The 60,948-nt window shown below is 36.4% G+C and overlaps 1 protein-coding gene, 3 long non-coding RNA genes and 1 pseudogene across 4 annotated transcripts; 3 read left to right on the forward strand and 2 right to left on the reverse strand.

The window, feature by feature from the left end:
* Positions 1-17,222: 17,222 nt before the first annotated feature.
* LOC126602382 (uncharacterized) lies at positions 17,223-19,149 on the forward strand. The gene is made up of 5 exons (XR_007616093.1): positions 17,223-17,377; positions 17,685-17,923; positions 18,008-18,228; positions 18,336-18,598; positions 18,695-19,149. It is a non-coding gene; the product is annotated as an uncharacterized LOC126602382 (long non-coding RNA).
* Positions 19,150-19,341: 192 nt separating this feature from the next.
* LOC126602377 (uncharacterized) lies at positions 19,342-23,564 on the reverse strand (annotated as a pseudogene).
* Positions 23,565-27,040: 3,476 nt separating this feature from the next.
* Positions 27,041-27,744, forward strand: LOC126602381 (uncharacterized). The gene is made up of 2 exons (XR_007616092.1): positions 27,041-27,245; positions 27,498-27,744. It is a non-coding gene; the product is annotated as an uncharacterized LOC126602381 (long non-coding RNA).
* Positions 27,745-35,022: 7,278 nt separating this feature from the next.
* On the forward strand, positions 35,023-50,736 carry LOC126602379 (uncharacterized). The gene is made up of 2 exons (XR_007616091.1): positions 35,023-35,521; positions 48,282-50,736. It is a non-coding gene; the product is annotated as an uncharacterized LOC126602379 (long non-coding RNA).
* Positions 50,737-50,982: 246 nt separating this feature from the next.
* On the reverse strand, positions 50,983-54,488 carry LOC126602375 (L-ascorbate oxidase-like). Its single transcript, XM_050269221.1, has 5 exons — positions 54,039-54,488; positions 52,915-53,007; positions 52,558-52,776; positions 52,269-52,457; positions 50,983-52,167 (listed from the first exon to the last, which is right to left on the reverse strand). Exons 1-5 carry the CDS (start codon positions 54,336-54,338, stop codon positions 51,211-51,213), a joined length of 1,758 nt encoding a protein of 585 aa, XP_050125178.1. The 5' UTR covers positions 54,339-54,488; the 3' UTR covers positions 50,983-51,210.
* Positions 54,489-60,948: the final 6,460 nt, after the last annotated feature.

A 60,948-nucleotide genomic window follows, 5' to 3' on the forward strand; every position in this document is an offset into this window, starting at 1 on the left:
GATTAACCGTGAATTGCACTAATTAACCCTCAGATTTTCCTAAAGTTATTGAATTGGATGATTGCATACAACAACCCAAATCATTCCCCACAAGTTCCCTACATGAATTGCATAATAGAGATACAAGCAAGAATCATTAAGTTCTACGAAAACCATAAGCATTGACGAGGCACTTGTTACTATGAATTGCATGAAACTTATGCCAAGAATTTACTTAACACGATTGTGATCAACAACCTTTACTACTTGTGAATATAAGTTCATAACGATTAGGTGAAACTCCCTTATATCCTAGCATTAGATTTATGCATGAAAATTAAGCGTGCACTCTCAACCCACACACACAAATCAGTTTTAATTCATATCGATAAGCAAATTGAATTCACAACTTATGAAACGCAATTGAAAGTAATCAAATCATATAGCAAGCATAAAACATGGTTTCGAATCCCCCCTAGCCAAGGGGGGTTTAGTTCCTCATATGCACAAAGCAAAGATAAATAAGTTTGGACATTGAAATCCAAAGAAAGAGAACACCTAGACACTCCAACTTGGGCAGGAGGTGCAACCACGAAGTTCCTCCTTCCTCCTTGCTGCGGCACATAGATTATGGACAGGTTCTTGGGGTTATGAATGGTGTAGAATGGATGGGGGTAGTATGGTGGTGTTTAGGATGGATGGATGGTGCGGCAAGGGGTGATTTTTGGCAGGAATTATGGAGAATAGTGATGGAAGGCTGCGGCAGAGAGTGGCTTCTTATTTCTGGCGTGAATGATGTGAATGAGAGGTGGTATTTCGACCAAGGGGTTAACATGAGTATATATAGGCACTTAAAACCCTAGGGAAATCAGATATGGACTTGAATAACCCAAATCCGCAAGGAAAAAGGCTTAGAAATTAGAATTAAAAGGGGAAAAAGGCCAATAGGTGCGGTAGGTTTGGATAGGGTAAGATAAGGCTTCTAGAAAGCCTTGCAAGGCAAGGAAAAGGGTTCTAGAAAGGGATAGGTGCGGCAAGGATTAGGGGAAAAAGGATAGGGCTTCTAGAAGCCCAAAACCAAGAGGAAATAGGACCTAACCCACAGCAAGGATAAGGAAATGTTCTAGAACCTTTGTTTGTGTCTTCCAACGCTTAGGAACCTTCTAATGTTGCTGAAACTTAAGGCCATTTAGGTTTAGGAAAGATCAACCCAAAATAGCAACTTTTAGGCTTAACTTTCCTACTTCAAGTAGGAAACCTTGTTTGAGTAGGAATCTTCATTCTTCTAGGAATCCATCTTTGACTAGGACTCCTCCGTTGATTAGGAATCCTTCTTCAATTAGGACTCCTTCGTTGATTAGGAATCCTTCTTCAATTAGGACTCCTTCATTCTCGTCCATTCCTTTCGTTCCAAGCATGTGATATCCATCCCAAGCTCAATCTTGCTCCAAAAGGCTCCAAAATGCATCGTTTTGCATACTTTGCCCTTAAAACCTGAAAATACATGAAACGAGCTTAAAAGACTAATTTAACTAAGAAAACACAACTTAAATGCACAAGGACAAGCTCACTAAGTCGCATAAATATGCTCCTATCAACGACCTTTACATTTTGGCAAACATGGCAAAATAGATTGTGTATCTAGAAGAATGTGTATGCTATACCAGAACAAGACCTTACTGATGACGACGTCGACAACATCGTTGGCCAACGTTTAGAATCTTCAATGGAAAATGATGTGGAAACACCTCGAGATACAAATCTTATCCAAGAACAGTTTCAGATACAAGGAGTGGTTTCAATCGAAATACTGATTCAATTAATTACAATTGACCTCGGTAATCTTCCGCGATACGATGGTGCAGTGGACCCGAACAACGATGGTGGCGATGGGGATGATAGCGAAAGTTATTATAGTTCAGATGATGAATAATGCAATCTATTTGTGACTTTTTATGTAAAACATATTAAATGATGTTTTTTGTAATTTATTTATCTTATGTTATAAATATATTATTTTTATTTGAATAAATATAAATTAAAAAAAAATGGACTCAGGTAAATTAAATTTTCAGCTCATTGTGCGACGAATATTTTCATGTTCGTCGCGCAAGGAGGTGAAAATTTTGACTTTCTGGGCAGGTACAAAAATAATTTTGTGAAAATTTCAATTTTTTGTGCAACGAATATCTTCTATTCATCCCATAAGAACCTTGAGATTAAACTGAAATTGCAAACAATTTCCTCTCACCTCTTCCTCTCTGTAAACTCTCTCCCTCCAACACTTCCTCCCTCTCTCTCACTAAATCTTTGTCACCCTCCCTCTCAGCCTTTCACCCTCTCGCCCCTTCGCACTCTCTCTTCCTCCTCCAACACACCTCACTGCCACACACCCATCTCCGGTGCTCCACATTCTCGTACCCACGCCCACAATCCGGTCCACCCATCTGCACTGCTAACAAGGTAAAGATTTCAAAGCTTTTTAATGGAAAAATTAGTATCTGGTCCCTAGTTACTAATGTTCAGTGACTGAAACCTTATTAGTTTTCAGATTTTGATCCAAGTCCCTAGCATTAATGTAATAATAAATTTACTTGTCAATTACATAATTTTTAAAATAAAAATTAATAATTGATTTAGAATTTTAATACTCACACCTTTATTAAACTTCTAATTAATTTTCAATTCAAAACATTTCCAAAATAAAAAAATAAAAATTAGAATAAGTTTGTACCCATTAGCTTTTTTTAAAAATGTTTTCAATTTTTTAATCTTATATGTACCCATTCATGTAATTTTTTCAAATTTTTAATCTTAAAATGTACTCATTCTTACATATACCAATTTCTTATATGTAAAATGTACCCTTTTTTTTTATATATAAAATCTATTCAATTTTTTTTCTAATCCATTTTTAAACTTATATGGGTATATTCTTTTTTCTTTGATTTGAGAATGTATCCATATCAAGTTTAATCGAAGAAATTTACTAATATCTTTTTTTTTTTTTTGTGATTTTGAAGAATGTACCCATGTTTTGGTACAATAATTTTTTGCTTAATTTTGATGAATGTACCCATGTTTACACACACACACACACACGATAGTATAGTTATATTTTAATATTTTTAATCTCGCAAATTATGGTTTTTTATTTAAAATCTCATTAATATAAACAACTATAAATTTCAAATTTTAATTAAAAAAATATAGTAACATACATAGAAATAAATTATCACATTAATTTCAGGGACTTTGATCAAAAATTGAAAACCAACAAGGTTTCAGTAAAAAAATATTCATAGTTAGAGACTGCATCCAAAGTCTCCATTTTTTTTTTAATTTATTTCGATTTTCGTTTGGGGAATTGGGGGTTCCAGTTTATAGAGCATTAGATTGGAGAATTAAGGGATCGATTTTAGGGGGATTAGGGTTTAGGAGCTGTGGGTTGGATTTTTGGGGATTAGGGTTTACAATTTTTCAGATTTTTAATGGAGATTAGTAAACAGTTTTATATGGGTGCTTGCAATGGAGATTAGCAAATAGATTTTCAGATTTTTAACCGAGCTCAGTCCATGGCATAAATCAAAATTTGAACTGTGATTCTTCATGGGTCTCTGAAATGGCAGGCAATGGAGATTAGTAAGAGCATTTCCAAAGAAGATGTCAAATTTTAAAATCAAAATGATAGTTGATAGCTTATGTGGCAATTTGACATTTTGTACAATATTTTGCTCCATCCGATATGTTAAATAATAATGTCATTTAATAATTTTTTTTATCTTTTTGTGGAGTCCAATGATTACGGCAACCAATCAAATATTTCAAAAACATACCAACATTTATTATATATTATATTAATCTATTAAAATATCATTTAATAAATTTGACAGCAAAAGGCTCAGCCTTCAAATGATTCAGCGCTACCTAAGAAATTGAAGGCTCGGTTGTAGAGAGTTTGCTGCCATTTTTTATTATTGTATGCCTACATGGCAATTTTGACATCTCCTTTGGAGATACTCTAAACAATTTTATATGGGTACATGCTAGTTTATTGTGTTGTAAAATCGACGGTGTGTGCAGTGGAATAAATAAACAAGACATAAAATTTACGAGGTTCCTCTACAATCAGTGTGATCGAAGTACGTCATTGGAGCAGCAATGATGCTTTCCATTATAATTTGGAATAATAGGAATACAAAGATAACTTTCTCTCTATTCTCTTTCTCTCTATGCTCTCATCTCTCCTTCATTTCTTTTCTCTCTTCCTCTTGTATCACCACATTTTGAACACTTGTAATGCTCTAGTTATAGAGCAAACATTTTGAAAAACAAACAAAACACTATTAAACTTGTGAAAGGTTTACTATATGCATGTGGGCATACATACCCACTATTTACAACACTCCTCCTTGGATGTCCACATATGTCTTCAATTAACTTGTTAAAATCTTGATCTGTTTTTGGATGCTCCCCCTAATTTCAAATCATTTAGGTTGATCATTGATCATTCTGCTTCAAAAGAGTTGCCGAAAGAGGTGCTTTACTTGTTGTTAACTTTCTACAGGCTTGTTCTTGAACTGGGCTGGAGGGCCTTCTACTAGACTTCTTCCAAAGGTCTGAATTTACTTCCTTTATCTGGAGCTAAATTAAATTCAAGGGTGGTGGACACTTGATCTTGAATCAAACTTGTGATTTCTTCAAGGACTTTCGAGGCTTGATCTTGAATGAAGTTGTACCGTGAGGAGCTTCACGTGGCAAGTGACCTTCGACTTTGTCGAGGATGAATCAACACGTGTTTGTTGCGCTTGTCTCCACATACTTCAATGTATCATTTTCACTTGCCTTATTTGTTCCCCTTGCTTAAGTAGTATTTTCTCTGGTTTTCCCCCATGCATGTGTGGCATATTCTCCTGCACTATTTGCCCTCTGATGAAGGAGTGGAATGCAACCCTTGCATTTGGATGGTTCATCACTTCTTGGTGACTGAAGACCCAGCTCCAACAACAATTAAAGATGACTACTCGAGAGCAGTGCTAGGTAAGCAATCAGGAAAGGTTCCAGGCAGTCGGTTCCTTACCAGGAGTTTGAGTGGAGGTTTCGATATATTGCTTTATTTATCCTTGTCTTTGCATGTAAGAACAACGACAAAGGAAAGGACAAGGAAAAAGCATTGTTTGTACCATACTTAGGGCCTCCGTATTTAGATCTTGTATAAATACTCAGGGGACTCAAATGTAATTATGTAATAAATGAAGGGGCAAATATGTAATAAGTAAGGAGCCCTTATTCTATAAAAGGACCTCTCACTCTCCTCATTAAGGGAGGCCAATTCCTAGGCCATGAGAAGCCTCACTTTCACTCTCAGAGGTTCTCACCCTTTCATCCTCTCACATATAGAGAAATACAATATCAGTGTGGATGTAGCCCAAACATTAGGGTGAACCACGATACATCTTGTGTTATTTACTTTCTTACAGATTCACGGTTGGATTTACGTTGTTTCAAGACCCCTCCAGTTTTGTACATCAACATTTGGCGCCGTCTGTAGGAATTGGAACAAAAAACTATGTCGGTTCTCTTTCATTTTTTCACCTCTACCATGAATCTGCAAAAACCCAATAACCAAAAACTTTCCCAGAAAAAAACCCAGAAACAGAAAAGATCCAAATCTCTCTCTCTTCTTCTTCTCTCTCTCTCTTGCTCTCCTTTCTCTCTGATAGATATCGCCTCCATCAGGTGTCATCACCTCTCTCTCTCCAAATTTCAAGCCCCGATTTAATTTCCAAAAATTTTGGTAATTTCTTTGTATTTTTCAAATGAAGAGATGGTTGTTTCGATGGTTTCAGCCGTGAGTGGCGTACTACTTCGCCTCCGAGACCAAGCGCTTCACGAAAGCCTGGCTCGCCAACCGCCTCACGCGCTTCATGGAAGCTGAAAATGACTGTGTTTGGAAAAACTCAGAAAGCAGAAAATTTGACAGCCGTGAGAGGCGGTCGTTTGCCAGCACTTCACCGTCATCACCGCCGTCAACTGTACAGGGTTCCTCCCCTTATCTCCCATGGATTCAAACCAGCAGAGACCAGGAATTCCACCAAATCACCCTCAGCCAATGAGAGAGCTTTGGAGTTTTCTGCTTCAGTGGATCCAATTCAAGCAAGGAGAATAATGTTCAAAAGCATAATTGAACGATGCTGTTTCACAAGTGAGGAAGAGGAAAGATAACCAAGAGAATTGAACGGTGCCGTTTCGCAAGCCATCTTCTTCCACGAGAAAAAAAAAAGCTTCATCCCAAAACCTGTAACTTTCTTCGGAGCTTTCAAGACCCACACAAACTTCAACCCGTCCAAATTCCTGAACCATCACAGTACAGAAGCAGATCCATTCGATCATGACCCAACACAACAGCGGATCCGTCCGATTGGGACCCAACTCCGGTCAGATTTCTAAGAAATCTTCAGGCCCCTTAGCTCCACATGCTCTCCGCCATTCCAGAGAAGCCCCTCGGGCTATACTACCCGTCGTTTGATAAGAACTCATGTGGTGTCGACTTCGTCGCCAAACTGTCCAGAGAGGTCTGCCGTAAAACGATTGCCAGAAAAGGTCATTCGCAAAACAAATGATCTGCCCGTTCTACCCCAACTGTAACTGCACAGACCTGTCGTTGGTCTCAGTTCTACTCCAACTTTCATTAGAGGTCATCCTTATTGCTAAGGGATTTCAGTACTCTGGACATTGACGATGATGAGAAGCCAAAACGTGGAAAGAAGAAATCAGGTGCTGTTGAAGAAAGGCACAGAACGCAGGGTAGCATCTCTCTTTTGCGTTTGCTCCACAGAAACCTTCCTAGTTAAGAATTAGTACCAGTACATTTTGCACCTGACCCATTTTTATGTTGTGTTTTTTGGTCCCCTCTGTAATTTAGGGTGTGGTGTGCAAATGGCCCATTTTTCTGTTTTGTTATTAGGCATGAACCAGCACAACCGAGAGGCCGTCTCCCACTCCTCCAAATCCCAATTCCAGAAATTCCTCCACCGACCCAGAAGCTTCCGAGGCATCACACCGCCATGTCCAAGATCAACCCCGAGGTCTTCAAGTCCGTCCCCCAGAGACGACACCCGTAGAGATGTGGAGCTACCTCTGGATTCCTTTCCTAATTTCCCTGTCCAAGCAGCTGTCACTTTAGAGAAAATGAATACAGAAAGCAAAGCAAAAGCAAAGATAAGATTCTTTTCTTATTATTAAATCTATTATCATTCCTTGTCTGCCATATTCATTAGGGTCAAGAAACCAAAAGAAAATCAGAAAGAAAAGCAAGAAAAGCAAGTGGGTGGTGTCAAGGTTGTCCAGGCAGCTGTTACGTTTTATAGGAGAACATGCAGGAAATGGAAAAGAGAAAGTAAAAGCAAAAGCAAAAGCAGAAAGCAAAAGAAGATAAAAAGAAGTTGACATAATTGCGGTGGTGATGGCATGCAGAGAAGGGAATTATAGGCATGACCCATTGAGAAGAGGGTCGGATTTATTTTTGAATGATGTAATTTATTTTTCTTATCTTTTGGAGACATCTGTATAAACCCCATCAGAGGGTAAAAAAAAAAAGGCAAGCCCAACATAATGGGCTGGAATATTATGTGGAGGACGAAGGCCCATATACCCAAAAAAGCCAGGCCCTATATTATCACCAACCAGGTGATCAAAAGTAAGTCTAGTACTACAAAAAATTATTCGGCAACCGGCCGTTATTATCACCAACCAGGTGACCAAAAGTACGCCCAGTACTTCCAAATTATTCGGCACCCTGCCGCTATTATCACAAACCAGGTGATCAAAAGTACGCCCAGTACTTCCAAATTTATTCGACACCCTGCTGCCATTATCACCAACCAGGTGATCAAAAGTACGCTCAGTACTCCAAAATTATTCGGCACCCTGCCGCTATTTTCACCAACCAGGTGATCAAAAGTACGCCCAGTACTCCCAAAATTATTCGGCAGCCTACCGCTATTATCACCAACCAGGTGATCAAAAGTACGTCCAGTACTCCAAAATTATACATGAGCATCACTCATGTCAATCATACATAAACATTCATGAGCATCACTCATGTAAATCATACATAAACATTCATGACCATCATTCATGTCAACATTCATGAGCATCACTCATTTCAACATCCATGAGCATCACTCATGTCAATCAACATAAACATTCATGAGCATCACTCATGTCAATCAGCTTCGAAAGCTTCATTTACAGAGCTTCAGCTTCGAGAGCTCCAGCTTCAAAAGCTTCATTTACAAAGCTCCAGCTTCAAAAGCTTCACTTGCAAAGTTTCACCTACAAAGCTTCAGTGCAGGGTATACAAATACCGCCTCCGAACAACCGCCACTTCGGCCCATACATGGATTCAATTTAAAGTCTCCAGCCAACAGACTCTATTGACCAAAAACTTGGGGGACTACATTATGTACCATATATTGGGCCTCAACTAGGCCTCATGAAAAATACTTGAGGGACTCTAGCCCATTATTCATGTATTGAGGAGCGAGCCCTTATTCTATAAAAGGGACTCCCTCACCATTATTAGAGAGCATCAACTCTAGCCCATTATTTATGTAGTGAGGAGCGAGCCCTTATTCTATAAAAAGGACTCCCTCAACATCATTAGAGAGCATCGCCGCCTACTGAGCAACCGTCTCGCCGTGAGCATCAACTCTAGCCCATCATTTATGTATTGATGAGCGAGCCCTTATTCTATAAAAGGGACTCCCTCACCTTCAACGCCACAAGCCGAACCAACCAAAGCAACATAAGTCACAAACAGAGCAACCTCGCAACATGTGCTACTTCTAGTTGAGCATCATTTCACTTTGAGCACCGCCTCATATCAAGTATCAGTTCAAGACAACGTCTAGTTACTTCGGCCCACACATGGACTGAATTTCAAGTCTCCAGCCAAAAGACTTTCTTGACTGAAGACTTGGGGGACTACTGTTTGTACCATACTTAGGGCCTCCGTATTTAGATCTCGTATAAATACTCAAGGGACTCAAATGTAATTATGTAATAAATGAAGGGGCAAATATGTAATAAGTGAGGAGCCCTTATTCTATAAAATGACCCCTCATTCTCCTCATTAAGGGAGGCCAATTCCTAGGCCATGAGAAGCCTCACTCTCACCCTCAGAGGTTATCACCCTCTCATCCTCTCACAGATAGAGAAATACAATATCAGTGTGGACGTAGCCCAAACATTGGGGTGAACCACGATACATCTAGTGTTATTTACTTTCTTGCAGATTCATGGTCGGATTTACGTTGTTCCAAGACCTCTCCGGTTTTGTGCATCAACAAGCATGATATGAGATATTTTTGCTCTCATCCCTGATGATATGAGATATTCTTGCTCTAGTGTGACTTATTTGAAGAGGTATTCTCGGAAAGAAAGAAAACTGAGTATTTCGAGATGCTTTGTTAAAGATGCATTCTCCGAGATGAGGAAGAGTTAGGTATTCTTGCAGATTTGCCTTTTATGGAGAACGAAGATCGACATATATAGAGATTTTTCAATAGCAGGTAGTGGTACTGTGCCTTTACTCTTATCAGCAATTGTGGTGTAATTAGAACAGTAAGATTTACGCGTTTTCAACTTTTTTAGAGATTTTTGACAAAGTTGCACGCGATATCCTAAAAAGTTGAGATTGCGTCTAACGAACTTTATTCAGGAAAATCTGGCTTTCGAAATTCGGAGAGCGGTACCTCTTCAATCTCTGAATAAGTGGCATTGTTGCCTCTTCTTTTATAGAGACATCCATTGTGTTCAAGAGTATGCTTAGAAAGTTGCTGCCTATAGAAATTTTTCCCTTCTTTCACTTCTGAAATTTTATTTGACCTCCTTTTTCCTTCATCATTTCTGAAAATGACTTGCCCATCTAACATTTGCTTAGATTTGAGTCTTAAGAGTGATATAGACGAGCAGCGTCAGGATAATATATGGCACTCATCCTTCTTATCTTCTAATGGTCATCTTACGATTGGGGACTCTGTGATGAAGAATAATATAACCACTACTGTGGTAGCTAGGAATCTTCTCAATCCAAAGGATAACAGAATCCTTTCAAAACGGTCTAATAAGTCGGTCGTTCAAGACTCCTTGGCTCTCAGTGTTCAATGTGCTGGCTCTGTTTCCAATATGGGCCAACGCTTACTTGCTCAAACTCGCCAAGTTAAATCATTAATAGCTGAGGTGGCAAGTCTTAAACATGAGATCAGATGGCTCAAGCACGAGAATAGAGAGTTACACGTGCTTGCAAATAATTACTCAACAAATATGAAAAGAAAGCTTGACCAGTTGCTGGAATCCGAAAGTAGGATTCAAAGTGATTACTAGAGGTTCGTTGCTAGATTCCGAAGGCAACTGATGCCTTCCCCTTCTGGTGTTTTGCCAAGTACTGGGGTGCCACATGATCAATCTCCAGTGCCTCTTCCTTCTAGGGTACTACCAAGCACTGAGGCTTCACATTAGCAACCTTTGTGAAAGCTCCATCCTGTTTGTTTGTTTTAATTCATGTGTATGCACATATCTGTAATTTCTCAAAGATATTAATAGATAAGCTTTATTCATTCAATGTATTGTGCCAAATATAATAAAGCATATACTTTACTAAGATGTGGTACTTTTGGACCAAATATCAATTTATCTTGACCCTCACGAAGATAAATGATCATTCTTAGTGTCGACATTATTTGAGTATTTAACTCATAATCTTCAATCCATATGATTCTTTAATATCATAAACATTATGGATAAGATTTGTGTTGGCATATTGTTCGATTTCCAGTTCGAGACTATTTCTCTCAACACTTTATAATCTTTCTTGATTCTTCAGAAGTCTCAATTTAATATCATCAACTCTTCGGGAGTTCTAATTTAATGTTATTGATTCTTGCAAGAGATTTTAGTATGTTGCAACAATATGATAGTACTCACTAAGGCAATTTATACCATCCATTGGTATTGAGTACATAATTTTTGCTTTACCCTTCCGGGGCTTATTTCAAGCAATTTGAATCCTTCAGGGATTTTCGACACTTCATAACACTTTTCCTTTGGAATTTATACAGAGGAACTTGCTCCCATGTATAATTGAGGGATTTACTTATGGAGATATGATGTGGGTGACTTACAACCATTCGTATATAATTCTCCATTCATATGAACTCATTTACAAGAGTATAATTAGTAACCTTGTTGTTGGAAATGTGCCCTAAAACCAATCATATGATGATACTTTACGGACATTTCACATGTTAAACTAATCTAGTTTAATATCAAGGGCAAAAATTATTGTTTTAAGCCGTCTCATATAAATGTTATATGCTTAAATGATAAGTCCAAGGAATATGTAATTAGGAGAATGTAATTTAAACAAGTTAGATTCTGAAGGATTATTTTGTGAAAACATGTTCATTTAAGCAACATCTATAAGCATGCAATTAACAATTAAAGGCGGAATCATGCTTGCATGCACTTAAAAACAAAACATTAACCATGAAATTCAAAGCCTAGTAGATTGGTGAACCAAAACTCAACTCAAAACAAAGTGAGTTGAAATTGTACCTTTGTAGATTCCTCTTTGCATAAGCAAAGGCTAATCACCCAAAGAGAGGGCCTTCATTCCTTGCATAATAAATCTATGGATTTGGATGGATGAATAGGTTTCTCCAAGTTCCCAAAATTGAGAACCTCTAAGTCTCTTCACCAAGGAGAGATTGGAGAAGAAATGAGTGACCTTGGAGTAGTGGGATTGCAAGATGCACCCCCCAAGGTGGCCGGCCTCTTTAGAGAGAAATGGAGAGACATGTTCTCTCCAATTTTCTCCAAAACAAAACCCTTAATGAATTTTGGCTATAAAGTCATATTTATACCTTTATTCATTTGAGTGGCAAACTTGTAAATAAGTCCAAGTTCACTACCCTAAACAATATGGCCGGCCTTAGGGTGTTGTTTGGGCTTTTGGGTTTTTGTGAATTAAGTTGTCATACAACTTAAGTCAATGGGCTTGACGTTCGAAGCCCATTGGGCCTAAACGTCCAAAACTATCCCGAGGTCTTTAACGAACTTATTCGTTTGATTAATTAACATATTAATTCATCCTTACCATAAATAAATGATTAAACCATTTAATCATTCTTACTCATCTCCATTGTTTCTTCAATCTCCACCTTACACGGTGTGCGATCCATTAGGTTCCTTTTAGCGAGGCAGTGGGCAATTAAAACCATTTTACATCGATTGTGAATTGAAACTTACTTTCAATTCTCCCTTTAGTGATTACACACGTTTAGGGCTTCCACAAACCATGAGTGACACCTTGCAGCATATCATGGTTACCCAAGCTAATCAGAAGAGGTAGAGAAAACCTATTCAGTTTGGGATTACAAATGCAATACGGTCTTTCTCTAATACAATACTTTTGACCACATTGTTTGGTTTGATAGTTTATTTATTCATGTCTACTATCCAATGTGATTCATGTGCTTATATGATTACTTTGAATGTGATTTGGAACGCATTCCTACATCTCATTCATACTCTGGCCAGAGATTCTAAATCATATCATAGAGTATTCTCCCTCAAACGGTTTGAAGGTTAGAGATCCCTTGTTGCGCATTCACTTGCCTTCATAACTAAGTGGCTTAACCCCAACGATGCCGTGGACACCCCGATGGGGTGACTTTGACATAATCAAAGATCAAGGACTTAACCACAAGACAACTGTGATGCCTCAGGTCAAAGGACTAATTTGCATTATCCCAAACATGAGTTCTCACGTGACATGAGTATGAGAACTCTTCGTTGATCACATTCAGTGAACTCATTCTCTACTGAGCACCTACGTACTTGTCTTGATGTCACACACACCAATGACTCGAGACTAGTTACTCTCCCTGAGAGAAGACATAGCACGTACCGATCTTGACGGACTGTCAATGCCCAATTGGCAATCCTATGATCAGGAACATTTAGGATCTGTCTACGAAAGAATGGTCTCATGAATCTAACTTCATTAGATTACATTCTTCCAATCACATATTCCTTGGACTTTATCGTTTAAGCATATAACATTTATATGAGACGGCTCAAACAATAATCTTTGCCCTTTATAGTTAAACTAGATTAGTTTAACATGTAAAATGTCCGTAAAGTATCATCATATGATTGGCTTTAGGGCACATTTCCAACAATCTCCCACTTGCACTAGAGCCAATCAGCTTAGTCATCAGTGATGATACCTCTTCTGATTAGCTTGGGTAACCATGACATACTGCTAGGTGTCACTCATGGTTTGTGGAAGCCCTAAACGTGTATAATCACTAAAGGGAGAATTGAAAGTAAGTTTCAATTCACAATCGATTTGAAAGAGTTCTAATCACCCACTGCCTCGCTAAAAAGAACCTAATGGATCGTACACCGTGTAAGGTAGAGATTGAAGAAACAACGGAGATGAGTAAGGATAATTAAATGGTTTAATTAATTATGGCAAGGATTAATTAATATGTTAATTAATCAAACGAATAACGTTCGTTAAAGACCTCGGGTTAGTTTTGGGCCTCAAGGCCCAATGGGCTTCGAACGTCAAGCCCATTGACTTAAGTTGTATGACAACTTAATGACTAAATATTCACAAAGGCCCAAACAGCCCAATAACACCCTATGGCTGGCCATATTGATAAAGGAGTGGGTTTTGGACTTATTACAAGTTTGCCACTCCAATGAAGGTAGGTATAAATATGACTTTATAGCCTTTTCTTCATTAGGGTTTCTTTTAGAGAAAAGATGAGAACACAAGCTCCATTTTTCTCTCTAAGAGGCCGGCCCCCTTGGAGGAGATTAGCTAGCAATCTCTCATCCTCCAAGGTCACTTATCTCTTCTTCAAGTCCATCCTTGGTGTGGAAAAATTAGAGGTTCTCAACTTTGGGAATTTGGAGAATCCTTTCAACCATCCTCATCCAAGAAATCCATGGATCTAAGAAGCAAGGAATGAAGGCCCTCTCCTTGGGTGATTAGCCTTTGCTTATGCAAAGAGGAATCAACAAAGGTATAAAATCTCTCAACTCACTTTGTTCTTGAGTTGAGTCTTGGTTCACCTTTCTACTAGGCTTTGAATTTCATAGGTATTGTTTTGTTTTGAGTGCATACTAGCATGATTCCGACTTTAAATGTTAATTGCATGCAATAGATGTTGCTCAAATGAACATGTTTTTCACAAAATTTCCTTCACTTGTGTCATATCATGTAAGTGTATTTCGCTATATTACAAATGCCCAATGTAACGTCCTTGGTTCAACATCTTTTAGCTATTTGTATTATATTTAAGTATATAGGTCCATTTTTCCACGTTCTTAAAAATTGTAATGGAGTTGCCTTTCTCCATTTTGGCCAATAATTTTGTTGACGAAAAGAACGTGACTCAATATTAACACAGTTCATTGATGAATTTAGTAGCTACTTATAAAAACCAAAATTACCATTGGTTATCATCAATCTGTGATCCCATATTCTCATGTGCATGCGCATGCATAAAAGTTTTTCATTTCTTTTGGATATCCATTGCCTCTTCAATGGCATTACATTATCTCTTCCAAGATAGTCATAATTTAGAGAATGCGGATCATAACCTCCTCTTGAGCGTTATAGAGCTTGAATTTTAATCTCCACTTTTGGGAGTTGAGTCATTGGAACCTATATGTCTATCATGCCCCATGCATGAGACATCAATATTCCCATGTCCGCAGATTGTCCTTTCTGGGACGTATATCTATGCGGCGACTATCATGCTTTTGGCATGCAATAGTTATGCTTCAGGAATGCAATAATTCAGTAGTGTCATATTCTTCTTCTTTCGAAATACTGAATCTTTTGCGTCTGAGGGTTTGCCACGCTTCAGGCGTGCAACAGATAACTCATTTACTGCCTCATTATTTTGTCCAACAGGGACATCAATTCTTGTAGGCACATTTGCAGCAAGTATATGTGATGTTATCACTTTCGTTGCATCATTAAATGCATTTGGCATTTGACTTGCATATCGTTGCATCATTTAATCATTCTCACTTCGTTTTTATATTGATTGCTTTATAAATCAAAATAAGATAAATTCTCTTCGTTCTTCTGGAACGGTCTTTTCTCATCATTCTTCTGGAATGATATTTTCTCATCGTTCTTTTGGAACAATGTTATTTTCTCTCTCTAACGGTGGGAAAATTGTCTTATCAAAATAACAATCCGCAAACCACGCAGTAAACATATCCCCAGTCAAGGGTTTCAAATATTGAATGATAGATAGTGTTCAACATCAAATGCCCAATTGGTGATAATGCCTCATTTCAGTACGTTGTGGCAGTGCAATAGGCACATAGATAACACAACCAAAAACTCGTAAATGTTAATGTTTCGCTGGTGCCCAAACACGAGATTTATTGAGAAGTATTGATGGTTGGTAACATGTTTCAACAGAATTAATAATGCATCATGCAAAATAGCATGTACCCATGTAAAAACTGGCAATTTTGTTTTCATGAGCAGAGCACGGGTAATCAATCTCATCCACCTGATAAATACTTCTGCTAAAACATTTTGAGTATGGACATATGGAACTGTTTGTTGGCTAGTATTTTAGGGTTTTTCATGAATTGAGACTTGATTTTGTTTTTTTAACAAAACTACAGTGTATACGACTTAACCAATTACGTAATACAAGAAGTTTTCTATCTTTCAATTCATACTTTGCGTTGTAATTTTTTATTTTCCGTGAATAAAAGGCCAAAACCTAACTGAGTTCTCCTCACTTCAATCAAATTCACAGCCAATGGGTTTTATTTGCATTCAACTTGACAAAGTGTAGCAATGCATAGAGCGTGGAATTGTTTGAATGGAGAATAGACTTTAAAATAGTGTAAGCTAGCTCTTCTATGATCAGTTAACTAGATCCCTTAAATTTTCTGGTGCATATAAATCAGTATGAAGAAAGACGGGTTCAATATGGTGCTACAAATCCTTTTGAGATATATTCTTCCACAACCTACCACCCTCTTTTTATTTGCTTTTCAGTTTTCATATAAAACACACACACATATATGGTCCAATACTGCTTCTGCTTCTGCTTATGCTTATTCTGGGCTCATATACATATCAATGGGGATCGATCTTCAAGTAATTGTAGAAATGCAGGACTATCTTTAGTTTGGAGGGTTACTTAAGCTTATGGTGCAGGAGTGCAACTCTTAAGCAACTACTTTATATCTTAAGGATTGAAGTAATGACAACTTTTCATCATATATAATTAATATTGCCGTTTTGCAGATAAATATATACGATATTGGGTAGGAGAATTTGATACATAATATTGAAGGAAACATGAGTAAACCCTTTTCACTACGTGAAGTACAATGCTCTTATTTTTTTCAGATTAATTTAACATTAGAATAGCGTTCCATTCATCGAGGATTTGTATGCACAAAATATGGAGATTAGGATTGTGATGGAAGGATGAGCAACGCAGATATGGTTTGTTAATTGACATAAAAAAATCGATCTACAATTATGTTGTGAATACGGGATCAGATATCAACACCAGATTTTTGTATCTTCAATGTCTTCTTTACCATCTTTCAAAATGGCCAAGTTTTTCTAGTTTAACCATTTTGAGATTAGGTATACGGTAGGAAGTACATATCTTATGCTTTTGAATGATGTTTATCTTTCTTCCATCATAAATATATTTTAATGTTACCTTAAATAATGATCTAATTAATTAGCCTTTGTTTGCCGTTTCAGTTACAAAATATGTGTCTGTGTATTATGGATCTTTATGTGGGGCACGACATATATACGCATTGAATTTTTTTTTCTTCTAATTGTATTATGGATCTTTATGTGACGACTGCATTGTGTTCGATGTTGGTATATGGTCCAGCCCATGATGAATGTTCTAGATTATTCTAGTAAGCAAGTGAGATGGCTGGAGCATGCTAGACAATTCTAGCATGTTATTAAGTTGATGGAAGAAGCTAAAGAGTACTAGCTTCCTTGGTTGCAAATGGAAAGATCTAGAAGCTATAATTTTGTGGCTAGTCTAGATCTTTCTATGCTAGAGGTTTGAAGAATACACTAGAAACTAGTAGAATGCCAAACCCTCACCTATAAATATGGATGTGATGTTGTAGTGAAGTAACCAATCAAGAACCAAGTGTGAGTAGCAAACGATCAAGTCCAAAGCTAGAGTTCCACTCCAAGAGTGAGAGTGCTCCACTACACATTGTGTGAGTGAAGTTTAGAGTGATAGAAAGTGTGTGTTATACTTTCTTGTATCCATCAAGCCTTGTCTTTGGCTTGGTAAGACTACTCTTGTTGTACTCATCTTTTTCATATAGTGAAGATTGATCCTTGTTTGGTGGACATAGGCATAAATTGCCGAACCACATAAATTCTTGGTGTCCATTTTCTACTTTACCTTGCGCATTCTCTATCTTGTAGTACCAACATTCCTAACATTCGATTCTTCCATTGTTGTGATTGTGTTGGATATCATATATTATTCATTACAATGTCCAGGGTTTGGGAATTATTATAACTTTAGGGGAGGTTCTGCCGAAATTTCGGTATAATTTGTAGTGTTTGTTTGACTGTTTTTTTTTTTCAGCAAAGAAAAATACCCGGGGACCTTGTCGTTAGTTGAAGAAGGCGAAGGTCACCCGAGTGACCAACGGACGTATCATGATCGAATACGACAACTAGCATTGGGCTGCACCAACGCCGGAGCAACATAGTGCATTGGCCCACGACATTGGTCACGTCATTTGAACCTATTGCCCTATGCAATGGAAGTCTTGGAAGGCGATGCCAGATGAGGTAAGGACGAAGGTGCCCGCTTATTTGTCGGTAAGTATCCTGCCTTTTTATTGCTTTTCCTTTAAATTTTATATATTTATATTACTTAATGTATGTAATTAATTTGTTACATAGCATATGAACTACAATTTCGACGACATCAACGATGATATGTTGGCATATGTCAACGGGCTTTTCGCTAAACGGTACAAACAGTGGAAGAGCGACATGCACCAATATTTTGAGACATTTATGATCCGCAAGTTGCTCTTGAGGAGGGTTACCCGAAGGAGTTTGAGGACAGGGAAGATAATTGGGTGTGGCTCTGCAATCATTTTCAGGAGGCCAGCTATGTGGTACGTTTTTTATAAGTCTAAAAGTATTATACGTTTCTTACTAATGTTTATTGATTTTTTATATTTCATTGAAATTAGAACTAATACGTTTATTTTTTGTATAACAGAAGAATGCGAAAGCCAACAAGATCAATCGGAAGAAGAAGACTATTCTCCACCATTCGGGTTTAAGGCCCTTCTCATATAGGATGGAGGAGCAGTGGCAGGTAATAATAAAGCTTTTCATATTCAATTTTTAATGTGTCAGTAATATTAATTTTTTTTTCGTACTAACATTTTTCTTATTCAATGGGGTTCAAAATTCCAAAAGATCGATGTCTTTAGAGATGTTTATGTTCGACCTGGGGATGAGTTGGCCAAGTCCCTTCATGTAAGTATTCTTCAATTGTAATTACTATCTTACGAATTCAAGTATCATGGTTATTATTTGAATGTTATTATTAATATTTCATGTTATATTACACAGGTGACGATGATGGAGAAGAGGCAGTTGGTTCTTCAAGAGTCCACCTCCCAACTTCCTCTCGAGACTCCACTCGAGTCTGTGGATCCCCTTGAGGTTGCATGGTTTGAGATCCTTACAGACACCTTGGATCAGACTCTCGAGCGGAGGCTGGCGACATATTGTAGCACTAGTACAAAAAACAATTTGCGTGACGAAGCATAGTTCGTCGCACAAAGTCAAAAACATTGCCTGAAAATTAGCCCAACGACATCTTCGTGCGCGCAAACTGTCGTGAAAAGGTCGTGAAAGCAGGGTTTGCGTGACGAAGAAGTAACCCGAGTCGCACAAAAACCTATTGCGCGATCACTGTACTTGCATCGCGCAATAGGTCTTTACGCGACACATCATGCTCTCGTTGTCGCGCAAATATTGGCGCACAACTCAGGTATTATCGTTGTGAAAAGACCTTTTGCGTGACGCAGGTTATGCCTTTCTTGCGCAAACCCTTTTTTTATTTTTCTTTTTTTTTACAAAATATATGAAAATGTACATATAAGATGTCCGAACATAAAAGAAAATACTACAACAAGTAGTCGTCTAAGTTTGATGCATTAGGCTACTAGGTATCAGCTGGGCGAAGTGGTTAGGAGGTTGAAGGTGGAGCAAGATCAGGTGTTGGCATCGGGATTTGAAGGTCGGACATCTGTAAGGCCTGTAGGATCATACTCATCTTCTCATCATAGGCCGATAACTGGGCTGTAATCTAGGTTTCCCAAGCTTTCCGGGCTGCTTCTTGAGCTGCAATCTAGGCTTCCTAGGCTTCTTGTGCTACTTCTTGGGCCGCAATATTACCTTTTAGGGTTTCCACTTCCTCCGCCAGGGCAATGACATGTCCTATGGTCAATTTGGAAGATGAAGCACCCGTCTCATGAACTTGCGCCTTCCCTATACCCCTACCCCGAACAACCTTGCCATGACTACGACCGAGCTTCTGATCCAGGAACTCAGTCAGGATCTGAAGACCTACATCCTCAGGAATAGTGATGTCCTCGATTGGGGTCTTCAAGGGAAGTTGCGATGCTGCTTCTTGAAGAACAGCAGTGCGCTTTTCCACCATAGCAGCCAGTACTAATAAAGAAAAAACATTTAATATTTAATAAAAAATTATAATTAATATTTGAACAATTGATAAATATAAGAATAATAACAATTACATATACTTACATGAAGTTGCTCAGTGGTCTCATCGCCGAGTCGAACATAAACGTTCTTGAACATGTCGAGCTCTAGGAACTTAGAACGCTCGTGAAGAATAAAACATTAAGAAAATTTTAAATTGTCTAAAGTTTCAAAATTAATATACTTTTACCTAACGTTGCGCCTTAACCCAAAACGAAAGGGCATCAAACCAGAATGGTGGAGAAGTGTCTTTGACTCCTAAGCTTTCTTGCCAGCAATAGATTTCTTTTGTTAAACACACAATATACATATTAGTGCGACTATTTGAAGGAAATTATTAAAAAAAAGCTTAAAAAATAACTAAAACAGTAATAAATTATTATAAATATTATGTACATACCATAAATTTTAGGTCCGTAAAATGTTTGCAGAGCCACTCCTAATCGTCCGGCCAGTCCAACAACTCAATTGGGCAACCCTCTAGGGGAGCAATCTCCGCATCATCCCATTTCTTAAAATGTGCGTGGAGTTCGCATTTCCAATGTTTGTACCGGGTTGCTAAGGTCTCCTCTAAGTAGGCAATGGCCTAGGGGGATATGTCATCAAGATCATAATTGACCTTCAAATATGAAAATAGTAAAATAATAGTAAGAAATTTAATAATATTAAGATAATATACTAACCGACAACTCATGTTGCACCAGTTTCTTCGTCTTCTCAGGAATTTCTGCCCAAGACTCCTACTGCATGGGACAATGCCATCGAAAACAAAACCAGTACTGGTAATGATGCTGCTGTGACGTAGCCGTTCCATGATGTCGCGAGTCATATGCAATCTTGATCAGGGTGGCTGACAGACGTACGTTATGTGCCTGCTTCAGCATTCAATTAGACCCCCTGGTGTTTTTTTTAGCTGCCCATAAAAACTTAAATGATGAAAATTGTCACAGCCTGTCCTGAATAATTGATTTCCGATAGTGCGAAATGACGGTTCTAACCTTTGAATGTTAAAGTTGTAGTGTGTGTGCGTGACTTGTTTTGGAGACTTGATATTTTTCCTTGGTTGGTTAGTGACCACGTGGAACTCACACATACAATACTCACTCTCTCTCCTCTCCCGTATCCTCTCATCTCTCTCAAACAATCTCTCTTTTTCCCTTACGTACGGACAAGACACAAAGCTCACCCTCGAGCACAGATCAAAGCTTTAAAGGTAAGGTCCTTGTTCATTGTAACCTCTTGAGTCTATTGATACCCTTGTTTGGGTGGGAATGCGTCAGAAACCTGAGAAACACTAACCCTAATTTTGTGCACTATTCATGCACACGTAAAACCTTACATTTCAGGGAATTCTAAGCAAATAGAAGGCTTAAGGAGGTCCTCATGAGCCTTGGGGTAGTTCGTTAGAAGAGTTTGGATGTCGGAGGGCCGAGATCGAAGCTTTTCAAAGTTGACCAGATAATCGAGCTTTCTCAGGTAGATGCTAGTGGAATTCAAGGCTTAAAAGTAGTATAACGTGATTCTACATGTTATTAGCTTCATTTTGGTACCAATTGCATGAAAAATGGTGAAGAAATGAAAGAGAATAGTGAGTTTGAAGTTTGTCCAGTTTCCGGCGCCGGAGACGGTCGCCGGAGCTGGAGGTAGGAGGTGAAGCAATATTCCGTCAAGTATGACGGAATATTCTCACGCCATCAGTTATGATTGACAATTACCATTAAGATTTAACGGAATATTCCTGACGCTGTTGAAGGATCCGTCAAGATCCCCTGCGCGTGGCCGCGCGTATTGTTGTGCCTTGGCCGGCGTGTGCGAGGTTAGAAAATTATTTTGAAAATTTGGGTAGGTCCGTGGAGTTGTGTAGATCACTGTGGTATATTCATATACCCAAATTGAGCAATGTATGAGAAGTTATTAGCTAGTTTTGTATATGTGCTTTAAAATAACGTTTTTATAGTTAATTCGCATATAGGTGAGGCTTATCCCGAGGACGAGCATATCCACGAGCGACTCGGGGGCTACAACCCTTCGACATACCAGTGAGTGAGCTTTTGTTTTCAGTATATACTTATATACTTGATATATTTCCAAGAAATGCATTTTTAGGAAAGTATGCTTTGAATTAATATGCCAAATACTTTTATATTCTGAATATGCATTTTATGGTTGCATATATATAAATGTGGTGTTGTGGAGGCATAGGTAAGTTCAAGTAAGTTATATTTGTTTATGTGAATCATCGATGATGTGATATGTGATTGAATGATGTTGAGCTCATAAAACTTCACCTAGGGTGATTGTGATTTAGCCAGAGATATGAAGTACAGGCCTGTTTATTATGTCACCTCCCGCACCATATGCTCACATTGGATCCAATTTAGGTGCACAGTCTTGTCATACATACCTTATTTATGGTTCCGACTCGTAGGTGACTAACGATTTATCGCTCGGCTATTATGTGAGAGTAGTATTGAGCATAATTATATTTCACCCAATCTTTTCGTACAGACCCTTCTTAGTGGTTCCGACTTATGTGCAATATATTGCCGTATAGGTCATTGTAGTGACTCCGGCTAGATTGACTTTTGAGCCATGAATTCAGCCGTATAGACCACCTCAGGGGTTTCGGCTAACATATCATATTTCTACGAAATCATTCTTACCTGGATTGTTTACTTGGTTATATTTTGGCATAGCATACATATGAATATGATTATGTGAAGCATGAATTGAATTGATATGAATTAATATATATGTGTGTGTGTGTGTGTGTGTGTGTGTGTATTATGCATATGCTTATATTCTAATTCTGGGAAAAATTATACTTGTTTTACAGCGAGGGGTTAGTTATGTTGATAAAGAAAATGATTTTGTAAAACATTTGTTTTCGTCCACTCACGTTTTCTGTTTTGCACCCCTCCAGGTTCTAAGTAAGCTTGCTGTTGGTGGCTCGGGATTGTCGGCTGTTTTGACCTATTTGATTAATAGTAGGACATTCTTGGTACTGCGTAACTAGTACTTGTCCTAATGGACTGCACCTAGACTTATTATGCTCTGATTAGGAGTGTTTACTGTTGTAACTAACTCCTATCACCTTCTGTTTAGTAATGCACTATAGTAATTTGGTTCTTAATTATTCATTAATTCTTATCTTTATTGCTTCCGCACTGTGCACATGGCTACGTCACTCTCACGTGACGGCCAGCATGCCTTGATCTCAGTCAGGGTGTGTCAAAAACCCTAAGCTAAAATTTCTACAAAAAATTTGGCAAAAAACTCCCCTAATAGTATATCATTTCCCAAAACCTGAAAAACAGTAAAATAACAATAATTCACACCCGCAACACATTTTCACAATCCGGCAAATTTTCACAATCATAAAAATAATAGTTTTAAAATGAAAAAAAAATACAACATAGTGAGAATTAGAATAAAGTACCTAGCTGTGAGCCCCCACCCTCGATTGTGGATGTCAAGGAAGTGTGATCATAAGGCTCTGGATCGCGGCGGCGTCGGTAAGGCCGCGTGCATTGAGTGGCTGAACTGACACTGATGACGTTGATGATGTGGGCACCTGGGACGCCCTAGGAGTAGCCTCAGTAAGGGGTGTAGGCTCCGTAATCAATGGAGCACTCACTGCTGAAGTAGTAGGTGCTGAAAATGCGGCGGGCACATTGATCACACTCCGACGACGAGTGATCAACTACGACATCTACACTTTTTGAACCATAAAAATATAACATTAGAAACTAATCCTTTCTTGCATTTGAAACTAATCAATTAGCAGCCAAAGTAATATCATATCCTTTTTTGCATTTGTTCACATCTGTATAAAGCAGTATTGCAAAGGTAGAAACAATACTAATTCAAAAGTAGTATTCATCCAGGCGAGGGCCTGGAATCCTTAATCTGTATCATCAGCAACAATGACTTCAGTATGATCTACAATTATGATCCTGCATTCCGCAACTCTTCCACTAAACCCTATCACCTTCCCCTTCTTTCTCTTTCATCTAAAGCTTGATTCAACATAATCAGTAAAGCTAATTTTTAGTAACACGAAAAGGTCATGAAACTGGTTCTTAAATGCTCAGTGGTGTTGCTCGTGTGCTTAATAAGAAGTTATCTATGATGCAAGCATATCTGTGCTGCAAGATACACTACCAAGAAACTTACCTTATCTGTACTTCCAACTGTTGCACCAGAGCTCCGAACTAGATATTGCTATTATTATGTACTAGAAATTTCAAAATCACTTTGTAGTTTCTGTCATTGCTCAATAGATTCTTCTATACCGTTTGGTACGTGGGACGAGGCGTTCCGTCCTACGTTTGGTGCGCCTAAAACGGATGGAACTCGTTGTTCCACGGAACAAATTTTGGGTGAATTTTCGTTCCACCTCATCCCCCTGGAACGACTCGTTCCACATCCGTGGAACACAAAATTATAACATCTCCGTCTCCTTTTTCTTCCTCCTTGTTTCCATCTGAGGGCATCTTTGCTCCCTCTCCGTTCCACCCCATCCTGTCCCGTTCCGTCCCATTCCGCTCCGTCCCGTCCCGTCTACATACCAAATGATTAGGGACTTGGTTAGGAACAAAAGGGTACTGTGTATTTGTTGTCACTCCTCTTGTTTTTTTATTTTTTTTTTATTTTTTATTTTTTTATATAGAATATTCTGTCATCTAATGTTTGTCAACTCAGACACAGTTATGTTATGTTATAGGTTGTTGTATGATTACTCTGTCATCAGGGTTGAGGATCTTGTCTTTTGCTTAAAACTTTCCACAAACAAAGGTTACAAAAATCTTTATTGATAATAGTGTTTTATGTTCTCCTCCCTGCATAATGCTTATCATTATTTATTATTTTCAAATTCTCATTTGGTAATTTTCAATTGCTTGCTTTACAGAGTTTGGTTATACATTTCTTTCTCCTCATATTGGAACATAACAACTTTTGGTTCCAATCCATCTCCAACAACTTGTTATAGGAATGCACTAATTCTCTTACATATATTATAGGAGAAATTAGGTTCACATCCTTCTTTTTGCTACTTCATTGATTAAAATCCTATTCATTTTCAATTTTTGATTAAGGTCCTTGGATATTAATAACATCATTAATTATTTGAATAATAAAATATTTTTATTTTTAAATATATTCTTTTAGTATTAAAAATGTTACAATTAATATATTTATATTTATGGCTAAATTTTTTATCATATATTTTTATTTTTAGTTTGTACCAATTTTTTTTTCATTTTTAATTTGTACCCATATATTAGTTTCTTTTTGTGCCCATATTTTTTAAAGTTTTATTTGTATTTGTACCCATGTGCATCACGTGACATTGTATATTTAATCAATGATAGAAAAATTACATATGGTATATTTATGTTTTATGCCTAAACTTTGTATCATATATTTATATTTTTAGTTTGTACCCACTTTCAATTTGCAACATTTTTTTAAATTTGTAGTATTTTCTTTTTAGTTTTATTTTGTACCCATGTATTAATTTCTTTTAGCACCTATATTTTAAAAAAAATCATTTGGACTCATAATTTTTAATCTTTTATATGTACCCTAATTTATTTATAATGTACCCATTGTTCTTTATTAATGTACCACTTTGTTATATGTGAAATTTATTTATAATGTACCCATTGTTCTTTATTAATGTACCCTTTTTTTTAATATAAAATGTACCCTTTCTTTTTATATAAAATTCATTCAATCTTTTATCTAATCTATTTTTTAAACTTATATGGGTACATTCTATTTCGTTGATTTGAGAATGTATTCATGTCAAGTTTAATAGAAGAAATTTAATAATATTATTAAGCCTAATATCTTATTTTTTGTATTTTTGAAGAATGTACCCATGTTTTGGTACAATAATTTTTTGGTTAGTTTTGATGAATGTACCCATGCATAAAACATAAATATACAAAGTTTAGGCATAAAACATAAATATACCATATGTAATTTTTCTATCATTGATTAAATGACACACCCTGATCCTAGAATCAAGACGTGCTCACTGGCTTCGGGTTCCATCGGAACTCCGAAGTTAAGCGAGTAGCGCGCAAGAGCAATCCCATGATGGGCGACCCACTAGGAAGTTGCTCATGAGTTCCCAAAAACAAAACCGTGAGGGCGTGGTCAGGGCCCAAAGCGGACAATATCGTGCTACAGTAGTGGAGCGGGCCCAGGAAGTGATCCGCCCCGGGTCGGGATGTGACATTAAATATACAATGTCACGTGATGCACATGGGTACAAATACAAATAAAACTTAAAAAAAATATGGGCACAAAAAGAAACTAATATATGGGTACAAATTAAAAATGAAAAAAAAATTGGTACAAACTAAAAATAAAAATATATGATAAAAAATTTAGCCATAAATATAAATATATTAATTGTAACATTTTTAACACTAAAAGAATGTATTTAAAAATAAAAATATTTTATTATTCAAATAATTAATGATGTTATTAATATCCAAGGACCTTGATCAAAAATTGAAAATGAATAGTATTTTGATCAATGGAGTAGCAAAAAGAAGGATGTCCACCTATGGACCAGTCAACATGCGACCTGCAGTGCCAAAGAATGTTTCACATCCTCATAGCTCAGTGATGGTGTATATATGAATGCATATCAACCTAGCTAATTGTGCAACTCATGCATTAATCACATAACATTTATATTTATATTATCTATATCTATATTCTAAAAGCCGGCAGAAAAGAACTGTTCATCATGTGAGAGGGCATACTGTTCATTAACAGTGTGTGAACGATTTGCCCCCACTTGATTTGTTTTATTTCATTACTGTCTCTTTGGGGCTTTCACTGACTCTCTGCCACTACTGTTGATGTACATGTGTCGTAGATGTACATGTGTTGGTAATCGTGGGGATGGCAAAAGTCCAGTCCGTTTCCATTTGCTTCTAGAAACCACTAGCTTTCTCGCCTAAAAACACGAACCTAGCTCGAGTTCTCTCCTTGGTTTTTTCTTCTATGTGTTATCTGTGTTTGTTCTCACTTTTCGACAATGTTTCTTCTCTTCTCCACTTTTTTCCTTCATTATGTTTTCTCTGAACCAAAGAATGATGGAAGGGCAATGAACTCAAATCAATTCAAATCAGAATGATGGAAGGGCAATGAACTCAAATCAATTCAAATCAATCTGACGCATTCATGCAATGCAATCAAAGATCAGTGCCCTCTTCAAACCCCCCTTCCTCCTCCTCCTCTTTTTCGCCCAAACCAGCAGCTTCACCTCCTATTGTTACTGATGGAAACAACGATGAATTGACCGTCTGGAAAAGACGCAGCACCAATACTATAACACCAATAAGCGAAGAGCTCCAGACCCGCAAAGGTATTTCTTTTTTTTTTCTTGGGCTTTGAGGTGTTTGGATGCCGATAATTTTTTTTTTTCATTTTTTTGTTTCTGGGTTCGCTTCAACTAAGAGAACTAGGAAATGGGTTTAGTGTGAATTTAAATTCTGGGATGCCCCTTGCAGAAAATTTTAATTTTAATTTTTACGAATATTTGTATTGTTTCACTTACCCCTTTTATATTTGTTGGATTTTGTTTCCCTTCCAATATTTTCTTTGCGTACTAAATTAGTGGAAGGGACGAAAGTTCAATTCACCAATTGCTGGTGAAACCCTTTTCGGAGGATAATTCTGGGAAGCCGGAATGGACCACATTGGGAACAACAGTGATCAAGAACAAGAAGAGATGCTATGCTCAATTCTATTTAGACTTTGGTCAGTTTGATTTCAATGTCACGTTTAGAATGATTTTGAGAATATTTGACTCATTTTGTGATTTAATCATGTATGATAGTCGAATTCTTATTTCTTATTTCTTATTTCTCAGTGTTCCCCTGTTATTTACTGTCAAGTATTATTCGGGGATTAATTCAAACTTGGGACTATATTGGATAAAAATACACTAGATTTAGTGAAAATACTATCTTCATCATGAAAATAACGAGATAATGAATATATCCTAACAAAGTTTCAAAGTAATCCGACAAAATGAGGAAGTATCCTTATCCATTGCTGAAGTGTACTGAGTTCCTTCTGCTTACTAGATTTTACAAGTAAATATCGTGAATGTTCATGTTGTGTCTTTATTATAGATGTATATAGTGTTTACAACCTTACTATCCCTATTCAATGTTAAGCGAACTGTTGTAGGTCGATTATAGTCTTTGCCCTGGAGGTTGTGTTTTAGATGAATCCATTTCGATTGGAAGAAAATTTAAACACAGAAAAAGTTGGGTTTCCTGGTGAGTTGTCTAGCAGATTTCAGGTGGCTAATTTCGTGATTACAGTTAATTTTGCATCATGACATTGTGCTATGCTATCAAATCTAATTGGCGATTTTTTGGTATGGTTTTTGTGTGGATGCAAGTCGGCAACGAACAGGTTGATGACATCTTGAGTTTTCCGACTCATTTATTCAATCCTATCGGTTTTGATTATGTCCCTCCATAGCATTTGCAGCACCATCTGCCTTGCTCTCATCACAACTTGGCTTTCATTTCCTCCGATAAAGTTTCCACCTTTTTTTCTTCATGAAAATAACAAAGATTCCAAATTTATTGAACTATTTAGTGATTTTCGGTTGAGTTTCTTCTTAAAATTTTTAATTTAATTTTTTTGAATTGAAATAGGGGGAATGGTGGATGTGAGAGTTTCTTTTACAGCAATTCAAAGGGAAGAGCTTGAGAGACAATGGTGTTAGATCCCACATCGTCCAGGGGAGTGGATCATGTAAGCGTTATAAGTATATTCTCATCCCTACCTAACATGAGGCCTTTTGGCAACTCACTAGTTTCGGGTTTCATCGAAACTCCGAAGTTAACCGAGTTCGCACAAGAGCAATCCCATGATGGGTGACCCATTAGGAAGTTCTTGTGTGAGTTCCCAGAAACAAAACCGTGAGGGCATGGTCGGGGTCCAAAGCGGATAATATCGTGTTACGGCAGAGTCGAGCCTGAGATGTGGTAGGGGCCCGGGCCGAGATTTGACAATTTGGTATCATAGCCAATTCCTGGCCAGATGTGTGCCGACGAAGACATCGGGCCCCTAAGGGGTGGATTGTTAGATCCCACATCACCCAAGAGAGTGGATCCTGTAAGCCTTATATGTATATTCTCATCTCTACCTAGCACGAAGGCTTTTGGGAACTCACTGGCTTCGGGTTCCATCGGAACTCCGAAGATAAGCGAGTTCGCGCGAGAACAATCCATGATGGGTGACCCACTGGGAAATTCTTGTATGAGTTCCCAGAAACAAAGTCATGAGGGCGTGGTCGAGGCTCAAAGTAAACAATATCGTGCTACGGCGGAGTTGAGCCCGAGATATGGTAGGGGTCCGGGCTGGAATGTGACAATGGACTCTTCCCCTATTACTCCACATTCACTTTTATCAATTTCCAAGAACACATTAAATTCCTTCAAAATGTAAGCCTAGGTATGGAAAAGCTTCGAATTCCTTGGTTTCCTCTAATTAGTATGCAGAACTCTCAAAAAAGAAAGAAGTGAGGGTTGAATGTCTACCCTCATATATACATAGAGAGATATGGAAAAGCTTAGAATGGTGAAGTGAGGGTTCAATGACTTATTACTCATTTTGGTCTATTTAAATAATGTGGTAGGGGCCCGAGCTGGAATGTGACAATGGACTCTTCCCCTATTACTCCACATTCACTTTTACCAATTTCCAAGAACACATTAAATTCCTTCAAAATGTAAGCCTAGGTATGGAAAAGCTTCGAATTCCTTGGTTTCCTCTAATTAGTATGCAGAACTCTCAAAAAAGAAAGAAGTGAGGGTTGAATGTCTACCCTCATATATACATAGAGAGATATGGAAAAGCTTAGAATGGTGAAGTGAGGGTTCAATGACTTATTACTCATTTTGGTCTATTTAAATAAAGTTCACTGATTGGTGTGTTGTGTACATATACTTCTTGGGTTTATTTATGTTTTATGGACTTATTTGTTTTTGTATCGGTTGCTGACAGAATGGATAGGGTGCCTGATGTGAAAATTAACTTGACACACAAATTAAACCCTATTGTTGACAATTGTAGCAAAGATGTAAGTAGGGATCGTTCTAGACTGGGGATTAACTAGGGATGCTAATCAACACAAATAAGACTCAAAAACACTAAACTAGACTCTAAAACAGAAAACTAAACTCTTATGACTCAAAACTGACTCAAAACACTTAAAACAGCAACAAACAATAAAAAAGACTCAATTCTAAACCTAACAAGTGATTTTGACGAAAATAAGACTCAACTTGACTCAAAAGATTAAAAGAAAACAATGACTCAACTAACAAAACTTAATGAAAGGGAGATTGTTTTTGATGAATTTAAAACTTAAAACAGAATCTTTGCATAAAACACTTTAAGAAAACGAATTTGATGAATTGAAAATGGTGAAAGGCTAGTTAGAGGGTCCTTCTTCACACATGATATATGCATACAAACCAATTTCCAGTTATTATTCCTTTAAACCATGAATGACAACACCCCAAGTTAACCATGATAGCACAAATTAACCATCAGATTTTCCTTATTTCATTGAATTGGACGGGATACGCATCACAACCAAATTATCCTTCTCAAGTCCCCTAACTACGAAAAGCTCGATAGAAAACATATCAAAAGTCATTAAGTTCTTTGAAAATAATAAGCATTGACGAGGCATTCGTAACTATGAAAAGCATGATACTCCTGCCAAGGATTTACTTAACATAATCATGACTAGTGACTTCCACTACTTGTGAATATAAGTTCATAACGATTAGGTGAAACTCCCTTATACTCTAGCATCAAGTTCATGCATGCAAACTAAGTATGCATCCTCAATCAACATACATAAACAAGTTTTAATAACTCAGATAAGCAAATCACATTCAAAACTCAAGAAATAATAATTGGATGTAATCAATTCATATAAAACATATAATCATGGCTTCGAATTCACCTCCAACTATAAAAAAATTAGTTCCTCATGTTCGCAATTAAACAAGGAGAATTAAATTTAAACATTGAAAACAAAGATAGAATACACCTAGAAACGCTCCAACAATCCAATGTCTTGAATGACAAGCACAACTCTAGGTGGCTCCTTCTTCTCCTTCCTTGCACAGCTGCGGCACTAGAGGGATGTATGGCACGAATTTGTGGTGAATGGTGTAGAAAAATATGGTAGAGGGTGGTGGTTTGAATTGTGGCAGAAAATATGTATTTATAGGTTAGAGTTTTGCGCAAAGTAGTGGAGGAGAAGGATTACACAATCCTAGAGGAATAGGACTAGGACATTTAGCACAAAGCTTCTAGAAAGGGATTAAATTCGTCAGATTTCTAGGGGAAAAGGATCAAGTTATTTGCATTGTTTCAGGGCTTCTAGAATCAGATATTAGGTATTCTAATGTGATAAGGAGCCCCCCTTGCAGCTGGAATTAAGGTAGGATATGATAAGATAAGATAATGTTAGTTTGGATAAGATAAAGTTGGACAATATTTTGGATAATGTTCCTTTATTTTAGCTGATTCCTTATCTTCTTTGTCTTGGATTTATTTCTTCAACTCTTTAGCACATTCCTTGACATCTTTGGTCTTCAAATTCGTCCATTCATCTTGCCCCATCCATGTGCTATCCATTTGATGCCCAAAACTGCTTCAAAATGCTCCAAATTGCACTTTCTTGCCAACTTTGTCATTTGGACCTACAAACACACGAAAATAGCTTAAAACACTAAAATAAGCACAAACTAATTATGAAAATGCAAGAAAACAAACTAACTAAGTCGTATAAATATGCTCCTATCAGTGCCAAAAAGAAAGTTGGCATTAGGAATAATGGGTAGAGTTTGATCTCTTCATTTGGCTTGTGCATATTTCGTTTGATCTCTTACTTTGGGTTGTGCAAATTTCGTTTGAATTAATTTGGGTTGTGAGGAAGTGAATAATTATTTGAATTAATTAATTTCTCTTGGGTTGTGCATATTTCCTTTAAATTAATTTGGGTTGTGTTTGAGCATTGTACATGCATGAACGTGGGTAAAGAGTATGAGGATAAAGGGAAGAGAAAATGTTGAGATCATCCACCTCAATCGATTTGTTGAGGTAGTTTTTGTACCTTTTTTTTCTGTTTAAAATTATATGTTTTCATCTTTTAGGAGTATGTCATCGAGGATTTGCCACGAATTTCTGAGAATTTCATTTCATCCAAACAATCAGCGTTGGAATGTTAGTGCCTTTTTATTCAAATTTTCTTTATTTGAATATTATGTGTTTAGAAGTGTAAATTTGCATAATTGAATCTTCGCTCCAATTTTATATTTCATTTCTTTGTGACTTTATGCAGAACTTGGAATAAGTTTTTCACATAGCATGGATGATGAATATAAGAAAGTCATACACAAAATGTGAAGGAAAATTTTGTGAAAACATGTTCATTTAAGCAACATCTATAGCATGCTATTAACAATTAAAAGGCGGAATCATGCTTGCATGCACTTAAAAACAAAACATTAACCATGAAATTCAAAGCCTAGTAGATTGGTGAACCAAGACTCAACTCAAAACAAAGTGAGTTGAGATTTATACTTTTGTAGATTCCTCTTTGCATAAGCAAAGGCTAATCACCCAAAGAGAGGGCCTTCATTCCTTGCTTCTTAAATTTATGGATTTGGATGGAGGAATAAGATTCTCCAAGTTCCCAAAATAGAGAACCTCTAAGTTTCTACACCAAGGTTAGATTGGAGAAGAAATGAGTGACCTTGGAGGAGTTGGATTGCTAGGTAATCCCTCCAAGGGGGCCGGCCTCTTTAGAGAGAAAGGGAGAGACATGTTCTCTCCAATTTTCTCCAAAAGAAACCCTTTTTTGAATTTAGGCTATAAAGTCATTTATATAGTCCCTTCAAATAAGTGACCTAAAGAACCAAAAAGCCATTCTCTCTAACATGGCCGGCCATAAGGGTTTTATTGGGCTTTTGGGCCTTTGTGAATTAAGTTGTCATACAACTTAAGTCAATGGGCTTGACGTTCGAAGTCCATTGGGCCTTGAGGCCCAAAACTAACCCTTGGTCTTTTAACGAACTTTATTCGTTTGATTAATTAACATATTAATTAATCCTTGCCATAAATTATTAAATAATTAAACCATTTAATTATTCTTACTCATCTCCATTGTTTCTTCAATCTCCACCTTACACGGTTTATGATCCATTAGGTTCCTTTTAGCGAGGCAGTGGGCGATTAAAACCATTTCAAATCGATTGTGAATTGAAACTTGCTTTCAATTCTCCCTTTAATGATTATACACGTTTAGGGCTTCCACAAACCATGAGTGACACCTATCAGCATATTATGGTTACCCAAGCTAATCAGAAGAGGTGGAGAACCTATTCAGTTTAGGATTACAAATGCAATACGGTCTTTCTCTAATACAATACTCTTGACCACATTGTTTGGTTTGATAGTTTATTCATGTTTACTATCCAATGTGATTCGTGTGCTTATATGATTACCTTGAATGTGATTTGGAACGCCTTCCTAAATCTCATTCATACTCTGATCAGAGATTTTCAATCATATCATAGAGTATTCTCCCTCAAACGATTTGAAGGTTAGAGATCCCTTGTTGCGCATTCACTTGCCTCCATGACTAAGTGGCTTAACCCCAACGATGCCGTGGACACCCGCGGATGGGGTGACTTTGACATAATCAAAGATCAAGAACTTAACCACAAGACAACTGTGATGCCTCAGGTCAAAGGACTACTTTGCATTATCCCAACCATGAGTTCTCATGTGACATGAATATGAGAACTCTTCGTTAATCGTGTTCAGTGAACTCATTCTCTATTGAGCACCTACGTACTTGTCTTGATGTCACACACACCAATGACTCGAGACTAGTCACTCTCCCTGAGAGAAGACACAGCACGTACTGATCTTAACGGACTGTCAATGCCCAATTGGCAATCCTATGATCAGGAACGTTTAGGATGTGTCTACGAAAGAATGGTCTCATGAATCTAACTTCTTTAGATTGCATTCTCCCAATCACATATTCCTTGGACTTATCGTTTAAGCATATAACATTTATATGAGACGGCTCAAACAATAACCTTTGCCCTTTATATTTAAACTACGTTAGTTTAACTTGTGAAATGTCCGTAAAGTATCATCATATGATTGGTTTTAGAGCACATTTCCAACAAAATAACTCCACCAAGGTATATACAAATTAAAATCATAACTTTCATCAATATAGAAGTATAATTATTTTTTAGCACACAACTTTGGCATAATAATTTGTCTCATAATTTAGAAAATATTGTACATATTTATGCTACCTGGCAATCAACAACTAATATTACTTCCAAGAAGGCAAGATCAACATATGGCATGTCACATCAGTATATTTTCCACAAACAGATGGTAAAATTGTACACGCCACGTTAGGCAAGTTTCAATCCTTTTTACTTCCATTTTAACACATTTCTAATTAACATTTCGTACTAAATTTTGATTAAACTTTATTTAAATGTTTGCTTTCAGAATTTCACAAGTTGAATTACCACTCTCCATTTTAAATCTCCGGTTATAAGGTGACTTCACCTCTCTCTCCACTCTCTCTCCCAAAACTCAATTTTGAACTTTCTATGCATATGTTTTTTTTAATCATTGGCTAACTGTCTTTATTATCTGTTGCAGTTGTATTCCCAACTCTCCAAGAGAGTAGAAGAATTTTCCTTTGGAAACACCTCAAACTAGAACAAGTTTGGTATCCAATTACATTAATTGCATATAACACTTGAAAAAGCTAATGATGTTTTTCAACATTGTTTAGCCTGTAACAAGCTTAGTTTGACTGGTATACTCTCAATACTGCATTTGTAATTTATGCAGTTATTATTGGTCCAACTTTTTGAATAAACAATTATCTCTTCACACTTTGGAAAATAGATTTTTAATTTATCTTTTGGTATCAAAATTTGTTCCGTTCATGATAAGGTTACGTATAAATTGCATTGCCTTTCGTAATTCTCTGTTTTTTACTCAAACATTGTTTATGAAAATTGAAGCTATAAAATATTTTATAGGATTTTCATTCACGCAGCATCGTTTGGATACAAATTTCTAATAGATACTAAAAACTCAACACAAAAAATACCGTTCATTAACAGTGTTCTTCCATTTTCATCCTGCTTCTTTTTTATTACTTTGTTGTCAAATGAGTAACAGTTTTGTGGAAAGGTGCTCGAAGGGCTCTTCCATTTTCTTCCGTCGGTTTTGCCTTTCTCTTCCTCTCTGTTTCTGTGCTTTTCTCCCTGCGTCAATCCTTCGTGTTTCCCTGCTTCTCTCCGCCTCCTCCTTCGCTCAAGAACCACTGGTCAATCTGGTTTCTCTGGCTTCTTCCGATGGCGGCCAAGATTTCTTCATGGAGGAGATGATGATGGAGGTCAATCGGATCTTGAATACGATTTCTACCGCGAGACTTGCCCAGAAATTGAGACCATTGTGAGGTCGACGATGGCGCAGATTTACTCCCACCAGAAGAATGTCTCTGCTCAGCTGTTGCGCCTCATTTTCCATGACTGCTTCATTCAGGTATATCCCAAACCCCAAGATTCTTTTTTTCTTCATCATTGTGGTTATTTCTCGTATGGGTTTTGTTCCGATTGCTCTGCTTTTAATCTTGATGCTACTTTTCCTCATCTTTGTGGGCTTTTCTCAAATAAGGTTTCTTCCAAATTCTAATCTTGCTCTGGGTTCTCTTACTTTCTTCATTTTTGTGTGGGTTTTTCTTGAGGGTTTTTGTTTTGATTGTTCTGGATGTTCTGGTTTTAGTTTTGATTTCTTCTTCCCTGTTTTTTTTTTTTTCACAAATGTGTTTTTTCACAAACACCCTGATAGGATTTTTATTACTTATGTGAAAGGGCTTAAATATTCTATTTTACTTGCAATAATCACAAGGTTATTGTAGTATAAACGGATCTCGTAACGTCGTCTTCACAGGGATTATTAAATAATTCGAACTAATCAGATTTCATTTAATTATTGTAAAGTAGAAATTGAAGTGATTGATTTTATAACGTAATTAAAATAAAAACGAAATTAATGAATTAAAATAAACAATCTGCAATATTAGAGCTAGAGAGAAAAGAAAACAGTTTTGAGAGAATAAAATTAAGAAAGCACTAGGGTTCCACCATCACCTAGCAATCTTATGAATTTTTACCAATTACTTATAATCTACACATGCCGCTTTGAAGGCTAGATTTTCCTAATTCATATTCTACTTGGAACCTCCAACATAGAACGTATATCTAACATGCAACCCGTCCGGACGTTTGGATCAAATCTAAACATAAAAGACTCATTATGCTTTATGAAAATCCTTTGAAAACCATGCAATCCTTAAGACGTGATATTCATCCTAAGAGAAATTACAATTATTAATCACAAGAAGCCAGCGTCAATTTCAGGGAACCTTCCGACCAAAATTGCATCAAATTACTTTTCTAAAGATCCTAATGGTGATCAGGCATTACGACAATTAGATGGTTTTTATCCCGGTGATTAACAATTCAAAGTACGCATGCAATCGATCATAAACAATTAAATAAAAATCATATATTCATGCTAAGACTCAAGGCTTCGCCCTAGCAAAAGAAATTAGTTCTGCATATTCATAATTGAAATCATAGAAAATATCTTCAAGAAAAGGATTGAAAACACCTTCAAGTAAAAAGTCTCCAAAACCCTAACAATTCTCTCTGTCTCCAAAAATTGCATAAAAGAAAGCGTAGAGAAAAATTGTAGACGGCCAAGCAGTATATCTGCCTAGCCTCCCCACAAACCCTAGGAAACATAACCCTAAATTAAATGATAAAATTCGTCTAAAATCTGAACAGCCACGTTTTGACCCATAAACTGCTCCAAAACTGGCCCAATATAGCTGGATTTAATGTTTGGAATATTCTGAACACTTTTCCAGAAGGCCATGAACCCATCCGATGTCATCTTGGGCTCCAAAAACGTAATTTAAGCCCAAAAACGTCATTTTCCAGCACTGCGCACTGCTTCTTTATTTTATCGCCAGAAAATAACCGCTTGGTGGAAAAATCCCAAATTTTGATACGATCAAGCTAAGTGACTCACGAACGTTCTCCAACTGGAATTACTTCAAAATTCGTCAATTTGATCCTGTTTTGCTCCAGAGGAAATCGAAAGTCCTATATTGAAAATACAATTCAAAGTATCAAAATTCTTCCAAAATATTAACCAAAATATACTAAGATTAGGGTAAAATATATAATATAAAATCTACTCATCACACCCCCTGCAGGATTTGCTACTACTATATTTCCTTACTCGGATTCATTTCCGACGTTCTAATTCTATGGAATCAGCAGAATATCACTGATCGATAAAAAAATCCTCTTTCATCATATTCTCTTAGTAAAATACATACATCTCTCATTTTCCTAGCAGTTGCTATATTATTGTGTTAGTTTCTTCCCTGCTATAAGTATATGTGTGTGTATAATTATTATGTACATATGTATATCCCAATGTACAAAGAACAATAGGAGAAGTCTACATGCAACATAAAACTAAGCCTTAATTTGGGAACCAGTTCAGCAGACATATGGTTTTGTACTTTCATTTTGTCAATCTTCTCTTCTGTACTGTATCGTTGTTTTGAAAGTTCATTAGGAGAACTACTTCGAGGTTTAATTCATTTTGTGCTATCAGTTTTCTTAAGTGGAAGCAATAAGTATGTTTTATATGGCATATTTTAAATAATTACATAAAAAATTACTTTCTAAAGATTGATGTGAAAATTTCTAAACTGAATTAAATTGCATGGATGAATTTAGCAAAGAATTGAAGTGTTATTTCATTTTTTAATGCTTTTAATTGATTCATGTTTATGTTTGAATCAGTAAAGAAACGTTGCTAATGGTGTACCTATGACGATGCAATTTTGATATGCTTGTGTGTCAGTTTGGCTTCGGTTATTTGGTAAGAGAACTTACTTTAACTTTCCGGTTTAATTCATTTTGTGTTATCAGTATTCTTAAGTGGAAGCGATAAGTATGTTTTATACAGCATATTTTAAATAGTTACATAAAAAATTACTTTCTAAAGATTGATGTGAAAATTTTTATAAACTGAATTTAAATTTAAGAAACGCATGAATAAATTTAGCAAAGAAAACAAAAAATGAGAACTATTTTAAAAATTTTAAAATGTGTTCTAGGGTTTAGTAAGAAAAGTTGTTCCATGAGTTGTGTTTTGAAGTTTACGTTTACGATGTGAATAGAAATATGAATGAAATGCACATACATTATTTTTAATATTTTAAGAGATGATGTTTATTGTCTAGAGAAAATAACAGCATCATTCCTACATGTTAAGTTTATTTATTTTTTCAATTATTGTGGAGAAAATTTGAGGCCAAGTTCTTCGCTCTTCTCAGTTTCTGCTGCTGATCGGCTGTCACCACACTATGTAATGAACTCTTCTCCTTCAAATATATCATCTTCTAATTGTATAATATTCATGGTCTGTTTGGTCTATTCCATTTCCAATTGGATTATCGCTGTTGGTTCTATGTTTGAAGTTGGAAAAACTCATATGTTGCTTTTACAGTTTGATTAACAGTTCTTAATTAGAATTGGCAAATTCTTTTACTAAACATTTTTTAACTCATATTTCTAACGTTGGAGGTTCATTTTGATTTGAGATGGAAATTAATGTTATCAAGAGTTTAAAATGTGATGTAAGACAGAAACTATTATGATTTTGTAGAGAAAATAAGCTTTTAAATGAAAGAGCTGTAAAAACAAAGTCAAGGTTAGGTTAAAGGGTATAAGAGAGTAAAATTGGGATTATGAAGGGTTAGACAGGTATGGGTGGGATTGGTTGAAGGATTTGATGGAAGCTAACTCTTAATTATGATGCTGTTAAAGAAAAAAAAGTCAAGGATAAGTTGAAGGGTTTGAAAGAAACTAAAGTGGAATTAATTGGAACCGAACTATTCACTAGAAATCGATATATTTTTAGGTGTATTTGGAATACAAAGTAGTATAATAAGTGGTATATGTAGTTTATATTTTATGTACTTTTTCTTATAATCTCTTATGCCTTGGTCTAATTGCTTTCTTGATTCGATCTGTTTTTGTAGAAACTTGGTTGCAAGGCAAGTTGAAAACGCAAAAAAGTTTGATCACATCCTATAGAATTGCCAGAGAAGGTCATCTCCATTTCGTGCAAAATCAGACTTCTTTCTGCACACAAAAACACTAGGTAAACACGCTTTATCCTTATTTTGTTCATGATATAATTCTACTGTCTATAAATTTACTTCAATTTTTTTTCCCTTGCCTGGGATGCTTCCTTAATAACCAACATAACAGAGGACAACTTTTAGTGTTGCAGTAAACAACATTTCCCATTAATGTTTATGGATAGGAAGCAATTTGTGTTTTTTCGTATCCAAAGAACTTTGTAATATTTTTAATAGATGAAATAGGTTTTTCTTTTGATATTTAAATTTGTTTCATTCATGATGAGGTTGTGTATAATTTGCATTGGCATTAGTAACTCAGTTTTTGACTCAAACATTGTTTATGAAAATTGAAATTGCATAACCTTTCGTATAGTTTTCAATCCCGTAGCAACGCACCAGTACAAATTCTAGCTTATATATATATATATATGTATGTATGTATGTATGTATGTATGTATATATATATGTATGTATATCAAAGTAGGCGACAACTGTTGACAAAGACAACTACGGAGCTCAGAGAAGATTTCCAAAAGTATCGCCTTTTCATTTTTTAATAATGTCTTCAATTAGTGCAATATTATTATTAAAAATGTTTGGTCAGTTTGTATTTTATTGGTGATCAACTAGTACCTGATTAATTAAGCGCATGATATTAAAAACCTTAATTAATATATATAGTATCTTTTGAGAATCTTTGACGATAGATTTCGATCAAATTTTAACTCGTTTAAAATTGCGCCGTGTGTCATTATCCGAAAAGATAATTATTGGAGATTGATTTCGATAAGATTTTTATCCAATACGATCGTGCCATGTGTCATTATTTTTTCAGAATCTTTAAGGATAGATTTCGATCAGATTTTTAACAAATAACGGCATGCCACGTGGCCTCGTCTACAATTTGATCATTTCTGAATCGTCCATATAATCCATCATCCATCCTCACAAATCTCACACCAATTTTCTCAACATCTCTATCTCATTATTCATAGTTTATGCTTCTTCTTCACCATCCATCCTTAAAATGTCTTCTTCTTCATCAAGGATAATGTGGGAAATCAATTAGCAAGAGGAAGAATTGTTTAACCAATCTGAATGAATGTTCAACCTTCAGATAGCCGAAAATGAGATGAAAGAGGATGAGGAGCGTAGAAGGAGAGATGACGAAACAAGAATGGCTAGAGTCTTACATTCCCGTCGAGTCATCCAGATTGTTGCTCAGATATGCAGGCCCAACCGTTCAAGAAACCTTGATAGAAGCAGGCAACGACGGGGTGAAGAGCTGTTGGACGATTACTTTGTCCATAACAGTGCATTTCTTGATACGTACTTCAGACGCTGTTTTAGAATAGAACGACATTTGTTCAACAGAATCATGACTGCTGTTTGCAACCATGATTCTTACTTTGTGCAAAAGAATGATGCTTGTGGTGTTATGGGTCTCTTGCCTCAGCAAAAAATCACTGATGCGTTGCGGATGCTTGCGTATGGAGCATCTGCAGACCAAGTGGATGAGATAACGAGGATGGGGAAATCAACCATTCTTGAGGCCCTTATGAGGTTTTGCGGAGCAGTCGAATCTTTGTACACTGCAAAGTACGAGATGCGAGGTTTTCCTGGAATGATAGGAAGCATCGATTGTATGCACTGGACGTGGAAAAATTGTCGAAGTGCATGGCAATGCGCATATGGGGATAGAAAATGAGCAAAATCTATCATTTTGGAAGCAGTGGCATCTTTTGATACATGGATATGGCACGCCTTTTTCAAGGTTCCGAGGGCTCAAAATGATCTCAACGTCCTTGCCCAATCCCTAGTGTTCAACGACGTCCTGCAAGGAAAGGCACCAAAAGTCACGTACGTCATCAACGGACGTAGGTACGACGGGCCATACTACCTAGCTAACGGCATTTACCCACGGTGGAAAACATTTGTCAAAACAGTGCAACGTCCGTGAAGTGCAAAGGAAAAACACTTTGCAAGCTATCAAGAGGGGTGCAGGAAGGATGTGGAACGTTGTTTTGGTATCTTTCAAGCTCGTTGGGCGATCGTCAGGGGTGCTGCCAGAATGTTCGATGTAGAGTCACTTCGATCCATCATGATGACGTGCGTCATTCTTCACAACATGATTATGGAAGATGAGTTCGATTATGATGCGGTTGATGAATATGAGCCAGAGCCAGACACGATGAACAATTCAAGAACATGGATATATTGTGCGCATGATGCCACCGAAGAACGCGTGCAACATGAGCCATTAGAAAGGGATGGACGTTACAATGAAAGGGTCATTCAACGATATACTGCACTTCAAAGATCGTCTATGCACAATGATCGGCAAATTGACTTGATAAAGCACCAGTGGGCATTGAAACAAGCTGAAGATACTTAAGTTCATTTAGTATGTTTGTTTGTATTTGGTGTGTTTATGTAATTTTATTTGGTGTGTTTTTTGTAGTGAGTTTTTTATTATTTCGTATGTTTATGTAATTTTATTTGGTGTGTTTATGTAATTCCAATTGGTGAGTTTTTTAGTTTTATTTGGTGTGTTTTATAATTTCATTATACGTGAACAATTTGATGAATAAAGATTCTATTATTAGGATAAATATATTACGAAATTAAATACATGTACTCTCACTTTAAATAAAGTACTAACTTCAATAAAATGGAAACAACATAAATAATAAATTACAAGCCAAAGTGATTGGAAAACTATGGGCTTCGATTACAAAAAGTACCCTATTCATATCACTTAACCAATCTGTGGTGCTAGGATCATCTTGTCTTGTTGTGCTAGGACCATCTTGTCTTGATTTTGCTTCTCTTGCACGCCTCCTACGCACCACATCCGTTTTCTCCGACTGCCAAAAATATTTAGAATTTGGAGACATCCCTTCTAAACGCTTGTCCATAATGTCACGATCTCGTTGTGCAATTCTTTCTTCTCTAAGCAACTTCCTTTCTTGCCTAAGTAACTCTCTTTCCCTCTGTTTAGCTTGAAATGCTTGTTGAATAACCGTAGCTTTTACCTCATCTCTAGCATTTTCAGCCTCATATTTCGCCAATTCCCGCGCCAACGTCAATTCACCTTGACGAGCAAGTTCTTGCATGTACTTTCCATAATCATTCTTGGAAGCACTGCCTTTCCTCTTTGAAGTTTTCTTACCTTGAGGCCTAATTGGATAACGGGTTGACCTCGACGCTTGTTCAGGAATGGGCATTTCAGGCACTTCTTCTCCATCTTCTTCATCAACATGGGAGCCATGATCGGGTGTAGAGTGTGGAGGGATGCTGTGTACAAAGGTGCTGTGTAGAGGGATGTTGTTCATGCATACTTCTGGACCAACAGGCACAACTTTGAATTTAGGACAATCTTTAACAATATTCCAACATTCCCACCGGTTGAATGATTTGTTTCTTGATTTGATTTTGGCAGCATACCATGCTTGTGCTTGAAGTTGCTACAAATAATAATAATGAAATTATTAGGTAACAAATAAATAATACAAACAAATAATAATAATGAAATTAGGTCACAAATAAATAAGGCAAACAAATAATAATAATGAAATTAGGTCACAAATAAATAATGCAAACAAATAATAATAATAATGAAATTAGGTAACAAATAAATAATAATAATGAAATTATTAGGTAACAAATAAATAATACAAATAAATAATAATAATGAAATTAGGTCACAAATAAATAATGCAAACAAATAATAATAATAATGAAATTAGGCAACAAATAAATAATACAAACAAATAATTATAATCAAATTAGGTAACAAAATAATAATACAAACAAATAATTATAATATATTCTTACCTCATCCGCATAATTTGCCCCACCTCGAACATTACTACTAGCTTGTGTCAAGGCATCTCTCCACGTACTAAAGGAATGGCTAAGTATTTTCCAACGACTAGACATCGATTCTTAGGTTCTTTTCCCACTCATTTGCTCAAGAAATTTGGTATGAATTAAACTCCACATTTCTCGCAACTGCATCTCATTACCCTTAAGGGAATTATGAGTAACTTCAACCCAGCTAGTGCACAACGCAACATCTTCAAGAAGCGACCAATTCGTACCTGCATTAGTAGTCATTTTGTGGAAAAAACATTAGATTGAAACTTTGAGAAAAAGATAGGAATTTGATTGAAAGTAGTTGAGAAAATATGAATTTGTGATGTAAGGTAGATGGAGAAGAAGTGGTATTTATAGAAAAGTAAAAACAATTTTTTACAAATTTTTTTTCAGATTTTTTACAATTTTTTCGGATTTTTTCCTTTTTTTTTTTTAATTTTTATTCAAATAATTAATCTCTGCCGTTGGATTATAAAAAAATTGAATTCCAACACTCCAGATTGTGCCACGTGTCACAACGGTAATTTTTTTTAATTTTAAAACAATTTTTCTTTATTTATAAAGCATATTAATATCGACCATTGATCTCAGATCGAATGGTTGATATTAAATAAGATTTTTTTTATTTTTTTTACCGTTGAGATCCAACGGTCCAAATTAAGGAGCCGTTGAGATCGAACGGACCGTGGGAAGCCATGTGGCTTCCCAACGGTAACTGAGACCACTGCAAAAGTGGACTGCTTTTCTGAAAAGCTATCGGGCGATGCGCCCCCACGCGCGAGTGGGGTGCATGTGCCTGACAGAAAAAAATAAAAAAAAGGGTTTGGAGCTCGGGCTCACGGGCTGTCAAAAATTGACAGGCCTTCTGCTCGGGCCTTCTCCACCAGCTTGGGCTCTTCAAGGCTGGAGTTGATTCACAGGGCCTCGGGCCCTTTCCTCTCCCCTGTCCCCCGGGCTACAAGCATGGCTGGAGCTGCTCTAAGAGAGAGGGGGGAATTGAGTGACTAGTGTGAACTTATACAATACCGAGGCAGGGGCAGGTGTACCTAAGGCCGTGAGACAACTCCCTCTAAGAGGGGGGGATTGAGTGACTAGTGTGAACTTATGACCCCATTGACTAGAGTGGCGGAGGATGAGTGAGATTTCAGTCGAGTGAAAAAATATTTGAGATTTTTATTTTTTTATTTTTTGAACAGGTGGGTGGGTTCAATAGAAGTAGGGCTAAAATAGAAATTTTATAAAATAATTTTAAGTGGGGTGTTTTCATAAGATTGTGATTTTATTTATTTATTACACAAAATTAATTTATTTACAAAACAAGATATTTATATACTACATAAATATCCAAATTTCTATTTATAATGCAGTGGTGGTGATACCTACCATCATGTAAAAGGATGGATGAGCAAAATTTATATAGTAAAGATTGGATTAGCGAACAAATATTGTTACTTTTGAACAAACATTATTATTTTTAATTTCGAATGACAATGCACCAGTATTTTTTTGGCAGGAATTTGAACATCCCCCTTCTGATCACCCTTACTACCCAGTTCCGGCGCATCTTATCAACATCGATGATTTCAGTTGAGTCAAGACATAGGGGGTGGGCTTAGCCAGTGTAGATATTATTATTTGTTCAAAAAAAAGAAAAAAAGACAAGGAGAGAATGTCTCATTGCCTCTCATTTGCATCTGTATTAACTGCATTTTAATTTTATAAAGGGTTCATAATGTGTAGCTTGTTGTTTAATTGGTGGTTAAATATTAGTAAATGCATAAGGGGTGTGATAGCACACCCCAATGCATAAACATAGCTTGGAAAGAGTGTTTGGTTTTTTTATATATTTTTAAGGGTAAAAGACTGTTTATTACCCTCATGTTTCGTGGTTTTCAACATTTAGTACATCAATTTTTTTTCGTCCCAGAGTCATACCTAAATTGTTAATTTTAGGACAGTCTCATACATCCGTTAGTCAAACTGTTAATTTTCCCGTTAAGTGATGACGTGGCGCCCATGTAGACAATGACTGGGCGCCATATGTCATTAAAATATTAAAATAATTAAATAAAAGTAAAAAAAAAAAATTCCCCAGATCCCCTTTGTCTTCCCCACCCCGACTCCCGTCTCTTCCCCCTCTGCACCTCTGCAGACACATCTGCACATCCATCCATCATTCCCCCTCCCTCAAACTCAAACTCTGAAACACAGAATCCATGGAAGATCGGAGATTCCTACGTTTTTTCTCCCTTTCCCTTTGCATTGGCCTAGTCCTCCACAGCTCCGACACCCCCCACCACCCTCTCGACCTCCTTTCCCTTTGTGAAGATCCATCTGAAATTAAAGAAAGCATAAATCTTTGGGGTCGGAATCAAAATTGAACCTTTGCCGCGGAAGACGGGGATACAGAGGCATATGGGTCGGAAAATCAGGAAAAGTCGGCGTCTTCTGCCAAGACACTGAACCAATACGACGCCAACAATGGCAGCGGGTTCTTTGTCCCCAGGTACTACGCCGAGACCATTTTTCCAAAGTTGGATTACTCAGCAGACCCGCCGGTGCAGATGGTGATCGCGAAGGATGTCCACGGCGAGGTATGGAAGTTCAGGCACATTTACAGAGCCGCGGCGGCATTTGTTGACTGCTGGGTGGAGCACATTTGTGAACCGGAATAAATTGGTGGCTGGAGACTCCATTGTGTTTCTAAGAGCCGAAAATGGTGATCTCTGTGTTGGGATTCGAAGAGGGAAGATGGGATTAGACGGCAGTGGAGGAAATGAAGTGGCTTCTAGATGGAACAACAGCCACAGCAGCGGCGACGGCTCTGGAGGTTGTGTTCTGCCTTACGACAGGTTCTGTGTGTTTCTGAGAGAGGAGGATAACAAGATGAGAAATGGGGGTGGGGGTTTGAGCCCCAATGGGAATATGAGAGGGAATGGGAGAGTGAGGCCTGAGAGTGTAGTTGAGGCGGTGACTATGGCGGCGAATGGCCAGCCGTTTGAGGTGGTTTATTATCTGAGGGCGAGCATGCCGGTTCTTTTGGGAGAAAACCCGGATTCGAAAACGATTCCTGGATTGGATTCTGGGGATTTAGAGAGGTGGGGTTTGTAGGGAATTCATTGGCGAGTTGGGTGGAGAAAGAACAAGGGGGTCGGCGAGGTATGAGGGAAGGATGGATGTGCAGAGGTGCAGAGGGATCTGGGGAGTGAGAGTAGAGAGTGAGAAAGAGCGGAGAGTGAGGGTGAGCGGATGTGCAGAGGTGCAAAAGGAGAAGGGAATGGGATCAGGGTGGGGAAGACAAAGGGGATCTGGGGATTTTAATTTTTTTTTATAATTTAATTAATTATTTTAAATTTTTAATGACACGTGGCGCCCAGTCATTGTCCACATGGGCGCCACGTCATCACTTAACGGGAGAATTAACAGTTTGACTAACGGATGTATGAGACTGTCCCAAATTAACACTTTAGGTATGACTCTGGGATGAAAAAAACTTGATGTACTAAATGTTGAAAACCACGAAACATTAGGGTAGTAAACAATCTTTTACCCTATTTTTAATGATCTTTTTGTTGGAATTTATTTTTGGCCGAAAAAGTTTAGGAGAAATGGATATCTTATCTCAAGTTCAAGAGATATCATAATACTCTTTGAGAACTTGCAAAAGGAGTCTTAGCCCTGGTTTTCACAAATTGCTCATCAAGAGGGATTGCCGGCAATAGAACTTGAAACCTAGGCCTTAGTTTAGCAAATAGAATGATCATTACCAACTCAATCAAGCATTGTTGGCTTTTGTTGGAAAATTTAATTAGCTAGGTATCATCCCACTTTCCATGTTTATTAATTAGCTGTTTGTTTTGATATTTTGTGCAATTTTTTGGACAACCCTGCCCTGAGTTTAATGAATTTTATTTCTCGAAGGTGCGAAATGACAAAATGCCCTTGTAGGGCTAAGTAGAATTCTATGTGGACATTTGACCTCAATTTATATTTATCTTATTTCTTGTCATGTTCTTGTAATACTTATCATTATGAACGCGTGGGCGCAAGTGGAATTGAATTTGAAAGCAAAACAAAGATTTTATGAAACATGGAATGTCAAGGGTAATTTGATAATTTCACATTTGTTTGGAGGTTTTTCATGTTTTGTCTTATCCGGAGTTGGAGCGTGTGCCACTAGGGGCCCACGCCTCCATTTTGTCCCTTTTTCATGTTATGTCACTCTCTTTCTTTCAGATGGAAAATTTTTAGTTGTGATGGGAATACAAATTATATACCATGTGTTTTTATATAAATGGTAGAAAATTTTATTTTTTAAGTTATTAACTTTTTAATACACATATTTCACCATTTATATAACGATACGTGGTGTACCATTTTGTGTGACGGTCATATTGAAAAATGTCTCCTCTCATACTCCCTCAACTCTTTCTCGCTTTCGTTTTCTTCGACAACCACCTCAATTTCTCATACGAATCGAGTTTCTGTACCCACCATCACTTTCCTCCCATCACCACGAACTCAACCATGAGTTTTGTTTCGTGAAACTCAAACTTAAGTCGTCGAACAGAAGGCTCCAACACAGAGGACTTTTCTTGGCCAAATTTTGGTGGTTTTGAGCGAAAGGTAAGCCTCATTACCATCAACATTCGGTTTGTCTTGTTGTGTACATAAGGTGGATTGCGTAATTTGGTTGAGAATTGTCGTAGATTGAAGTGGGGGAAGAAAACCCAGTTTTCTAGCGAGTTTTTTGAAGGCCGACGAGGGATTCTAGCCAAATGGCTAGGAAACTCCTGGAGTCCAAATATGCCTCTTGGACATTTAAGCAACGATGGTGACGCAACAACGATTAAAAGTTTGTTGGCTAAAATTTCCTAAAATCGACAAGCTGCATCGGTAACTTGAACCAGTTTTAGGTCAATCAACCTGAACCCGGTACTAACTCGACCCGAACCCAGTACCAACTCGACCCCGAAGACTAATCCAACACGATTCAAACCTGGTGTAACCCATTAGCATGGATCCGACCCTACAACCCGATCCGTTTCCTAATTCTGGTCGAAATATTCCAAGTATATATCGTTAACTCTACCATTAACTATAACAGAATATTCCTTCCGGTGACAAAAAATGCACTTCTGGTAACAAAATATTTTGTTTGGTGACGGCATATTTCATTTTTTGTGACAGTTTCAGCCACCCGTATGTGGCGACCTTCTGTAGGCGCATGGCAGTGCGTAGGGTGGGGATCAGGGATTTTTGGACCCGGATTGCAGTAATTTGAGCTCTGTTTATTATTCATTTTCATAGTTTTCAACTAATTTTCGAAGTAAATATGGTTTTACTTTCGGAAAACTATCCAGAGGATTTCAAAGGCCAAGCAAGGCAATGAGGCTACGGCCCAACTATATATCAGTGAGTGGGCTTTGTTTTTCATTCTACTGATTTCAAAGGCCACACACACACACACACACACACACACACACACACACACACATATATATATATATATATATATATATATATATATATCTCTCTCTATCTCTCTCTCTAAAAACAAACTCTACTTGTGAAAAAATAGACCAAATGTTGAAGGAATTAAAAAGGGAACAAAACACCATTAATGTAGTAAGACACCAAGAATCACAAAACAACATCTGAAAACTTAGAATCAGAAGACACTAACGCAATTGAAAAATTGGAAGAAGCTTTCCAAAATTTCGAATTGAAAAGAATAACAAACAAAGGCAAAATAATTCCAACCAGTCTTACCAATAATTGGCATCCAAGGCCAACACCTTTGGATATTCAATTTGAAGAAAGAAATTTCCAAAGTCAATTCTGATCAATGTCGGCAGATAAACTCTATGAATAGAATATAAATGGTTTATTCGAACAAGAAATTCTAAACAAATTACAACATGTATCTATGGTTGCTAATAATTATGTTACCAATCATAATCATGAAATTTTGATATGTATAGTACTATAGATAATATTTCCTTTTTAATAGTACTATAATTACTTTAAGTTGAATTTCATACTCTTGAATGGAAACGAACAATTTGTTCAGGAGAACCGAGATGAGTTGACTGTCTAAGAATACCTCTGTAACCAATTTCAGAGGGATCCATTTCAACAATTTTGAATGAATTGAATGTAGGAATACCAAGACAAGGTAATATCATGAGACTTGATTTGTTTGACCATGAAAGTATGAGTAGGAGACCAAGATGGGGGATTAGTCTTGCCTGTCAAATAATGGTTTGCATTGTTCTCTCAATTTTGGGTATAATTTTGCAACATAATTTAACGATCCTAGAACTCTTTGGAGTTGAGTTTTGTCAATGATTTCATCTGAGAATTTATCAGCAAACTGGATGACTCTGTTTATGGGTTGGATTGTTGACTGATAAAGCCATTTGAATCAACAAGTCAAGCCATGTGAACGCAGCCAGTCACCATGTGAAGAATTCGGTCATCATTTCAAGACACCATGTGAATCATTCAGACGTTATTTGCACAGTAAAAGCAAGGAATCAATTAGTCAACAGGAATCACTTAGCACGTTCTACAGTAAAAGCAAAAATTAGTCCGACAAGTTCACTATTTATCAACAGTAAAAACAAGTCATCTTCCATCCCGTGCTTCAACAGTATAGAACTCAATCATTCAATTCTCCTTTTCTAAGTCTATAAGAGGAAGACTCTGAAGACAATATATATATATATATATAGTTTCCACTGATTAGTTTTGATGAATGCTTTTATACCATGCCACGCTTTTACTTATGATTATAAGTATTTATTGAGGATGTTGAGATTTATGGGACTATTATGGCATGTTTATACATATTTTTATCTGTTCAATTCATGCTTACACCGGTTATTATAGTACTCGTATGAGCCAAGGCCAACTTCACGTGTATGTTCATATTGCATTGTTACGCTCATTATGGATCCATTGAAGGTGCTAGCCTATACTAGTTTGCAATAGGCAACTAGGACTCATATGTGATGCGCTTAGCGCCAACTTTATGCATATGTAATACTTATGCGTAGATTATTACACCTAGCCTGATCCATGTAGCTACGTTCTGCATCACGTTGTGTGTTTGTATAATTGTGATGAGCATGCTATTTTATATAGCTGAGATGTTATGGTTTATCGTACATTTAAAAATTGAAATTTTACGATAATTGATTTTCATACTATTACGTAGTATGACATGAGCCAAACATATTATTTTATATTGCTGAGGTATTGTGGTTTACCGTATACTTGGAGTTAATTATTTTATACGGTATTTGATTTTTATACTTATATGTATTATGATTTTGGAAACTATGCGGGTTTTACAGCGAAGAGATATTGTGTTGAGAAAAACAAGGTTTTATTAAACCCTTATTTTTGCCCACTCACACTTTATGTTTTGCATCCCTCTAAGAGTTCATAGCTGGATTTATATGGTCAGCAAGGGTTCATTGGTGGTTTTGACATCCAAGCCAATAAATGTAGGAAATTTTAATTCTTGTAGTTGTGTAATATCCATCTTACCAGGATGAGAATATTCTTACTTTTACTCCACTATTGCTATGCTTTGACGATTACATAATTTGTAATATGGGTATATCTGCATTGTGCACTCCCAGATGTCGGCTATCACACCTTGATTTTGGAGTCCACCTAGATATCCAAGTTGACGTGTGTCAATTTTTCCTTTAATAAAAATGAAGTGTGAACATCGATAAATCAAGTTATAGGTAACAAGGATTCACTTTTCAAAAGAAGAAGCTTTCTACACACCCTTTTTTTTTTCCCTTTAATTTTCATTATTTGTTAAATATAATGGATAAAAAAAAAAACTTTGCGGGAAGTGAACTAAAAGGAGTTCAGAAATCATTTCCTTTCAAAATAAGCTAGTTACTTAGTAAAGATTTACATATAGGTACAAATACAATACAGTTAAAAATTTTGGGACATTTCAACCCTAAGCTGGATTTTTACAATAAAAATGTATACTTGTTTCTTAATCTTGTTTCTTAATTTTCTCCCCCTTTCATTATAACCTCTTTGTTTGTGATATTTACCGGATCACCCAAATCAAATGTTCTATTGACTATGGCCTGTGGACTCCTCTGGTTTGACCACAGCCCATAATGGAGGAAGGCAATTTTCCCACCTTATCTATGCCTGATTCAAACACCACACCCATTCCCATGTAGAAATGAGACTCTATGTGGCAATGAAACGCCCACGCCCCTGGATTGTCTGCCTTGAACCTCAATGCTGTCCATCCGTAAAGATGAACCGGCACCGTGTTCTTCATGATTGGATTCACCAAATTGTACTTTTTTGGGTCATTGAACATGTCAAACTTTCCCTCTCCGTGTCCGAGCACCCAAAAATCGTGCCCGTGAAGATGCCATGGATGCGTCTCGCTGTTGTTTGCGTTCCTGGTGTTTGCATTTTGCAGTATTATGTCCACTGTTGTATTGAACTTGAGCCTGTAAATTCCATTGCTTGTGGTTCCATTTGTGTTGTTTTGTACTTTGTAAATGTCGTAGTTTACAAAGTCATACCCATCGGGTGGAGGTGTTTGATCAAATGCGTCGGTCAAATTCTCTTTGAGGGCAATCAGATAAGGCGCGTGAGGGTGATTGAAGGACACATTGTTCACCGACCACCGGACAACGCCGTTGACGGTGTTTTGTGTGTTGAGAAGCACAATCACTCTGTCTGAAGTTGCAGGAGGCGTGTGGATGAAGCCTTGGCGTGCCTTAATGGCAAGACTTTGATCCAGTCGAGCGCGAATGTTGTTCCAAGCAGGGCCTGCTGGTGGTACGGATGGAGGAGACCTCCGAGGATGGTTTGGATAGTAATTGAAAATGCCCAAACCTGGTGGCGTGGTGGCATTGCGGCTAACCACATTGGTTGTGATCCAATAGTTTCTTGAAGGGTCTTGGTCTGCTTTTACTAGCACAGAGTATGTCTCACCGGAATATATGAAGAGGTTCTTTACGGTGAATGGCTCAACGTTATGCCCGTCCGCTTCCACCACCGTCATGTTATGGCCCTGCATTATGGAGACGAGAATTGAAGTTAATTTAGTACATGCTAGTAATTAAGGCCACAATTAATTCACATACTTATATGCATCAAGGTTGATTAAACTACCTCTATTTGGAAACTGAGGGCTGATAGAGCAGTCAAGCTAGCAATTCTGAGTCGATAAGTTTTGCCGGGGACCGTTGTCATTGCATAAGGAGAGCATTCGGGGTTGCTTGCGTTACAAACACCGGGATCTAAGCTTGGAGTAGTCAGAGAAGAGCAGTTGAATCTTCCTTTACCTTGTATCAGAAGCGACTGAAATTTTATACAGATCGAAAAGGAAAAATCATTAGCATTTGTTACCAAAATAAAAGTGAATGTTTATAGTTGTAGAGGAATGCAGTAACGTAATGACCTGAGGTTCCCCAACAAAGGCAAACTTATGGATGGGCGCGGACAGCCCAACGGCATGTTCGTAAGTGGTTTTGTGGTACCAGTCATTGAGTATGATGCTTCGATCATAATCGTAAGCAAAGGGCTCGGATTCTCCATCTCGAAGTGCTACGCGGATTGAACCGTATATGCCAGCTTCTCTTTGCATTCCGTAATGGGCATGGTACAGGTATGTCCCAGGCTGCAAATTAATTAATTGAAATTTATTAGTTATATATGTGAATCAGTCATTATAAATTCAAGTATAATTTTTAATCCAATTCAAGAACAAGAAGCAACAGTCTATGGATAATATATAATATAATTAACTTTTAATTACCCTATCAACCACAAACTGATACTTGAAGGTATCTCCAGGCAGTATTGGACACTGAGTCACCCCTTCGGTTCCATCATACCACGGTGTTCCAATCTGCAACATAAAACACAAATATACACAAACCAGTCACGTTGTTTTCTATTTCTTTCAAAAGACACCTTGACGTCACGAGAGAAACTTAAGGAGAAGCAAAGGATCTATGAAGCATGGATACGGATACGGATACGGTGATACGACACGACACGACACGGCGATACGGAAAATCTCTAAACATTAAGATACTATACGCTATGGATACAGCAAATAAAAATGTATATAGCAACAATATATACATTTTAAAACATAATTCATCAGTCAAATTCAAGTACATTTGAGTTGTTAGAGAAAGTTTAAATCTCTTTATACAATAGTGATAAAATTGGGGTTCCACCATAAAATCAATTGGCAATATGAGAAGTAGCATAAGATCATATAAGCACATAGCAAACCTTGTCCCTCAACGATGTGGAACAACTCTCAACACGCTCCCGCACGTGTGGCGGATTTTCAAGCCTACACGTGAACAATAATTGGGTGACGTGGAGCGGGTGTGGCCATTTGGCTTCACATGAAGACAACCCGCTCTGATACCATGATGAAATTGAGATTCCACCATAAAACCAATTGGCAATATGGGAAGTAACCCAAGACCATATAAGCACATAGCATACCTTGTCCCTCACCGATGTGGAACAACTCTCAACAAGTAAAAGAAGTGTGAGAGTCGTATTCATGGTTTTAATTAGAGGGAACTCGTATTTAGCAACGCTCAATTATAGATGTCTCCTATTAATTTTCTCCTCCTCATTACCTTCTTTGAAAGTTGAAATGTATCCTAAAAGCCGGATAGCCGGATATGTGTATTTGAAATGTAGAATATGTGTATCCATCATGTCAAATTCGTGACCATCAACCAGGATACGTGTCGGACGAGTATCCAAGAATATTAGGCAAGTATCGTATCCGATCAAGTATTGGATACGGGATCAAACAAAAGTATCCGTGCATCATAGCAAAGGGTTAACACCTAAACACGAAAAATCAAACAAAACCGACGATTGTATGTGTACTAGCTAGGTACGTACCTGTCGGATTCCGTGCCAATGTATGGCGGTATTTTCTGTCCCGAGACTGTTAGTAACCTCAACGATGATTGTGTCGCCCTGCTGGGCATGTATGGTCGGCCCAGGACTTATGCCATTGACGGTTATAACCAGTTTCTTGAAGCAGTCAGGGGACTTGTACTCGTACTTGAGCTCCCATTTGTAATGCCTAATTCTACCCTCCACAACTGGAACCTCAATAATCAAGCACAGAACACATACCAACAGAGCCACCGCCGATTTAAAAACGACACCGTGATTTCTCTGTAAATGCTCAGCCATTTCTGTCTTGGAACTGCAGACTAAATTTTTGAAGTTGATGAAATGTTGGTTTTGTTTTATTGCTTTCCGCTTCAGCTTAGTTATATAGTTTGAGTTTTTTTTTTGTCAACTGTGCTGAATAAGACATAATCAAACTCGGTTAAACAAATTAAATTACCGGGCATCTTCCTCTCTCTCTCTCTGTGTCCTTTTTAATTCATATATCGAGTTCTATCTACTAACAGTTTGACATGTTCTTCATATTGGAAACAGCGTGGAAGGTAGGAAATTTTGTAGTCTTTGATCATCTCCTTGACTTTAATTTTTCAACTACTCTTTTTTTTTTTGTTTTGTTTTATGAGTGATTACACTATTGTTACATTGAAATCACCGTGAGTCATTTGTGTAGAAACTACACTTATAAGTTCAATATATTAAACTCAAAAATAAGAATCAAACTCATTTCTAATCCAGTGTAAAAGACGTGATTAGAGTCTCTTCCCCTCTATATGTATATAATGCTTCATCTCAGTTTCTAAGAAAATTGTGTGTACAATGTATAGTATATAATAGTTGTGCTAATGTAATAAGTTCAGTCTTCCTCTTCCTTAGAGAATATAGAAAAAGTAAGCTAAGGACACTAAATATCTAATTTAAATTTTGTATATTAAATTATGTAAATATTGATGATTAAATTATTATTAGGCATTATTTAACATGCGTATTTTCTATTACACTAACATACGTACAACATTGTATCATAGATAACCTCCAATTTCTAATTGGTCAAATCATAATACTCTCCACGTAGACTTTTCTTTTTCGACCGAGTTTGTGTTGCATTTGTATACGATATTGTTTATAATTTTTGACTGGATGTATATGATAAGTAAAAACAAATGAAAGTGCATACAATGCAAGAATGAGGTGACAATTTATATATTGATCAAAATGATGCAAACGCGTTTTGTCAGATTTGTCCTCAAATAGGAAGTATCTTCTTTTTGACAAAATCCCATCTCTTTACATGGGGAAATACAACAAAACAAAGAAAGAAAAAAAAAACAAAATAATAAAAAAAAAGAATTCAAAAGAAAAAACAAAAGTTTGGAACGGATTGGGTAAAAAGAGAGTTAAAGACGAAAGATGAATTGTAAGAGTATCTTCAAAGAAGATGTTAAATTGTCCACATAAGCTATAATAGTAAAAAAAGACAGTCACTAAGTATTTCGAATCGAAATGCCAAATTCTATGTGGCATGACATGGAATGCAGCAAAGGGGCTTGTTGTCAAATTTGACAGCAGCTTCAATTTTTTTTTACTAATTATTAAATGTCTTTTATTAATATTTTAATGTCATTTATTAGGGGCTTCCTCTCAACTTTCAATAAAGCCTCTAATCGTCCCAGAGATATCTTCCTCCTTTGTTCTCTCGTTCTCTCGTTCTCACTAACCGCTCTTCTCCATATCTGTTGGGTCCCTGTAAGTCTCTCTATAGGACCATAAAACCCAGCTGGCTTGCCCATTATCATACCTTCACCAAGCAACAAAACCCCCATATCTCAAACCCATCAAACCCCACTTTCTCTCTCTACTCTTTTCTCCACTTCACTCTCTCTCTCTCTAGTTTTCTTGGCTATTTCAAGGACTACCCATATGGCTGATATGTTAGACGACCTTACATTTTGGCTACCCACCCAGATTCTCAATGACGAAGACCCATCTGCCATGGAGCTCAACTCCAACACCATGAAAAGTGGGGGGTTCGGATTACGGTTTGACGCCGATGCTTCGAAGGCTCAGAAATTAATATGACTTTTATTGTGAATTATTTATATGTAAAATTTAAAGTATAAGACATAAATTAAGAAAAAAAATGTAATAAAATAATAGTTTAATTTGACATATCGGGTGGAGAGTAAAACATGAAAATATGTCAAAATACCACATAAACTGTCAAATTTAAATTTTAGGTTCAAAATTTGACATCTCCATTGGAGATGGTTTAACACCATCTTCAAATAAGATGTTAAATTATAAGAATCAAATTACAATTGATAGTTGATGTGGTAATCTAAAGTCTTATGTCAAATTTTGTACTTTCTCAACCGAACGGTCAAATGTTATTTTATTACTTAAATAGAACTTTAAATGGTTGTAATTATTAAAAAAATGTTGAAACAAAATTTTTATTGGTTGAAATGTTAGTGGAATAAGAGACCCACCATTAAAATGAATTAAAAATAAATTTGACATTGATGTCAAATTTGACTCTAAATCACTAAGAGCATCTCCAAAGGAGATGCTAAAATGTACACATCAGCTATAGCAATAAAAAAAAACCAAACTAATATTCTCCAACCGAAGTGCCAAATCCTATGTGGTGATGACATAGATTGGCAGCACACGAGGTTGATGTCAAATTTGACAACAGCTTCAAATTTTTTTTATTAATTATTAAATGTATTTTATTAAATTTTAATTAGTTTAATCATTTATTATAATTAATGTTGAGTTGACTGATGCAATTATCCTACTTTTTTCTTCTTTTCAATTAAGGAAGGTGAACAATTAACCTTTAAAGGTCCTTTATTAAATTTTAATTAGTTTAATAATTTATTTTATAAAATAATAAAATAATAATTTAATTTAACATATCGGTTGGAGAACAAAACTTTTAAAGATGTCAAGTGCCACATAAGTAGTCAAAATTTAAATTTTATGTTCAAAATTTGACATCTCCTTTGGAGATGATCTAAGACCATCACCAAATGAGATATCAAAATGCCACATATAACAAATGACATATCATTTACTCCAACCGAGATGTCAAAGTTGACATGAAAAAGAAGGCTAAGCTGACATAGGCAAATAGATGTCAAATTTGAAGCTGCCTTCAAAAATGATTTTTGCTATTTCCAAAGGCATTCTACTCACCTTACCTTAAATGCTAGCATATTTAAGTATATTTTATCATTCTTAAACCAACAACAACCCAACTTTTATTATTTTTGTTAAAAAAAAAACATAAATGAAGCAATAAATTTTGGCATATCGGGTGGAAGGAAAAAATATTGACGATATGTCAAATTACCAAGTCAGCCATCAAATTAAAATTTGGTGTTTTGAAATTGACGTCTCTTTTGGAGATGCTCTAAGCCTTCAAATCCAGTCAGCAAATAACACTTTGGTTGGAGAGAGTTTTGATGTCAAATATGCACAGTGGCATTCCACCTAGGATTTTGACATCTCCTTTGGAGATGCTCTAAGGGAACCCATTTTCCCAGAACTTCAGTGATTGACATTGACGTCCCCATCAGTATTAAGTGTTGGGCTTGAAGGGGAGGAGAATTGGGGAAATTTGGGGTGCTTGGGGAACAAAAGTGATGGGCAATAGAGTCAAGGGGGGGTGTAGTTGGGCTTGGAGTCGGTAGGTGTCGACGTGTAGTTGTCGAGGGAGACTAAATTTTGTGAACTAAATGACATGTAAGTTGATGATTTGATTATTATTTAAGTGTTAGTTATCCTTCTTATTTTTTAGGGTTTTTTAGATATAAACTCTTGCAACTCTTATTTCTTAGAAAAAAAACCCACCTAGTTATAAAAATCCAAATAAAACTCAAATTTAAAAATGACTGCCAAGTATAGAAGTAATTGACGTATTATTACAAAATATTTACAATTTGTACCACAATATTCAAAATAAAATCAATAAATGTTATTACTCACATATATACGTTCAAATGTATATATTACTATCATAAGCTCAATATATATGCGTGTATGTATGTATGTATACACACACACACACATACACACACACACACACACACACCATAAGCTCAATATATATGCGTGTGCGTGTATATATATATATATATATATATATATATATATATATATATATATATATATATATAGATATATATACATATATAGTTTACCTATATATATACACACACACATATAGAGTTTACCTATATATATATATATATATATAATACTACTATACGTTCACACACACACACACACACACACATGCACAGTACTACATATATGATCAAACATATTAAACTAATTAATCTACCTATATTCAAATTTATGATAAGCAAATAACATATATTTTTTAGGTAAATTAATATTGAATCAAATAATATTCTTTTATTTTGTAGGTAATTTATTTTCCATGTATTATTACATATATTTGGCACATTTTATTATTTTAAGATATATGTACAAATAATAGGTAAATTAATCTTGAATAAAATACAATTGCTTTATTTTGTATGTAAATTAATTTTGAATCAAATAACATATCTCCATTATGTAGGTATTTTATTTTGTATGTATCATCATATATATATATATATATTGGGCACATTTTATTATTATATGTACAAATAATAGGTAAACTAGTATTGAATAAAATAATAACATTTTTTATGTAGGTATATTATTTTGCATGTACTTTGCATATATTGGGTTTGCTTTATTATGTAGGTAAGTATTTTTGCATGAATTTTTTTGCATATCAAGCATGTTTTTTTTTTGTTTGTTTGTTTGTTATATATGTGTGTGTGAAATAATTTACCTACATTTATATGTAAAATATAATTTTATTGACTTAACTAAGCTTGTATTACTACATTATTAGGCATGTTTTATTGTTATTATATATTAGGCAATGAATTTATTATTTTTTTAATTTTTGTGGAATCATTAATTCTCCTTTACAATTTGTATGCAATTAATTGTGTAAATCAAACATTCAAATAGGGGTGTTTTGGGCATAAAAATTTTTTAAATGTGTAAAGTCAAATATAATTAATGAATTTGCTGATGTGGAATCTAGTTAATGGGTTTTATTCGAGTAAAAAACTTATGTCGGATTTTATGTGGAAAAAAATTAAATTTCAGGAGCTAAAGTCATATTTTCAGTATTTTTTATTGGTGAAATTATATGAGGAATGCTAGGGAGACTAAATTTTGTAAACTAAATGATATGAAAGTTGATAATTGAATCATTACTTAAGCGTTGATATATGTGTTCATTTCCATTGGTGACACATCGTTTAGTTTGCAAATTTAGATTCCCTAGCATTACCTTTTCAAATTACTTTCTCACCTGTCATTTTACTTTTTAATTAATTGACCAACTGTTGAGTGCATAAAGTTATAATTTTACGCCCTCTTTTTCTTAGGTTTTTTACTTAAAATCTCTATGCATCACAATGTATTTTGTTGTTTGTATTGTATTTCAGGATGAAAGTAAGGGCTTGAAGTATTCATCTTATTTTGAATATTTTAAGACCATCTCCAACAATGGGCTAAAAGCCAAATTTCCCCATTTATTCCCCCCCAAACACCATCCAACCCAAGCTAAAACATTGGCCTAAAAGCCAAATGTTAAAGCTGGGCCAAATCACCCCCCCCCCCAAATTCCCCCCATGCGAGTGGACTCGTTGGCACTTGGGCCAGTCTCGGCCTGGCCACACGCCAACGCACCCTACACGGTGGGCTTGCAAGGGTTTCTCGACAGAGTGAGCCCCGTTGTCAGGTTGTGTGTCGGCCACCTGCATATTCCCAACAGCTATAATTCACATCCAAGGGCTGGGCTTTAAGGACCGTTGGTTGATCCAACGGTCCAGATTCAAATTTCATTTTTTTTTAGAATATGTTATTTTAAAATTCATTGAATCCAATGGCTGAGATCGAATATAATCAAATCTAACGGTAAAAAAAAAAGATCTAACGGTCCAAATTTAAATCCAACTACTAAAATAATTAAAAAAAATGATTTAACTCAAAATTCACCCAAAAACTCTATAAATACCTATGTATTTGTTCAAACATCCACACAAACCTCAATTTTCTCTTACAATTCTTCCAATTTATCTTTCTACCATTTCTTTCCATTTCCAAATATGTTCAACATGGCAAGAGAGCATATTAGAGGTCGTAATTGGACATGTGAGAAGATGTTGCTTTGTGCTTGGCATGAGTTTCTGTTAGCGAAAATTTAGCCCAGGGTTGAAGGATTGGTGAAAGTTGAAGGCTTGATTTGTGGAAAATTTAGTGATTTTTCAATATTTATCGGAATTTAAATATTTTTAGATTAAAATGTTCATAAAATTAATTTACGATAGTCTACATATTTATTTAAAAAAAAAATTAATTTAAGAAAAAAAATAGCCTAAGTTTATTCTTTAATAATCCTGGGCTAAAATTTTAGGCCATAAGGGTTGGAGTAGAAAAGTTGTTTCTGGGCTAAAAGCTAAATTTTTCGGGCTAGAAAATTTGGTTTTTAGCCCAACTGTTGGAGATGGTCTAAGAGCCTAGAATGGATAGTTTGAAGCCCTACTCACCCAAGACCAGACCATAGCCCACAAGTGGCCCAAGATCCGTCAGAAAAGGCCCTTGCAGAACAGCCAACTTGCGAGCTTTACCCCAAAGTTCTCAGAACGAATTAGAAAATGGGCCATATATGGTGGGAAAGCCCTGGAAGTCTTCTTTCTGATGGTCTTTACAGCTTGTAGTTTTTAGTTACTCCTATACTAAAAGCTGATTGTAATGAGCTATAAATGAGAATCTATTTAAGGATGTAAATGTGTCAGATGTTAGAAAACTCCTA

This window comes from Malus sylvestris, chromosome 15, assembly GCF_916048215.2.
Source record: "Malus sylvestris chromosome 15, drMalSylv7.2, whole genome shotgun sequence".
Classification (NCBI taxonomy): domain Eukaryota; kingdom Viridiplantae; phylum Streptophyta; class Magnoliopsida; order Rosales; family Rosaceae; genus Malus; species Malus sylvestris.

Excerpts from the sequence above, each read along its gene's own strand:
- LOC126602375 (XM_050269221.1), bottom strand. The coding sequence starts at position 54,338 with ATGGCTGAGCATTTACAGAGAAATCACGGTGTCGTTTTTAAATCGGCG. Across the intron at positions 52,777-52,914 it reads ATCAGTTTGTGGTTGATAGG|CCTGGGACATACCTGTACCA; the intron begins GTAATTAAAAGT and ends ATTAATTTGCAG. Across the intron at positions 52,458-52,557 it reads CCTTTGTTGGGGAACCTCAG|TCGCTTCTGATACAAGGTAA; the intron begins GTCATTACGTTA and ends ATAAAATTTCAG.